This window comes from Symphalangus syndactylus, chromosome 11 (assembly GCF_028878055.3).
Source record: "Symphalangus syndactylus isolate Jambi chromosome 11, NHGRI_mSymSyn1-v2.1_pri, whole genome shotgun sequence".
NCBI lineage: Eukaryota > Metazoa > Chordata > Mammalia > Primates > Hylobatidae > Symphalangus > Symphalangus syndactylus.
In genome coordinates this window covers 139582434-139654522 of record NC_072433.2, presented here as the reverse complement: position 1 = coordinate 139654522, position 72089 = coordinate 139582434, and positions in this window count along the sequence as shown.

The window sequence follows — 72089 nt, the reverse complement described above, 5'->3', positions numbered from 1 at the left end:
TTTCAGAAAGGCTCAATCAAAAGTAAGGTTCAACTCTGTTAGTTGAATGCACAGAACAGAAAGAAGTTTCATACAATGCTTCTGTGTAGTTTATATTTGAACATATTCTTTTTTCCACTATTACCCACTTAGCGCTACGAATGTCCAATTGCATTTTCTACAGACAGAGTGTTTCAAAACTGCTCAATCATAAGTATGGTTTAACTCTGTTAGCTGAATGCTCAGATCAGAAAGAAGTTTCACAGAATGCTTCTGTGTAGTTTATATTTGAATATATTCCTTTTTCCACTACTACTCTCTTAGCGCTCCAAATGTCCAGTTGCATTTTCTACAGAAAGAGTGTTCAGATCTGCTCAATCAAAAGTATGGTTTAACTCTGTTAGCTGAATGCACAGATCAGAAAGAAGTTTCACAGAATGATTCTGTGTAGTTTATATTTGGAGACATTCCTTTTTCCACTATTACCCTCTTAGCGCTCCGAATCTCCACTTGAATTTTCTACAGAAAGAGTGTTTCAGAACGGCTCTATCAAAACTAAGGTTCAACTCTTTTAGTTGAACAAACAGAACAGAAAGTAGTTTCACACAATTCTTCTGTGTAGTTTTTATATGTAGACATTCTTTTTCCCAATATAGGCCTCTTAGCGCTCAGAATGTCCAATTGCAGTTTCTACAGAAAGAGTGTTTCAGAACGGCTCAATCAAAAGTAAGGTTCAACTCTGTTAGTTGAATGCACAGAACAGAAAGAAGTTTCATACAATGCTTCTGTGTAGTTTATATTTGAACATATTCTTTTTTCCACTATTACCCACATAGCGCTACGAATGTCCAGTTGCATTTTCTACAGACAGAGAGTTTCAAAACTGCTCAATCAAAAGTATGGTTTAACTCAGTTAGCTGTATGCTCAGATCAGAAAGAAGTTTCACAGAATGCTTCTGTGTAGTTTATATTTGCATATATTCCTTTTTCCACTACTACGCTCTTAGCGCTCCAAATGTCCAGTTGCATTTTCAACAGAAAGAGTGTTCAGATGTGCTCAATCAAAAGTATGGTTTAACTCTGTTAGCTGAATGCACAGATCAGAAAGAAGTTTCACCGAATGATTCTGTGTAGTTTATATTTGAAGACATTCCTTTTTCCACTATTACCCTCTTAGCGCTCCGAATCTCCACTTGCATTTTCTACAAAAAGAGTGTTTCATAACTGCTCAATCAAAAATATGTTTTATCTCTGTTAACTGAATTTACAGATCAGAAATAAGTTTCACAGAATGCATCTGTGTAGTTTTTATTTGAAGATATTCTTTTTCCTAATGTAGGCCTCTTAGCGCTTAGCATGTCCAATTGCAGTTTCTACAGAAAGAGTGTGTCAGAACGGCTCAATCAAAAGTAAGGTTCAACTCTGTTAGTTGAATGCACAGAACAGAAAGAATTTTCACAGAATGCTACTGTGTAGTTTATATTTGAATATATTCCTTTTTCCACTATTACCCTCTTAGCGCTCCGAATGTCCACTTGCATTTTCTACAGAAAGAGTGTTCAGAACTGCGCAATCAAAAGTATGGTTTAACTCTGTTAGCTTAATGAACATATCAGAAATAAGTTTCACACAATGCTTCTGTGTAGTTTTTATTTGAAGATATTATTTTTCCCAATACAGGCCTCTTAGCGCTCAGAATGTCCAATTGCAGTTTCTACAGAAAGAGTGTTTCAGAAAGGCTCAATCAAATGTAAGGTTCAACTCTGTTAGTTGAATGCACAGAACAGAAAGAAGTTTCATACAATGCTTCTGTGTAGTTTATATTTGAAAATATTCTTTTTTCCACTATTACCCACTTAGCGCTACGAATGTCCAGTTGCATTTTCTACAGACAGAGTGTTTCAAAACTACTCAATCATAAGTATGGTTTAACTCTGTTAGCTGAATGCTCAGATCAGAAAGAAGTTTCACAGAATGCTTCTGTGTAGTTTGTATTTGAATATATTCCTTTTTCCACTACTACTCTCTTAGCGCTCCAAATGTCCAGTTGCATTTTCTACAGAAAGAGTGTTCAGATCTGCTCAATGAAAAGTATGTTTTAACTCTGTTAGCTGAATGCACAGATCAGAAAGAAGTTTCACAGAATGATTCTGTGTAGTTTATATTTGGAGACATTCCTTTTTCCACTATTAACCTCTTAGCGCTCCGAATCTCCACTTGCATTTTCTACAGAAAGAGTGTTTCAGAACGGCTCAATCAAAACTAAGGTTCAACTCTTTTAGTTGAACAAACAGAACGGAAAGTAGTTTCACACAATTCTTCTGTGTAGTTTTTATTTGTAGACATTCTTTTTCCCAATATAGGCCTCTTAGCGCTCAGAATGTCCAATTGCAGTTTCTACAGAAAGAGTGTTTCAGAACGGCTCAATCAAAAGTAAGGTTCAACTCTGTTAGTTGAATGCACAGAACAGAAAGAAGTTTCATACAATGCTTCTGTGTAGTTTATATTTGAACATATTCTTTTTTCCACTATTACCCACTTAGCGCTACGAATGTCCAGTTGCATTTTCTACAAACAGAGAGTTTCAAAACTGCTCAATCAAAAGTATGGTTTAACTCTGTTAGCTGTATGCTCAGATCAGAAAGAAGTTTCACAGAATGCTTCTGTGTAGTTTATATTTGCATATATTCCTTTTTCCACTACTACGCTCTTAGCGCTCCAAATGTCCAGTTGCATTTTCAACAGAAAGAGTGTTCAGATGTGCTCAATCAAAAGTATGGTTTAACTCTGTTAGCTGAATGCACAGATTAGAAAGAAGTTTCACCGAATGATTCTGTGTAGTTTATATTTGAAGACATTCCTTTTTCCACTATTACCCTCTTAGCGCTCCGAATCTCCACTTGCATTTTCTACAAAAAGAGTGTTTCATAACTGCTCAATCAAAAATATGTTTTATCTCTGTTAACTGAATTTACAGATCAGAAATAAGTTTCACAGAATGCATCTGTGTAGTTTTTATTTGAAGATATTCTTTTTCCTAATGTAGGCCTCTTAGCGCTTAGCATGTCCAATTGCAGTTTCTACACAAAGAGTGTTTCAGAACGGCTCAATCAAAAGTAAGGTTCAACTCTGTTAGTTGAATGCACAGAACAGAAAGAATTTTCACAGAATGCTACTGTGTAGTTTATATTTGAATATATTCCTTTTTCCACTATTACCCTCGTAGCGCTCCGAATGTCCACTTGCATTTTCTACAGAAAGAGTGTTCAGAACTGCGCAATCAAAAGTATGGTTTAACTCTGTTAGCTTAATGAACATATCAGAAATAAGTTTCACACAATGCTTCTGTGTAGTTTTTATTTGAAGATATTATTTTTCCCAATAGAGTCCTCTTAGCGCTCAGAATGTCCAATTGCAGTTTCTACAGAAAGAGTGTTTCAGAAAGGCTCAATCAAAAGTAAGGTTCAACTCTGTTAGTTGAATGCACAGAACAGAAAGTAGTTTCATACAATGCTTCTGTGTAGTTTATATTTGAACATATACTTTTTTCCACTATTACCCACTTAGCGCTACGAATGTCCAATTGCATTTTCTACAGACAGAGTGTTCAGATCTGCTCAATCAAAAGTATGGTTTAACTCTGTTAGCTGAATGCTCAGATCAGAAAGAAGTTTCACAGAATGCTTCTGTGTAGTTTATATTTGAATATATTCCTTTTTCCACTACTACTCTCTTAGCGCTCCAAATGTCCAGTTGCATTTTCTACAGAAAGAGTGTTCAGATCTGCTCAATCAAAAGTATGATTTAACTCTGTTAGCTGAATGCACAGATCAGAAAGAAGTTTCACAGAATGATTCTGTGTAGTTTATATTTGGAGACATTCCTTTTTCCACTATTACCCTCTTAGCGCTCCGAATCTCCACTTGAATTTTCTACAGAAAGAGTGTTTCAGAACGGCTCTATCAAAACTAAGGTTCAACTCTTTTAGTTGAACAAACAGAACAGAAAGTAGTTTCACACAATTCTTCTGTGTAGTTTTTATTTTTAGACATTCTTTTTCCCAATATAGGCCTCTTAGCGCTCAGAATGTCCAATTGCATTTTCTACAGAAAGAGTGTTTCAGAACGGCTCAATCAAAAGTAAGGTTCAACTCTGTTAGTTGAATGCACAGAACAGAAAGAAGTTTCATACAATGCTTCTGTGTAGTTTATATTTGAACATATTCTTTTTTCCACTATTACCCACTTAGCGCTACGAATGTCCAGTTGCATTTTCTACAGACAGAGAGTTTCAAAACTGCTCAATCAAAAGTATGGTTTAACTCTGTTAGCTGTATGCTCAGATCAGAAAGAAGTTTCACAGAATGCTTCTGTGTAGTTTATATTTGCATATATTCCTTTTTCCACTACTACGCTCTTAGCGCTCCAAATGTCCAGTTGCATTTTCAACAGAAAGAGTGTTCAGATGTGCTCAATCAAAAGTATGGTTTAACTCTGTTAGCTGAATGCACAGATCAGAAAGAAGTTTCACCGAATGATTCTGTGTAGTTTATATTTGAAGACATTCCTTTTTCCACTATTACCCTCTTAGCGCTCCGAATCTCCACTTGCATTTTCTACAAAAAGAGTGTTTCATAACTGCTCAATCAAAAATATGTTTTATCTCTGTTAACTGAATTTACAGATCAGAAATAAGTTTCACAGAATGCATCTGTGTAGTTTTTATTTGAAGATATTCTTTTTCCTAATGTAGGCCTCTTAGCGCTTAGCATGTCCAATTGCAGTTTCTACAGAAAGAGTGTTTCAGAACGGCTCAATCAAAAGTAAGGTTCAACTCTGTTAGTTGAATGCACAGAACAGAAAGAATTTTCACAGAATGCTACTGTGTAGTTTATATTTGAATATATTCCTTTTTCCACTATTACCCTCTTAGCGCTCCGAATGTCCACTTGCATTTTCTACAGAAAGAGTGTTCAGAACTGCGCAATCAAAAGTATGGTTTAACTCTATTAGCTTAATGAACATATCAGAAATAAGTTTCACACAATGCTTCTGTGTAGTTTTTATTTGAAGATATTATTTTTCCCAATATAGGCCTCTTAGCGCTCAGAATGTCCAATTGCAGTTTCTACAGAAAGAGTGTTTCAGAAAGGCTCAATCAAATGTAAGGTTCAACTCTGTTAGTTGAATGCACAGAACAGAAAGAAGTTTCATACAATGCTTCTGTGTAGTTTATATTTGAAAATATTCTTTTTTCCACTAATACCCACTTAGCGCTACGAATGTCCAGTTGCATTTTCTACAGACAGAGTGTTTCAAAACTGCTCAATCATAAGTATGGTTTAAATCTGTTAGCTGAATGCTCAGATCAGAAAGAAGTTTCACAGAATGCTTCTGTGTAGTTTATATTTGAATATATTCCTTTTTCCACTAATACTCTCTTAGCGCTCCAAATGTCCAGTTGCATTTTCTACAGAAAGAGTGTTCAGATCTGCTCAATCAAAAGTATGTTTTAACTCTGTTAGCTGAATGCACAGATCAGAAAGAAGTTTCACAGAATGATTCTGTGTAGTTTATATTTGGAGACATTCCTTTTTCCACTATTAACCTCTTAGCGCTCCGAATCTCCACTTGCATTTTCTACAGAAAGAGTGTTTCAGAACGGCTCAATCAAAACTAAGGTTCAACTCTTTTAGTTGAACAAACAGAACGGAAAGTAGTTTCACACAATTCTTCTGTGTAGTTTTTATTTGTAGACATTCTTTTTCCCAATATAGGCCTCTTAGCGCTCAGAATGTCCAATTGCAGTTTCAACAGAAAGAGTGTTTCAGAGCGGCTCAATCAAAAGTAAGGTTCAACTCTGTTAGTTGAATGCACAGAACAGAAAGAAGTTTCATACAATGCTTCTGTGTAGTTTATATTTGAACATATTCTTTTTCCCACTATTACCCACTTAGCGCTACGAATGTCCAGTTGCATTTTCTACAGACAGAGAGTTTCAAAACTGCTCAATCAAAAGTATGGTTTAACTCTGTTAGCTGTATGCTCAGATCAGAAAGAAGTTTCACAGAATGCTTCTGTGTAGTTTATATTTGCATATATTCCCTTTTCCACTACTACGCTCTTAGCGCTCCAAATGTCCAGTTGCATTTTCAACAGAAAGAGTGTTCAGATGTGCTCAATCAAAAGTATGGTTTAACTCTGTTAGCTGAATGCACAGATCAGAAAGAAGTTTCACCGAATGATTCTGTGTAGTTTATATTTGAAGACATTCCTTTTTCCACTATTACCCTCTTAGCGCTCCGAATCTCCACTTGCATTTTCTACAAAAAGAGTGTTTCATAACTGCTCAATCAAAAATATGTTTTATCTCTGTTAACTGAATTTACAGATCAAAAATAAGTTTCACAGAATGCATCTGTGTAGTTTTTATTTGAAGATATTCTTTTTCCTAATGTAGGCCTCTTAGCGCTTAGCATGTCCAATTGCAGTTTCTACACAAAGAGTGTTTCAGAACGGCTCAATCAAAAGTAAGGTTCAACTCTGTTAGTTGAATGCACAGAACAGAAAGAATTTTCACAGAATGCTACTGTGTAGTTTATATTTGAATATATTCCTTTTTCCACTATTACCCTCTTAGCGCTCCGAATGTCCACTTGCATTTTCTACAGAAAGAGTGTTGAGAACTGCGCAATCAAAAGTATGTTTTAACTCTGTTAGCTTAATGAACATATCAGAAATAAGTTTCACACAATGCTTCTGTGTAGTTTTTATTTGAAGATATTATTTTTCCCAATAGAGTCCTCTTAGCGCTCAGAATGTCCAATTGCAGTTTCTACAGAAAGAGTGTTTCCGAAAGGCTCAATCAAAAGTAAGGTTCAAATCTGTTAGTTGAATGCACAGAACAGAAAGAAGTTTCATACAATGCTTCTGTGTAGTTTATATTTGAACATATTCTTTTTTCCACTATTACCCACTTAGCGCTACGAATGTCCAATTGCATTTTCTACAGACAGAGTGTTTCAAAACTGCTCAATCATAAGTATGGTTTAACTCTGTTAGCTGAATGCTCAGATCAGAAAGAAGTTTCACAGAATGCTTCTGTGTAGTTTATATTTGAATATATTCCTTTTTCCACTACTACTCTCTTAGCGCTCCAAATGTCCAGTTGCATTTTCTACAGAAAGAGTGTTCAGATCTGCTCAATCAAAAGTATGGTTTAACTCTGTTAGCTGAATGCACAGATCAGAAAGAAGTTTGACAGAATGATTCTGTGTAGTTTATATTTGGAGACATTCCTTTTTCCACTATTACCCTCTTAGCGCTCCGAATCTCCACTTGCATTTTCTACAGAAAGTGTGTTTCAGAACGGCTCAATCAAAACTAAGGTTCAACTCTTTTAGTTGAACAAACAGAACAGAAAGTAGTTTCACACAATTCTTCTGTGTAGTTTTTATTTGTAGACATTCTTTTTCCCAATATAGGCCTCTTAGCGCTCAGAATGTCCAATTGCAGTTTCTACAGAAAGAGTGTTTCAGAACGGCTCAATCAAAAGTAAGGTTCAACTCTGTTAGTTGAATGCACAGAACAGAAAGAAGTTTCATACAATGCTTCTGTGTAGTTTATATTTGAACATATTCTTTTTTCCACTCTTACCCACTTAGCGCTACGAATGTCCAGTTGCATTTTCTACAGACAGAGAGTTTCAAAACTGCTCAATCAAAAGTATGGTTTAACTCTGTTAGCTGTATGCTCAGATCAGAAAGAAGTTTCACAGAATGCTTCTGTGTAGTTTATATTTGCATATATTCCTTTTTCCACTACTACGCTCTTAGCGCTCCAAATGTCCAGTTGCATTTTCAACAGAAAGAGTGTTCAGATGTGCTCAATCAAAAGTATGGTTTAACTCTGTTAGCTGAATGCACAGATCAGAAAGAAGTTTCACCGAATGATTCTGTGTAGTTTATATTTGAAGACATTACTTTTTCCACTATTACCCTCTTAGCGCTCCGAATCTCCACTTGCATTTTCTACAAAAAGAGTGTTTCATAACTGCTCAATCAAAAATATGTTTTATCTCTCTTAACTGAATTTACAGATCAGAAATAAGTTTCACAGAATGCATCTGTGTAGTTTTTATTTGAAGATATTCTTTTTCCTAATGTAGGCCTCTTAGCGCTTAGCATGTCCAATTGCAGTTTCTACACAAAGAGTGTTTCAGAACGGCTCAATCAAAAGTAAGGTTCAACTCTGTTAGTTGAATGCACAGAACAGAAAGAATTTTCACAGAATGCTACTGTGTAGTTTATATTTGTATATATTCCTTTTTCCACTATTACCCTCTTAGCGCTCCGAATGTCCACTTGCATTTTCTACAGAAAGAGTGTTCAGAACTGCGCAATCAAAAGTATGGTTTAACTCTGTTAGCTTAATGAACATATCAGAAATAAGTTTCACACAATGCTTCTGTGTAGTTTTTATTTGAAGATATTATTTTTCCCAATATAGGCCTCTTAGCGCTCAGAATGTCCAATTGCAGTTTCTACAGAAAGAGTGTTTCAGAAAGGCTCAATCAAAAGTAAGGTTCAACTCTGTTAGTTGAATGCACAGAACAGAAAGAAGTTTCATACAATGCTTCTGTGTAGTTTATATTTGAAAATATTCTTTTTTCCACTATTACCCACTTAGCGCTACGAATGTCCAGTTGCATTTTCTACAGACAGAGTGTTTCAAAACTGCTCAATCATAAGTATGGTTTAACTCTGTTAGCTGAATGCTCAGATCAGAAAGAAGTTTCACAGAATGCTTCTGTGTAGTTAATATTTGAATATATTCCTTTTTCCACTACTACTCTCTTAGCGCTCCAAATGTCCAGTTGCATTTTCTACAGAAAGAGTGTTCAGATCTGCTCAATCAAAAGTATGGTTTAACTCTGTTAGCTGAATGCACAGATCAGAAAGAAGTTTCACAGAATGATTCTGTGTAGTTTATATTTGGAGACATTCCTTTTTCCACTATGACCCTCTTAGCGCTCCGAATCTCCACTTGCATTTTCTACAGAAAGAGTGTTTCAGAACGGCTCAATCAAAACTAAGGTTCAACTCTTTTAGTTGAACAAACAGAACGGAAAGTAGTTTCACACAATTCTTCTGTGTAGTTTTTATTTGTAGACATTCTTTTTCCCAATATAGGCCTCTTAGCGCTCAGAATGTCCAATTGCAGTTTCTACAGAAAGAGTGTTTCAGAACGGCTCAATCAAAAGTAAGGTTCAACTCTGTTAGTTGAATGCACAGAACAGAAAGTAGTTTCATACAATGCTTCTGTGTAGTTTATATTTGAACATATTATTTTTTCCACTATTACCCACTTAGCGCTACGAATGTCCAGTTGCATTTTCTACAGACAGAGAGTTTCAAAACTGCTCAATCAAAAGTATGGTTTAACTCTGTTAGCTGTATGCTCAGATCAGAAAGAAGTTTCACAGAATGCTTCTGTGTAGTTTATATTTGCATATATTCCTTTTTCCACTACTACGCTCTTAGCGCTCCAAATGTCCAGTTGCATTTTCAACAGAAAGAGTGTTCAGATGTGCTCAATCAAAAGTATGTTTTAACTCTGTTAGCTGAATGCACAGATCAGAAAGAAGTTTCACCGAATGATTCTGTGTAGTTTATATTTGATGACATTCCTTTTTCCACTATTACCCTCTTAGCGCTCCGAATCTCCACTTGCATTTTCTACAAAAAGAGTGTTTCATAACTGCTCAATCAAAAATATGTTTTATCTCTGTTAACTGAATTTACAGATCAGAAATAAGTTTCACAGAATGCATCTGTGTAGTTTTTATTTGAAGATATTCTTTTTCCTAATGTAGGCCTCTTAGCGCTTAGCATGTCCAATTGCAGTTTCTACACAAAGAGTGTTTCAGAACGGCTCAATCAAAAGTAAGGTTCAACTCTGTTAGTTGAATGCACAGAACAGAAAGAATTTTCACAGAATGCTACTGTGTAGTTTGTATTTGAATATATTCCTTTTTCCACTATTACCCTCGTAGCGCTCCGAATGTCCACTTGTATTTTCTACTGAAAGAGTGTTCAGAACTGCGCAATCAAAAGTATGGTTTAACTCTGTTAGCTTAATGAACATATCAGAAATAAGTTTCACATAATGCTTCTGTGTAGTTTTTATTTGAAGATATTATTTTTCCCAATAGAGTCCTCTTAGCGCTCAGAATGTCCAATTGCAGTTTCTACAGAAAGAGTGTTTCAGAAAGGCTCAATCAAATGTAAGGTTCAACTCTGTTAGTTGAATGCACAGAACAGAAAGAAGTTTCATACAATGCTTCTGTGTAGTTTATATTTGAACATATTCTTTTTTCCACTATTACCCACTTAGCGCTACGAATGTCCAATTGCATTTTCTACAGACAGAGTGTTTCAAACTGCTCAATCATAAGTATGGTTTAACTCTGTTAGCTGAATGCTCAGATCAGAAAGAAGTTTCACAGAATGCTTCTGTGTAGTTTATATTTGAATATATTCCTTTTTCCAATACTACTCTCTTAGTGCTCCAAATGTCCAGTTGCATTTTCTACAGAAAGAGTGTTCAGATCTGCTCAATCAAAAGTATGGTTTAACTCTGTTAGCTGAATGCACAGATCAGAAAGAAGTTTCACAGAATGATTCTGTGTAGTTTATATTTGGAGACATTCCTTTTTCCACTATTACCCTCTTAGCGCTCCGAATCTCCACTTGCATTTTCTACAGAAAGAGTGTTTCAGAACGGCTCAATCAAAACTAAGGTTCAACTCTTTTAGTTGAACAAACAGAACAGAAAGTAGTTTCACACAATTCTTCTGTGTAGTTTTTATTTGTAGACATTCTTTTTCCCAATATAGGCCTCTTAGCGCTCAGAATGTCCAATTGCAGTTTCTACAGAAAGAGTGTTTCAGAACGGCTCAATCAAAAGTAAGGTTCAACTCTGTTAGTTGAATGCACAGAACAGAAAGAAGTTTCATACAATGCTTCTGTGTAGTTTATATTTGAACATATTCTTTTTTCCACTATTACCCACTTAGCGCTACGAATGTCCAGTTGCATTTTCTACAGACAGAGAGTTTCAAAACTGCTCAATCAAAAGTATGGTTTAACTCTGTTAGCTGTATGCTCAGATCAGAAAGAAGTTTCACAGAATGCTTCTGTGTAGTTTATATTTGCATATATTCCTTTTTCCACTACTACGCTCTTAGCGCTCCAAATGTCCAGTTGCATTTTCAACAGAAAGAGTGTTCAGATGTGCTCAATCAAAAGTATGGTTTAACTCTGTTAGCTGAATGCACAGATCAGAAAGAAGTTTCACCGAATGATTCTGTGTAGTTTATATTTGAAGACATTCCTTTTTCCACTATTACCCACTTAGCGCTACGAATGTCCAATTGCATTTTCTACAGACAGAGTGTTTCAAAACTGCTCAATCATAAGTATGGTTTAACTCTGTTAGCTGAATGCTCAGATCAGAAAGAAGTTTCACAGAATGCTTCTGTGTAGTTTATATTTGAATATATTCCTTTTTCCACTACTACTCTCTTAGCGCTCCAAATGTCCAGTTGCATTTTCTACAGAAAGAGTGTTCAGATCTGCTCAATCAAAAGTATGGTTTAACTCTGTTAGCTGAATGCACAGATCAGAAAGAAGTTTCACAGAATGATTCTGTGTAGTTTATATTTGGAGACATTCCTTTTTCCACTATTACCCTCTTAGCGCTCCGAATCTCCACTTGCATTTTCTACAGAAAGAGTGTTTCAGAACAGCTCAATCAAAACTAAGGTTCAACTCTTTTAGTTGAACAAACAGAACAGAAAGTAGTTTCACACAATTCTTCTGTGTAGTTTTTATTTGTAGACATTCTTTTTCCCAATATAGGCCTCTTAGCGCTCAGAATGTCCAATTGCAGTTTCTACAGAAAGAGTGTTTCAGAACGGCTCAATCAAAAGTAAGGTTCAACTCTGTTAGTTGAATGCACAGAACAGAAAGAAGTTTCATACAATGCTTCTGTGTAGTTTATATTTGAACATATTCTTTTTTCCACTATTACCCACTTAGCGCTACGAATGTCCAGTTGCATTTTCTACAGACAGAGAGTTTCAAAACTGCTCAATCAAAAGTATGGTTTAACTCTGTTAGCTGCATGCTCAGATCAGAAAGAAGTTTCACAGAATGCTTCTGTGTAGTTTATATTTGCATATATTCCTTTTTCCACTACTACGCTCTTAGCGCTCCAAATGTCCAGTTGCATTTTCAACAGAAAGAGTGTTCAGATGTGCTCAATCAAAAGTATGGTTTAACTCTGTTAGCTGAATGCACAGATCAGAAAGAAGTTTCACCGAATGATTCTGTGTAGTTTATATTTGAAGACATTCCTTTTTCCACTATTACCCTCTTAGCGCTCCGAATCTCCACTTGCATTTTCTACAAAAAGAGTGTTTCATAACTGCTCAATCAAAAATATGTTTTATCTCTGTTAACTGAATTTACAGATCAGAAATAAGTTTCACAGAATGCATCTGTGTAGTTTTTATTTGAAGATATTCTTTTTCCTAATGTAGGCCTCTTAGCGCTTAGCATGTCCAATTGCAGTTTCTACACAAAGAGTGTTTCAGAACGGCTCAATCAAATGTAAGGTTCAACTCTGTTAGTTGAATGCACAGAACAGAAAGAATTTTCACAGAATGCTACTGTGTAGTTTATATTTGAATATATTCCTTTTTCCACTATTACCCTCTTAGCGCTCCGAATGTCCACTTGCATTTTCTACAGAAAGAGTGTTCAGAACTGCGCAATCAAAAGTATGGTTTAACTCTGTTAGCTTAATGAACATATCAGAAATAAGTTTCACACAATGCTTCTGTGTAGTTTTTATTTGAAGATATTATTTTTCCCAATAGAGGCCTCTTAGCGCTCAGAATGTCCAATTGCAGTTTCTACAGAAAGAGTGTTTCAGAACGGCTCAATCAAAAGTAAGGTTCAACTCTGTTAGTTGAATGCACAGAACAGAAAGAAGTTTCATACAATGCTTCTGTGTAGTTTATATTTGAACATATTCTTTTTTCCACTATTACCCACTTAGCGCTACGAATGTCCAGTTGCATTTTCTACAGAGTGTTTCAAAACTGCTCAATCAAAAGTATGGTTTAACTGTGTTAGATATATGCTCAGATCAGAAAGAAGTTTCACAGAATGCTTCTGTGTAGTTTATATTTGAATATATTCCTTTTTCCACTACTACGCTCTTAGCGCTCCAAATGTCCAGTTGCATTATCCACAGAAAGAGTGTTCAGATCTGCTCAATCAAAAGTATGGTTTAACTCTGTTAGCTGAATGCACAGATCAGAAAGAAGTTTCACCGAATGATTCTGTGTAGTTTATATTTGAAGACATTCCTTTTTCCACTATTACCCACTTAGCGCTCCGAATCTCCACTTGCATTTTCTACAAAAAGAGTGTTTCATAACTGCTCAATCAAAAATATGTTTTATCTCTGTTAACTGAATTTACAGATCAGAAATAAGTTTCACAGAATGCATCTGTGTGGTATTTATTTGAAGATATTATTTTTCCCAATGTAGGCCTCTTAGCGCTTAGCATGTACAATTGCAGTTTCTACAGAAAGAGTGTTTCAGAACGGCTCAATCAAAAGTAAGGTTCAACTCTGTTAGTTGAATGCACAGAAAAGAAAGAATTTTCACAGAATGCTACTGTGTAGTTTATATTTGAATATATTCCTTTTTCCACTATTACCCTCTTAGCGCTCCGAATGTCCACTTGCATTTTCTACAGAAAGAGTGTTCAGAACTGCGCAATCAAAAGTATGGTTTAACTCTGTTAGCTTAATGAACATATCAGAAATAAGTTTCACACAATGCTTCTGTGTAGTTTTTATTTGAAGATATTATATTTCCCAATAGAGGCCTCTTAGCGCTCAGAATGTCCAATTGCAGTTTCTACAGAAAGAGTGTTTCAGAAAGGCTCAATCAAAAGTAAGGTTCAACTCTGTTAGTTGAATGCACAGAACAGAAAGAAGTTTCATACAATGCTTCTGTGTAGTTTATATTTGAACATATTCTTTTTTCCACTATTACCCACTTAGCGCTACGAATGTCCAGTTGCATTTTCTACAGACAGAGTGTTTCAAAACTACTCAATCATAAGTATGGTTTAACTCTGTTAGCTGAATGCTCAGATCAGAAAGAAGTTTCGCAGAATGCTTCTGTGTAGTTTATATTTGAATATATTCCTTTTTCCACTACTACTCTCTTAGCGCTCCAAATGTCCAGTTGCATTTTCTACAGAAAGAGTGTTCAGATCTTCTCAATCAAAAGTATGGTTTAACTCTGTTAGCTGAATGCACAGACCAGAAAGAAGTTTCACAGAATGATTCTGTGTAGTTTATATTTGGATACATTCCTTTTTCCACTATTACCCTCTTAGCGCTCCGAATGTCCACTTGCATTTTCTACAGAAAGAGTGTGTCAGAACGGCTCAAACAAAACTAAGGTTCAACTCTTTTAGTTGAACAAACAGAACAGAAAGAAGTTTCACACAATTCTTCTGTGTAGTTTTTATTTGTAGACATTCATTTTCCCAATATAGGCCTCTTAGCGCTCAGAATGTCCAATTGCAGTTTCTACAGAAAGAGTGTTTCAGAACGGCTCAATCAAAAGTAAGGTTCAACTCTGTTAGTTGAATGCACAGAACAGAAAGAAGTTTCATACAATGCTTCTGTGTAGTTTATATTTGAACATATTCTTTTTTCCACTATTACCCACTTAGTGCTACGAATGTCCAGTTGCATTTTCTACAGACAGAGTGTTTCAAAACTGCTCAATCAAAAGTATGGTTTAACTCTGTTAGCTGAATGCTCAGATCAGAAAGAAGTTTCACAGAATGCTTCTGTGTAGCTTATATTTGAATATATTCCTTTTTCCACTACTACCCTCTTAGCGCTCCGAATCTCCACTTGCATTTTCTACAGAAAGAGTGTTTCAGAACGGCTCAATCAAAACTAAGGTTCAACTCTTTTAGTTGAACAAACAGAACAGAAAGAAGTTTCACACAATTCTTCTGTGTAGTTTTTATTTGTAGACATTCTTTTTCCCAATATAGGCCTCTTAGCGCTCAGAATGTCCAATTGCAGTTTCTACAGAAGGAGTGTTTCAGAACGGCTCAATCAAAAGTAAGGTTCAACTCTGTTAGTTGAATGCACAGAACAGAAAGAAGTTTCATAAAATGCTTCTGTATAGTTTATATTTGAACATATTCTTTTTTCCACTATTACCCACTTAGCGCTACGAATGTCCAGTTGCATTTTCTACAGACAGAGAGTTTCAAAACTGCTCAATCAAAATATGGTTTAACTCTGTTAGCTGAATGCTCAGATCAGAAAGAAGTTTCACAGAATGCTTCTGTGTAGTTTATATTTGAATATATTCCTTTTTCCACTACTACGCTCTTAGCGCTCAAAATGTCCAGTTGCATTTTCTACAGAAAGAGTGTTCAGATCTGCTCAATGAAAAGTATGGTTTAACTCTGTTAGCTGAATGCACAGATCAGAAAGAAGTTTCACCGAATGATTCTGTTTAGTTTATATTTGAAGACATTCCTTTTTAAACTGTTACCCTCTTAGCGCTCCGAATCTCCACTTGCATTTTCTACAAAAAGAGTGTTTCATAACTGCTCAATCAAAAATATGTTTTATATCTGTTAACTGAATTTACAGATCAGAAATAAGTTTCACAGAATGCATCTGTGTAGTTTTTATTTGAAGATATTCTTTTTCCCAATGTAGGCCTCTTAGCGCTTAGCATGTCCAATTGCAGTTACTACAGAAAGAGTGTTTCAGAACGGCTCAATCAAAAGTAAGGTTCAACTCTGTTAGTTGAATGCACAGAACAGAAAGAATTTTCACAGAATGCTACTGTGTAGTTTATATTTGAATATATTCCTTTTTCCACTATTACCCTCTTAGCGCTCCGAATGTCCACTTGCATTTTCTACAGAAAGAGTGTTCAGAACTGCGCAATCAAAAGTATGGTTTAACTCTGTTAGCTTAATGAACATATCAGAAATAAGTTTCACACAATGCTTCTGTGTAGTTTTTATTTGAAGATATTATTTTTCCCAATAGAGGCCTCTTAGCGCTCAGAATGTCCAATTGCAGTTTCTACAGAAAGAGTGTTTCAGAAAGGCTCAATCAAAAGTAAGGTTCAACACTGTTAATTGAATGCACAGAACAGAAAGAAGTTTCATACAATGCTTCTGTGTAGTTTATATTTGAACATATTCTTTTTTCCACTATTACCCACTTAGCGCTACGAATGTCCAGTTGCATTTTCTACAGACAGAGTGTTTCAAAACTGCTCAATCAAAAGTATGGTTTAACTCTGTTAGCTGAATGCTCAGATCAGAAATAAGTTTCACAGAATGCTTCTGTGTAGTTTATATTTGAATATATTCCTTTTTCCACTACTACTCTCTTAGCGCTCCAAATGTCCAGTTGCATTTTCTACAGAAAGAGTGTTCAGATCTGCTCAATCAAAAGTATGGTTTAACTCTGTTAGCTGAATGCACAGCTCAGAAAGAAGTTTCACAGAATGATTCTGTGTAGTTTATATTTGGAGACATTCCTTTTTCCACTATTACCCTCTTAGCGCTCCGAATCTCCACTTGCATTTTCTACAGAAAGAGTGTTTCAGAACGGCTCAATCAAAACTAAGGTTCAACTCTTTTAGTTGAACAAACAGAACAGAAAGAACTTTCACACAATTCTTCTGTGTAGTTTTTATTTGTAGACATTCTTTTTCCCAGTATAGGCCTCTTAGCGCTCAGAATGTCCAATTGCAGTTTCTACAGAAAGAGTGTTTCAGAACGGCTCAATCAAAAGTAAGGTTCAACTCTGTTAGTTGAATGCACAGAACAGAAAGAAGTTTCATACAATGCTTCTGTGTAGTTTATATTTGAACATATTCTTTTTTCCACTATTACCCACTTAGCGCTACGAATGTCCAGTTGCATTTTCTACAGACAGAGTGTTTCAAAACTGCTCAATCAAATGTATGGTTTAACTCTGTTAGCTGAATGCTCAGATCAGAAAGAAGTTTCACAGAATGCTTCTGTGTAGTTTATATTTGAATATATTCCTTTTTCCACTACTACGCTCTTACCGCTCCAAATGTCCAGTTGCATTTTCAACAGAAAGAGTGTTCAGATCTGCTCAATCAAAAGTATGGTTTAACTCTGTTAGCTGAATGCACAGATCAGAAAGAAGTTTCACCGTATGATTCTGTGTAGTTTATATTTGAAGACATTCCTTTTTCCACTATTACCCTCTTAGCGCTCCGAATCTCCACTTGCATTTTCTACAAAAAGAGTGTTTCATAACTGCTCAATCAAAAATATGTTTTATCTCTGTTAACTGAATTTACAGATCAGAAATAAGTTTCACAGAGTGCATCTGTGTAGTTTTTATTTCAAGATATTTTTTTCCCAATGTAGGCCTCTTAGCGCTTAGCATGTCCAATTGCAGTTTCTACAGAAAGAGTGTTTCAGAACGGCTCAATCAAAAGTAAGGTTCAACTCTGTTAGTTGAATGCACAGAACAGAAAGAAGTTTCATACAATGCTTCCGTGTAGTTTATATTTGAACATATTCTTTTTTCCACTATTACCCACTTAGCGCTACGAATGTCCAGTTGCATTTTCTACAGACAGAGTGTTTCAAAACTGCTCAATCAAAAGTATGGTTTAACTCTGTTAGCTGAATGCTCAGATCAGAAAGAAGTTTCACCGAATGATTCTGTGTAGTTTATATTTGAAGACATGCCTTTTTCCACTGTTACCCTCTTAGCGCTCCGAATCTCCACTTGCATTTTCTACAAAAAGAGTGTTTCATAACTGCTCAATCAAAAATATGTTTTATATCTGTTAACTGAATTTACAGATCAGAAATAAGTTTCACAGAATGCATCTGTGTAGTTTTTATTTGAAGATATTCTTTTTCCCAATGTAGGCCTCTTAGCGCTTAGCATGTCCAATTGCAGTTACTACAGAAAGAGTGTTTCTGAACGGCTCAATCAAAAGTAAGGTTCAACTCTGTTAGTTGAATGCACAGAACAGAAAGAATTTTCACAGAATGCTACTGTGTAGTTTATATTTGAATATATTCCTTTTTCCACTATTACCCTCTTAGCGCTCCGAATGTCCACTTGCATTTTCTACAGAAAGAGTGTTCAGAACTGCGCAATCAAAAGTATGGTTTAACTCTGTTAGCTTAATGAACATATCAGAAATAAGTTTCACACAATGCTTCTGTGTAGTTTTTATTTGAAGATATTATTTTTCCCAATAGAGGACTCTTAGCGCTCAGAATGTCCAATTGCAGTTTCTACAGAAAGAGTGTTTCAGAAAGGCTCAATCAAAAGTAAGGTTCAACTCTGTTAGTTGAATGCACAGAACAGAAAGAAGTTTCATACAATGCTTCTGTGTAGTTTATATTTGAACATATTATTTTTTCCACTATTACCCACTTAGCGCTACGAATGTCCAGTTGCATTTTCTACAGACAGAGTGTTTCAAAACTGCTCAATCAAAAGTATGGTTTAACTCTGTTAGCTGAATGCTCAGATCAGAAATAAGTTTCACAGAATGCTTCTGTGTAGTTTATATTTGAATATATTCCTTTTTCCACTACTACTCTCTTAGCGCTCCAAATGTCCAGTTGCATTTTCTACAGAAAGAGTGTTCAGATCTGCTCAATCAAAAGTATGGTTTAACTCTGTTAGCTGAATGCACAGATCAGAAAGAAGTTTCACAGAATGATTCTGTGTAGTTTATATTTGGAGACATTCCTTTTTCCACTATTACCCTCTTAGCGCTCCGAATCTCCACTTGCATTTTCTACAGAAAGAGTGTTTCAGAACGGCTCAATCAAAACTAAGGTTCAACAATTTTAGTTGAACAAACAGAACAGAAAGAAGTTTCACACAATTCTTCTGTGTAGTTTTTATTTGTAGACATTCTTTTTCCCAATATATGCCTCTTAGCGCTCAGAATGTCCAATTGCAGTTTCTACAGAAAGAGTGTTTCAGAACGGCTCAATCAAAAGTAAGGTTCAACTCTGTTAGTTGAATGCACAGAACAGAAAGAAGTTTCATACAATGCTTCTGTGTAGTTTATATTTGAACATATTCTTTTTTCCACTATTACCCACTTAGCTCTACGAATGTCCAGTTGCATTTTCTACAGACAGAGTGTTTCAAAACTGCTCAATCAAAAGTATGGTTTAACTCTGTTAGCTGAATGCTCAGATCAGAAAGAAGTTTCACAGAATGCTTCTGTGTAGTTTATATTTGAATATATTCCTTTTTCCACTACTACGCTCTTACCGCTCCAAATGTCCAGTTGCATTTTCAACAGAAAGAGTGTTCAGATCTGCTCAATCAAAAGTATGGTTTAACTCTGTTAGCTGAATGCACAGATCAGAAAGAAGTTTCACCGAATGATTCTGTGTAGTTTATATTTGAAGACATTCCTTTTTCCACTGTTACCCACTTAGCGCTCCGAATCTCCACTTGCATTTTCTACAAAAAGAGTGTTTCATAACTGCTCAATCAAAAATATGTTTTATCTCTGTTAACTGAATTTACAGATCAGAAATAAGTTTCACAGAATGCATCTGTGTAGTTTTTATTTGAAGATATTCTTTTTCCCAATGTAGGCCTCTTAGCGCTTAGCATGTCCAATTGCAGTTACTACAGAAAGAGTGTTTCAGAACGGCTCAATCAAAAGTAAGGTTCAACTCTGTTAGTTGAATGCACAGAACAGAAAGAATTTTCACAGAATGCTACTGTGTAGTTTATATTTGAATATATTCCTTTTTCCACTATTACCCTCTTAGCGCTCCGAATGTCCACTTGCATTTTCTACAGAAAGAGTGTTCAGAACTGCGCAATCAAAAGTATGGTTTAACTCTGTTAGCTTAATGAACATATCAGAAATAAGTTTCACACAATGCTTCTGTGTAGTTTTTATTTGAAGATATTATTTTTCCCAATAGAGGCCTCTTAGCGCTCAGAATGTCCAATTGCAGTTTCTACAGAAAGAGTGTTTCAGAAAGGCTCAATCAAAAGTAAGGTTCAACTCTGTTAGTTGAATGCACAGAACAGAAAGAAGTTTCATACAATGCTTCTGTGTAGTTTATATTTGAACATATTCTTTTTTCCACTATTACCCACTTAGCGCTACGAATGTCCAGTTGCATTTTCTACAGACAGAGTGTTTCAAAACTGCTCAATCAAAAGTATGGTTTAACTCTGTTAGCTGAATGCTCAGATCAGAAATAAGTTTCACAGAATGCTTCTGTGTAGTTTATAATTGAATATATTCCTTTTTCCACTACTACTCTCTTAGCGCTCCAAATGTCCAGTTGCATTTTCTACAGAAAGAGTGTTCAGATCTGCTCAATCAAAAGTATGGTTTAACTCTGTTAGCTGAATGCACAGATCAGAAAGAAGTTTCACAGAATGATTCTGTGTAGTTTATATTTGGAGACATTCCTTTTTCCACTATTACCCTCTTAGCGCTCCGAATCTCCACTTGCATTTTCTACAGAAAGAGTGTTTCAGAACGGCTCAATCAAAACTAAGGTTCAACTATCTTAGTTGAACAAACAGAACAGAAAGAAGTTTCACACAATTCTTCTGTGTAGTTTTTATTTGTAGATATTCTTTTTCCCAATATAGGCCTCTTAGCGCTCAGAATGTCCAATTGCAGTTTCTACAGAAAGAGTGTTTCAGCACGGCTCAATCAAAAGTAAGGTTCAACTCTGTTAGTTGAATGCACAGAACAGAAAGAAGTTTCATACAATGCTTCTGTGTAGTTTATATTTGAACATATTCTTTTTTCCACTATTACCCACTTAGCTCTACGAATGTCCAGTTGCATTTTCTACAGACAGAGTGTTTCAAAACTGCTCAATCAAAAGTATGGTTTAACTCTGTTAGCTGAATGCTCAGATCAGAAAGAAGTTTCACAGAATGCTTCTGTGTAGTTTTTATTTGAATATATTCCTTTTTCCACTACTACGCTCTTACCGCTCCAAATGTCCAGTTGCATTTTCAACAGAAAGAGTGTTCAGATCTGCTCAATCAAAAGTATGGTTTAACTCTGTTAGCTGAATGCACAGATCAGAAAGAAGTTTCACCGAATGATTCTGTGTAGTTTATATTTGAAGACATTCCTTTTTCCACTATTACCCTCTTAGCGCTCCGAATCTCCACTTGCATTTTCTACAAAAAGAGTGTTTCATAACTGCTCAATCAAAAATATGTTTTATCTCTGTTAACTGAATTTACAGATCAGAAATAAGTTTCACAGAATGCATCTGTGTAGTTTTTATTTGAAGATATTCTTTTTCCCAATGTAGGCCTCTTAGCGCTTAGCATGTCCAATTGCAGTTTCTACACAAAGAGTGTTTCAGAACGGCTCAATCAAAAGTAAGGTTCAACTCTGTTAGTTGAATGCACAGAACAGAAAGAATTTTCACAGAATGCTACTGTGTAGTTTATATTTGAATATATTCCTTTTTCCACTATTACCCTCTTAGCGCTCCGAATGTCCACTTGCATTTTCTACAGAAAGAGTGTTCAGAACTGCGCAATCAAAAGTATGGTTTAACTCTGTTAGCTTAATGAACATATCAGAAATAAGTTTCACAAAATGCTTCTGTGTAGTTTTTATTTGAAGATATTATTTTTCCCAATAGAGGCCTCTTAGCGCTCAGAATGTCCAATTGCAGTTTCTACAGAAAGAGTGTTTCAGAAAGGCTCAATCAAAAGTAAGGTTCAACTCTGTTAGTTGAATGCACAGAACAGAAAGAAGTTTCATACAATGCTTCTGTGTAGTTTATATTTGAACATATTCTTTTTTCCACTATTACCCACTTAGCGCTACGAATGTCCAGTTGCATTTTCTACAGACAGAGTGTTTCAAAACTGCTCAATCATAAGTATGGTTTAACTCTGTTAGCTGAATGCTCAGATCAGAAAGAAGTTTCACAGAATGCTTCTGTGTAGTTTCTATTTGAATATATTCCTTTTTCCACTACTACTCTCTTAGCGCTCCAAATGTCCAGTTGCATTTTCTACAGAAAGAGTGTTCAGATCTGCTCAATCAAAAGTATGGTTTAACTCTGTTAGCTGAATGCACAGACCAGAAAGAAGTTTCACAGAATGATTCTGTGTAGTTTATATTTGGAGACATTCCTTTTTCCACTATTACCCTCTTAGCGCTCCGAATGTCCACTTGCATTTTCTACAGAAAGAGTGTGTCAGAACGGCTCAAACAAAACTAAGGTTCAACTCTTTTAGTTGAACAAACAGAACAGAAAGAAGTTTCACACAATTCTTCTGTGTAGTTTTTATTTGTAGACATTCATTTTCCCAATATAGGCCTCTTAGCGCTCAGAATGTCCAATTGCAGTTTCTACAGAAAGAGTGTTTCAGAACGGCTCAATCAAAAGTAAGGTTCAACTCTGTTAGTTGAATGCACAGAACAGAAAGAAGTTTCATACAATGCTTCTGTGTAGTTTATATTTGAACATATTCTTTTTTCCACTATTACCCACTTAGTGCTACGAATGTCCAGTTGCATTTTCTACAGACAGAGTGTTTCAAAACTGCTCAATCAAAAGTATGGTTTAACTCTGTTAGCTGAATGCTCAGATCAGAAAGAAGTTTCACAGAATGCTTCTGTGTAGCTTATATTTGAATATATTCCTTTTTCCACTACTACCCTCTTAGCGCTCCGAATCTCCACTTGCATTTTCTACAGAAAGAGTGTTTCAGAACGGCTCAATCAAAACTAAGGTTCAACTCTTTTAGTTGAACAAACAGAACAGAAAGAAGTTTCACAAAATTCTTCTGTGTAGTTTTTATTTGTAGACATTCTTTTTCCCAATATAGGCCTCTTAGCGCTCAGAATGTCCAATTGCAGTTTCTACAGAAGGAGTGTTTCAGAACGGCTCAATCAAAAGTAAGGTTCAACTCTGTTAGTTGAATGCACAGAACAGAAAGAAGTTTCATAAAATGCTTCTGTATAGTTTATATTTGAACATATTCTTTTTTCCACTATTACCTACTTAGCGCTACGAATGTCCAGTTGCATTTTCTACAGACAGAGAGTTTCAAAACTGCTCAATCAAAAGTATGGTTTAACTCTGTTAGCTGAATGCTCAGATAAGAAAGAAGTTTCACAGAATGCTTCTGTGTAGTTTATATTTGAATATATTCCTTTTTCCACTACTACGCTCTTAGCGCTCAAAATGTCCAGTTGCATTTTCTACAGAAAGATTGTTCAGATCTGCTCAATGAAAAGTATGGTTTAACTCTGTTAGCTGAATGCACAGATCAGAAAGAAGTTTCACCGAATGATTCTGTTTAGTTTATATTTGAAGACATTCCTTTTTCCACTGTTACCCTCTTAGCGCTCCGAATCTCCACTTGCATTTTCTACAAAAAGAGTGTTTCATAACTGCTCAATCAAAAATATGTTTTATATCTGTTAATTGAATTTACAGATCAGAAATAAGTTTCACAGAATGCATCTGTGTAGTTTTTATTTGAAGATATTCTTTTTCCCAATGTAGGCCTCTTAGCGCTTAGCATGTCCAATTGCAGTTACTACAGAAAGAGTGTTTCAGAACGGCTGAATCAAAAGTAAGGTTCAACTCTGTTAGTTGAATGCACAGAACAGAAAGAATTTTCACAGAATGCTACTGTGTAGTTTATATTTGAATATATTCCTTTTTCCACTATTACCCTCTTAGCGCTCCGAATGTCCACTTGCATTTTCTACAGAAAGAGTGTTCAGAACTGCGCAATCAAAAGTATGGTTTAACTCTGTTAGCTTAATGAACATATCAGAAATAAGTTTCACACAATGCTTCTGTGTAGTTTTTATTTGAAGATATTATTTTTCCCAATAGAGGCCTCTTAGCGCTCAGAATGTCCAATTGCAGTTTCTACAGAAAGAGTGTTTCAGAAAGGCTCAATCAAAAGTAAGGTTCAACTCTGTTAATTGAATGCACAGAACAGAAAGAAGTTTCATACAATGCTTCTGTGTAGTTTATATTTGAACATATTCTTTTTTCCACTATTACCCACTTAGCGCTACGAATGTCCAGTTGCATTTTCTACAGACAGAGTGTTTCAAAACTGCTCAATCAAAAGTATGGTTTAACTCTGTTAGCTGAATGCTCAGATCAGAAATAAGTTTCACAGAATGCTTCTGTGTAGTTTATATTTGAATATATTCCTTTTTCCACTACTATTCTCTTAGCGCTCCAAATGTCCAGTTGCATTTTCTACAGAAAGAGTGTTCAGATCTGCTCAATCAAAAGTATGGTTTAACTCTGTTAGCTGAATGCACAGCTCAGAAAGAAGTTTCACCGAATGATTCTGTGTAGTTTATATTTGAAGACATTCCTTTTTCCACTATTACCCTCTTAGCGCTCCGAATCTCCACTTGCATTTTCTACAAAAAGAGTGTTTCATAACTGCTCAATCAAAAATATGTTTTATCTCTGTTAACTGAATTTACAGATCAGAAATAAGTTTCACAGAGTGCATCTGTGTAGTTTTTATTTCAAGATATTTTTTTCCCAATGTAGGCCTCTTAGCGCTTAGCATGTCCAATTGCAGTTTCTACAGAAAGAGTGTTTCAGAACGGCTCAATCAAAAGTAAGGTTCAACTCTGTTAGTTGAATGCACAGAACAGAAAGAATTTTCACAGAATGCTACTGTGTAGTTTATATTTGAATATATTCCTTTTTCCACTATTACCCTCTTAGCGCTCCGAATGTCCACTTGGATTTTCTACAGAAAGAGTGTTCAGAACTGCGCAATCAAAAGTATGGTTTAACTCTGTTAGCTTAATGAACATATCAGAAATAAGTTTCACACAATGCTTCTGTGTAGTTTTTGTTTGAAGATATTATTTTTCCCAATAGAGGCCTCTTAGCGCTCAGAATGTCCAATTGCAGTTTCTACAGAAAGAGTGTTTCAGAACGGCTCAATCACAACTAAGGTTCAACTCTTTTAGTTGAACAAACAGAACAGAAAGAAGTTTCACACAATTCTTCTGTTTAGTTTTTATTTGTAGACATTCTTTTTCCCAATATAGGCCTCTTAGCGCTCAGAATGTCCAATTGCAGTTTCTACAGAAGGAGTGTTTCAGAACGGCTCAATCAAAAGTAAGGTTCAACTCTGTTAGTTGAATGCACAGAACAGAAAGAAGTTTCATACAATGCTTCTGTGTAGTTCATATTTGAACATATTCTTTTTTCCACTATTACCCACTTAGCGCTACGAATGTCCAGTTGCATTTTCTACAGACAGAGTGTTTCAAAACTGCTCAATCAAAAGTATGGTTTAACTCTGTTAGCTGAATTCTCAGATCAGAAAGAAGTTTCACAGAATGCTTCTGTGTAGTTTATATTTGAATATATTCCTTTTTCCACTACTACGCTCTTACCGCTCCAAATGTCCAGTTGCATTTTCAACAGAAAGAGTGTTCAGATCTGCTCAATCAAAAGTATGGTTTAACTCTGTTAGCTGAATGCACAGATCAGAAAGAAGTTTCACCGAATGATTCTGTGTAGTTTATATTTGAAGACATTCCTTTTTCCACTATTAACCTCTTAGCGCTCCGAATCTCCACTTGCATTTTCTACAAAAAGAGTGTTTCATAACTGCTCAATCAAAAATATGTTTTATCTCTGTTAACTGAATTTACAGATCAGAAATAAGTTTCACAGAATGCATCTGTGTAGTTTTTATTTGAAGATATTCTTTTTCCCAATGTAGGCCTCTTAGCGCTTAGCATGTCCAATTGCAGTTTCTACACAAAGAGTGTTTCAGAACGGCTCAATCAAAAGTAAGGTTCAACTCTGTTAGTTGAATGCACAGAACAGAAAGAATTTTCACAGAATGCTACTGTGTAGTTTATATTTGAATATATTCCTTTTTCCACTATTACCCTCTTAGCGCTCGGAATGTCCACTTGCATTTTCTACAGAAAGAGTGTTCAGAACTGCGCAATCAAAAGTATGGTTTAACTCTGTTAGCTTAATGAACATATCAGAAATAAGTTTCACAAAATGCTTCTGTGTAGTTTTTATTTGTAGACATTCTTTTTCCCAATATAGGCCTCTTAGCGCTCAGAATGTCCAATTGCAGTTTCTACAGAAAGAGTGTTTCAGAACGGCTCAATCAAAAGTAAGGTTCAACTCTGTTAGTTGAATGCACAGAACAGAAAGAAGTTTCATACAATGCTTCTGTGTAGTTCATATTTGAACATATTCTTTTTTCCACTATTACCCACTTAGCGCTACGAATGTCCAGTTGCATTTTCTACAGACAGAGTGTTTCAAAACTGCTCAATCAAAAGTATGGTTTAACTCTGTTAGCTGAATGCTCAGATCAGAAAGAAGTTTCACCGAATGATTCTGTGTAGTTTATATTTTAAGACATTCCTTTTTCCACTGTTACCCTCTTAGCGCTCCGAATCTCCACTTGCATTTTCTACAAAAAGAGTGTTTCATAACTGCTCAATCAAAAATATGTTTTATATCTGTTAACTGAATTTACAGATCAGAAATAAGTTTCACAGAATGCATCTGTGTAGTTTTTATTTGAAGATATTCTTTTTCCCAATGTAGGCCTCTTAGCGCTTAGCATGTCCAATTGCAGTTACTACAGAAAGAGTGTTTCAGAACGGCTCAATCAAAAGTAAGGTTCAACTCTGTTAGTTGAATGCACAGAACAGAAAGAATTTTCACAGAATGCTACTGTGTAGTTTATATTTGAATATATTCCTTTTTCCACTATTACCCTCTTAGCGCTCCGAATGTCCACTTGGATTTTCTACAGAAAGAGTGTTCAGAACTGCGCAATCAAAAGTATGGTTTAACTCTGTTAGCTTAATGAACATATCAGAAATAAGTTTCACACAATGCTTCTGTGTAGTTTTTGTTTGAAGATATTATTTTTCCCAATAGAGGCCTCTTAGCGCTCAGAATGTCCAATTGCAGTTTCTACAGAAAGAGTGTTTCAGAACGGCTCAATCAAAACTAAGGTTCAACTCTTTTAGTTGAACAAACAGAACAGAAAGAAGTTTCACACAATTCTTCTGTTTAGTTTTTATTTGTAGACATTCTTTTTCCCAATATAGGCCTCTTAGCGCTCAGAATGTCCAATTGCAATTTCTACAGAAAGAGTGTTTCAGAACGGCTCAATCAAAAGTAAGGTTCAACTCTGTTAGTTGAATGCACAGAACAGAAAGAAGTTTCATACAATGCATCTGTGTAGTTTATATTTGAACATATTCTTTTTTCCACTATTACCCACTTAACGCTACGAATGTCCAGTTGCATTTTCTACAGACAGAGTGTTTCAAAACTGCTCAATCAAAAGTATGGTTTAACTCTGTTAGCTGAATGCTCAGATCAGAAAGAAGTTTCACAGAATGCTTCTGTGTAGTTTATATTTGAATATATTCCTTTTTCCACTACTACTCTCTTAGCGCTCCAAATGTCCAGTTGCATTTTCTACAGAAAGAGTGTTCAGATCTGCTCAATCAAAAGTATGGTTTAACTCTGTTAGCTGAATGCACAGATCAGAAAGAAGTTTCACAGAATGATTCTGTGTAGTTTATATTTGGAGACATTCCTTTTTCCACTATTACCCTCTTAGCGCTCCGAATCTCCACTTGCATTTTCTACAGAAAGAGTGTTTCAGAACGGCTCAATCAAAACTGAGGTTCAACTCTTTTAGTTGAACAAACAGAACAGAAAGAATTTTCACACAATTCTTCTGTGTAGTTTTTATTTGTAGACATTCTTTTACCCAATATAGGCCTCTTAGCGCTCAGAATGTCCAATTGCAGTTTCTACAGAAAGAGTGTTTCAGAACGGCTCAATCAAAAGTAAGGTTCAACTCTGTTAGTTGAATGCACAGAACAGAAAGAAGTTTCATACAATGCTTCTGTGTAGTTCATATTTGAACATATTCTTTTTTCCACTATTACCCACTTAGCGCTACGAATGTCCAGTTGCATTTTCTACAGACAGAGTGTTTCAAAACTGCTCAATCAAAAGTATGGTTTAACTCTGTTAGCTGAATGCTCAGATCAGAAAGAAGTTTCACAGAATGCTTCTGTGTAGTTTATATTTGAATATATTCCTTTTTCCACTACTACGCTCTTACCGCTCCAAATGTCCAGTTGCATTTTCAACAGAAAGAGTGTTCAGATCTGCTCAATCAAAAGTATGGTTTAACTCTGTTAGCTGAATGCACAGATCAGAAAGAAGTTTCACCGAATGATTCTGTGTAGTTTATATTTGAAGACATTCCTTTTTCCACTATTAACCTCTTAGCGCTCCGAATCTCCACTTGCATTTTCTACAAAAAGAGTGTTTCATAACTGCTCAATCAAAAATATGTTTTATCTCTGTTAACTGAATTTACAGATCAGAAATAAGTTTCACAGAATGCATCTGTGTAGTTTTTATTTGAAGATATTCTTTTTCCCAATGTAGGCCTCTTAGCGCTTAGCATGTCCAATTGCAGTTTCTACACAAAGAGTGTTTCAGAACGGCTCAATCAAAAGTAAGGTTCAACTCTGTTAGTTGAATGCACAGAACAGAAAGAATTTTCACAGAATGCTACTGTGTAGTTTATATTTGAATATATTCCTTTTTCCACTATTACCCTCTTAGCGCTCGGAATGTCCACTTGCATTTTCTACAGAAAGAGTGTTCAGAACTGCGCAATCAAAAGTATGGTTTAACTCTGTTAGCTTAATGAACATATCAGAAATAAGTTTCACAAAATGCTTCTGTGTAGTTTTTATTTATAGACATTCTTTTTCCCAATATAGGCCTCTTAGCGCTCAGATTGTCCAATTGCAGTTTCTACAGAAAGAGTGTTTCAGAACGGCTCAATCAAAAGTAAGGTTCAACTCTGTTAGTTGAATGCACAGAACAGAAAGAAGTTTCATACAATGCTTCTGTGTAGTTCATATTTGAACATATTCTTTTTTCCACTATTACCCACTTAGCGCTACGAATGTCCAGTTGCATTTTCTACAGACAGAGTGTTTCAAAACTGCTCAATCAAAAGTATGGTTTAACTCTGTTAGCTGAATGCTCAGATCAGAAAGAAGTTTCACCGAATGATTCTGTGTAGTTTATATTTTAAGACATTCCTTTTTCCACTGTTACCCTCTTAGCGCTCCGAATCTCCACTTGCATTTTCTACAAAAAGAGTGTTTCATAACTGCTCAATCAAAAATATGTTTTATATCTGTTAACTGAATTTACAGATCAGAAATAAGTTTCACAGAATGCATCTGTGTAGTTTTTATTTGAAGATATTCTTTTTCCCAATGTAGGCCTCTTAGCGCTTAGCATGTCCAATTGCAGTTACTACAGAAAGAGTGTTTCAGAACGGCTCAATCAAAAGTAAGGTTCAACTCTGTTAGTTGAATGCACAGAACAGAAAGAATTTTCACAGTATGCTACTGTGTAGTTTATATTTGAATATATTCCTTTTTCCACTATTACCCTCTTAGCGCTCCGAATGTCCACTTGCATTTTCTACAGAAAGAGTGTTCAGAACTGCGCAATCAAAAGTATGGTTTAACTCTGTTAGCTTAATGAACATATCAGAAATAAGTTTCACACAATGCTTCTGTGTAGTTTTTATTTGAAGATATTATTTTTCCCAATAGAGGCCTCTTAGCGCTCAGAATGTCCAATTGCAGTTTCTACAGAAAGAGTGTTTCAGAAAGGCTCAATCAAAAGTAAGGTTCAACTCTGTTAGTTGAATGCACAGAACAGAAAGAAGTTTCATACAATGCTTCTGTGTAGTTTATATTTGAACATATTCTTTTTTCCACTATTACCCACTTAGCTCTACGAATGTCCAGTTGCATTTTCTACAGACAGAGTGTTTCAAAACTGCTCAATCAAAAGTATGGTTTAACTCTGTTAGCTGAATGCTCAGATCAGAAAGAAGTTTCACAGAATGCTTCTGTGTAGTTTATATTTGAATATATTCCTTTTTCCACTACTACGCTCTTACCGCACCAAATGTCCAGTTGCATTTTCAACAGAAAGAGTGTTCAGATCTGCTCAATCAAAAGTATGGTTTAACTCTGTTAGCTGAATGCACAGATCAGAAAGAAGTTTCACCGAATGATTCTGTGTAGTTTATATTTGAAGACATTCCTTTTTCCACTATTACCCTCTTAGAGCTCCGAATCTCCACTTGCATTCTCTACAAAAAGAGGGTTTCATAACTGCTCAATCAAAAATATGTTTTATCTCTGTTAACTGAATTTACAGATCAGAAATAAGTTTCACAGAATGCATCTGTGTAGTTTTTATTTGAAGATATTCTTTTTCCCAATGTAGGCCTCTTAGCGCTTAGCATGTCCAATTGCAGTTTCTACACAAAGAGTGTTTCAGAACGGCTCAATCAAAAGTAAGGTTCAACTCTGTTAGTTGAATGCACAGAACAGAAAGAATTTTCACAGAATGCTACTGTGTAGTTTATATTTGAATATATTCCTTTTTCCACTATTACCCTCTTAGCGCTCCGAATGTCCACTAGCATTTTCTACAGAAAGAGTGTTCAGAACTGCGCAATCAAAAGTATGGTTTAACTCTGTTAGCTTAATGAACATATCAGAAATAAGTTTCACAAAATGCTTCTGTGTAGTTTTTATTTGAAGATATTATTTTTCCCAATAGAGGCCTCTTAGCGCTCAGAATGTCCAATTGCAGTTTCTACAGAAAGAGTGTTTCAGAAAGGCTCAATCAAAAGTAAGGTTCAACTCTGTTAGTTGAATGCACAGAACAGAAAGAAGTTTCATACAATGCTTCTGTGTAGTTTATATTTGAACATATTCTTTTTTCCACTATTACCCACTTAGCGCTACGAATGTCCAGTTGCATTTTCTACAGACAGAGTGTTTCAAAACTGCTCAATCATAAGTATGGTTTAACTCTGTTAGCTGAATGCTCAGATCAGAAAGAAGTTTCACAGAATGCTTCTGTGTAGTTTCTATTTGAATATATTCCTTTTTCCACTACTACTCTCTTAGCGCTCCAAATGTCCAGTTGCATTTTCTACAGAAAGAGTGTTCAGATCTGCTCAATCAAAAGTATGGTTTAACTCTGTTAGCTGAATGCACAGACCAGAAAGAAGTTTCACAGAATGATTCTGTGTAGTTTATATTTGGAGACATTCCTTTTTCCACTATTACCCTCTTAGCGCTCCGAATGTCCACTTGCATTTTCTACAGAAAGAGTGTGTCAGAACGGCTCAAACAAAACTAAGGTTCAACTCTTTTAGTTGAACAAACAGAACAGAAAGAAGTTTCACACAATTCTTCTGTGTAGTTTTTATTTGTAGACATTCATTTTCCCAATATAGGCCTCTTAGCGCTCAGAATGTCCAATTGCAGTTTCTACAGAAAGAGTGTTTCAGAACGGCTCAATCAAAAGTGAGGTTCAACTCTGTTAGTTGAATGCACAGAACAGAAAGAAGTTTCATACAATGCTTCTGTGTAGTTTATATTTGAACATATTCTTTTTTCCACTATTACCCACTTAGTGCTACGAATGTCCAGTTGCATTTTCTACAGACAGAGTGTTTCAAAACTGCTCAATCAAAAGTATGGTTTAACTCTGTTAGCTGAATGCTCAGATCAGAAAGAAGTTTCACAGAATGCTTCTGTGTAGCTTATATTTGAATATATTCCTTTTTCCACTACTACCCTCTTAGCGCTCCGAATCTCCACTTGCATTTTCTACAGAAAGAGTGTTTCAGAACGGCTCAATCAAAACTAAGGTTCAACTCTTTTAGTTGAACAAACAGAACAGAAAGAAGTTTCACAAAATTCTTCTGTGTAGTTTTTATTTGTAGACATTCTTTTTCCCAATATAGGCCTCTTAGCGCTCAGAATGTCCAATTGCAGTTTCTACAGAAGGAGTGTTTCAGAACGGCTCAATCAAAAGTAAGGTTCAACTCTGTTAGTTGAATGCACAGAACAGAAAGAAGTTTCATAAAATGCTTCTGTATAGTTTATATTTGAACATATTCTTTTTTCCACTATTACCCACTTAGCGCTACGAATGTCCAGTTGCATTTTCTACAGACAGAGAGTTTCAAAACTGCTCAATCAAAAGTATGGTTTAACTCTTTTAGCTGAATGCTCAGATAAGAAAGAAGTTTCACAGAATGCTTCTGTGTAGTTTATATTTGAATATATTCCTTTTTCCACTACTACGCTCTTAGCGCTCAAAATGTCCAGTTGCATTTTCTACAGAAAGAGTGTTCAGATCTGCTCAATGAAAAGTATGGTTTAACTCTGTTAGCTGAATGCACAGATCAGAAAGAAGTTTCACCGAATGATTCTGTTTAGTTTATATTTGAAGACATTCTTTTTCCACTGTTACCCTCTTAGCGCTCCGAATCTCCACTTGCATTTTCTACAGAAAGAGTGTTTCAGAACGGCTCAATCAAAACTAAGGTTCAACTCTTTTAGTGGAACAAACAGAACAGAAAGAAGTTTCACACAATTCTTCTGTGTAGTTTTTATTTGTAGACATTCTTTTTCCCAGTATAGGCCTCTTAGCGCTCAGAATGTCCAATTGCAGTTTCTACAGAAAGAGTGTTTCAGAACGGCTCAATCAAAAGTAAGGTTCAACTCTGTTAGTTGAATGCACAGAACAGAAAGAAGTTTCATACAATGCTTCTGTGTAGTTTATATTTGAACATATTCTTTTTTCCACTATTACCCACTTAGCGCTACGAATGTCCAGTTGCATTTACTACAGACAGAGTGTTTCAAAACTGCTCAATCAAAAGTATGGTTTAACTCTGTTAGCTGAATGCTCAGATCAGAAAGAAGTTTCACAGAATGCTTCTGTGTAGTTTATATTTGAATATATTCCTTTTTCCACTACTACGCTCTTACCGCACCAAATGTCCAGTTGCATTTTCAACAGAAAGAGTGTTCAGATCTGCTCAATCAAAAGTATGGTTTAACTCTGTTAGCTGAATGCACAGATCAGAAAGAAGTTTCACCGAATGATTCTGTGTAGTTTATATTTGAAGACATTCCTTTTTCCACTATTACCCTCTTAGAGCTCCGAATCTCCACTTGCATTTTCTACAAAAAGAGGGTTTCATAACTGCTCAATCAAAAATATGTTTTATCTCTGTTAACTGAATTTACAGATCAGAAATAAGTTTCACAGAATGCATCTGTGTAGTTTTTATTTGAAGATATTCTTTTTCCCAATGTAGGCCTCTTAGCGCTTAGCATGTCCAATTGCAGTTTCTACACAAAGAGTGTTTCAGAACGGCTCAATCAAAAGTAAGGTTCAACTCTGTTAGTTGAATGCACAGAACAGAAAGAATTTTCACAGAATGCTACTGTGTAGTTTATATTTGAATATATTCCTTTTTCCACTATTACCCTCTTAGCGCTCCGAATGTCCACTTGCATTTTCTACAGAAAGAGTGTTCAGAACTGCGCAATCAAAAGTATGGTTTAACTCTGTTAGCTTAATGAACATATCAGAAATAAGTTTCACAAAATGCTTCTGTGTAGTTTTTATTTGAAGATATTATTTTTCCCAATAGAGGCCTCTTAGCGCTCAGAATGTCCAATTGCAGTTTCTACAGAAAGAGTGTTTCAGAAAGGCTCAATCAAAAGTAAGGTTCAACTCTGTTAGTTGAATGCACAGAACAGAAAGAAGTTTCATACAATGCTTCTGTGTAGTTTATATTTGAACATATTCTTTTTTCCACTATTACCCACTTAGCGCTACGAATGTCCAGTTGCATTTTCTACAGACAGAGTGTTTCAAAACTGCTCAATCATAAGTATGGTTTAACTCTGTTAGCTGAATGCTCAGATCAGAAAGAAGTTTCACAGAATGCTTCTGTGTAGTTTCTATTTGAATATATTCCTTTTTCCACTACTACTCTCTTAGCGCTCCAAATGTCCAGTTGCATTTTCTACAGAAAGAGTGTTCAGATCTGCTCAATCAAAAGTATGGTTTAACTCTGTTAGCTGAATGCACAGACCAGAAAGAAGTTTCACAGAATGATTCTGTGTAGTTTATATTTGGAGACATTCCTTTTTCCACTATTACCCTCTTAGCGCTCCGAATGTCCACTTGCATTTTCTACAGAAAGAGTGTGTCAGAACGGCTCAAACAAAACTAAGGTTCAACTCTTTTAGTTGAACAAACAGAACAGAAAGAAGTTTCACACAATTCTTCTGTGTAGTTTTTATTTGTAGACATTCATTTTCCCAATATAGGCCTCTTAGCGCTCAGAATGTCCAATTGCAGTTTCTACAGAAAGAGTGTTTCAGAACGGCTCAATCAAAAGTAAGGTTCAACTCTGTTAGTTGAATGCACAGAACAGAAAGAAGTTTCATACAATGCTTCTGTGTAGTTTATATTTGAACATATTCTTTTTTCCACTATTACCCACTTAGTGCTACGAATGTCCAGTTGCATTTTCTACAGACAGAGTGTTTCAAAACTGCTCAATCAAAGTATGGTTTAACTCTGTTAGCTGAATGCTCAGATCAGAAAGAAGTTTCACAGAATGCTTCTGTGTAGCTTATATTTGAATATATTCCTTTTTCCACTACTACCCTCTTAGCGCTCCGAATCTCCACTTGCATTTTCTACAGAAAGAGTGTTTCAGAACGGCTCAATCAAAACTAAGGTTCAACTCTTTTAGTTGAACAAACAGAACAGAAAGAAGTTTCACAAAATTCTTCTGTGTAGTTTTTATTTGTAGACATTCTTTTTCCCAATATAGGCCTCTTAGCGCTCAGAATGTCCAATTGCAGTTTCTACAGAAGGAGTGTTTCAGAACGGCTCAATCAAAAGTAAGGTTCAACTCTGTTAGTTGAATGCACAGAACAGAAAGAAGTTTCATAAAATGCTTCTGTATAGTTTATATTTGAACATATTCTTTTTTCCACTATTACCCACTTAGCGCTACGAATGTCCAGTTGCATTTTCTACAGACAGAGAGTTTCAAAACTGCTCAATCAAAAGTATGGTTTAACTCTTTTAGCTGAATGCTCAGATAAGAAAGAAGTTTCACAGAATGCTTCTGTGTAGTTTATATTTGAATATATTCCTTTTTCCACTACTACGCTCTTAGCGCTCAAAATGTCCAGTTGCATTTTCTACAGAAAGAGTGTTCAGATCTGCTCAATGAAAAGTATGGTTTAACTCTGTTAGCTGAATGCACAGATCAGAAAGAAGTTTCACCGAATGATTCTGTTTAGTTTATATTTGAAGACATTCCTTTTTCCACTGTTACCCTCTTAGCGCTCCGAATCTCCACTTGCATTTTCTACAGAAAGAGTGTTTCAGAACGGCTCAATCAAAACTAAGGTTCAACTCTTTTAGTGGAACAAACAGAACAGAAAGAAGTTTCACACAATTCTTCTGTGTAGTTTTTATTTGTAGACATTCTTTTTCCCAGTATAGGCCTCTTAGCGCTCAGAATGTCCAATTGCAGTTTCTACAGAAAGAGTGTTTCAGAACGGCTCAATCAAAAGTAAGGTTCAACTCTGTTAGTTGAATGCACAGAACAGAAAGAAGTTTCATACAATGCTTCTGTGTAGTTTATATTTGAACATATTCTTTTTTCCACTATTACCCACTTAGCGCTACGAATGTCCAGTTGCATTTACTACAGACAGAGTGTTTCAAAACTGCTCAATCAAAAGTATGGTTTAACTCTGTTAGCTGAATGCTCAGATCAGAAAGAAGTTTCACAGAATGCTTCTGTGTAGTTTATATTTGAATATATTCCTTTTTCCACTACTACGCTCTTACCGCTCCAAATGTCCAGTTGCATTTTCAACAGAAAGAGTGTTCAGATCTGCTCAATCAAAAGTATGGTTTAACTCTGTTAGCTGAATGCACAGATCAGAAAGAAGTTTCACCGAATGATTCTGTGTAGTTTATATTTGAAGACATTCCTTTTTCCACTATTACCCTCTTAGCGCTCCGAATCTCCACTTGCATTTTCTACAAAAAGAGTGTTTCATAACTGCTCAATCAAAAATATGTTTTATCTCTGTTAACTGAATTTACAGATCAGAAATAAGTTTCACAGAGTGCATCTGTGTAGTTTTTATTTCAAGATATTTTTTTCCCAATGTAGGCCTCTTAGCGCTTAGCATGTCCAATTGCAGTTTCTACAGAAAGAGTGTTTCAGAACGGCTCAATCAAAAGTAAGGTTCAACTCTGTTAGTTGAATGCACAGAACAGAAAGAATTTTCACAGAATGCTACTGTGTAGTTTATATTTGAATATATTCCTTTTTCCACTATTACCCTCTTAGCGCTCCGAATGTCCACTTGGATTTTCTACAGAAAGAGTGTTCAGAACTGCGCAATCAAAAGTATGGTTTAACTCTGTTAGCTTAATGAACATATCAGAAATAAGTTTCACACAATGCTTCTGTGTAGTTTTTGTTTGAAGATATTATTTTTCCCAATAGAGGCCTCTTAGCGCTCAGAATGTCCAATTGCAGTTTCTACAGAAAGAGTGTTTCAGAACGGCTCAATCAAAACTAAGGTTCAAATCTTTTAGTTGAACAAACAGAACAGAAAGAAGTTTCACACAATTCTTCTGTTTAGTTTTTATTTGTAGACATTCTTTTTCCCAATATAGGCCTCTTAGCGCTCAGAATGTCCAATTGCAATTTCTACAGAAAGAGTGTTTCAGAACGGCTCAATCAAAAGTAAGGTTCAACTCTGTTAGTTGAATGCACAGAACAGAAAGAAGTTTCATACAATGCATCTGTGTAGTTTATATTTGAACATATTCTTTTTTCCACTATTACCCACTTAACGCTACGAATGTCCAGTTGCATTTTCTACAGACAGAGTGTTTCAAAACTGCTCAATCAAAAGTATGGTTTAACTCTGTTAGCTGAATGCTCAGATCAGAAAGAAGTTTCACAGAATGCTTCTGTGTAGTTTATATTTGAATATATTCCTTTTTCCACTACTACTCTCTTAGCGCTCCAAATGTCCAGTTGCATTTTCTACAGAAAGAGTGTTCAGATCTGCTCAATCAAAAGTATGGTTTAACTCTGTTAGCTGAATGCACAGATCAGAAAGAAGTTTCACAGAATGATTCTGTGTAGTTTATATTTGGAGACATTCCTTTTTCCACTATTACCCTCTTAGCGCTCCGAATCTCCACTTGCATTTTCTACAGAAAGAGTGTTTCAGAACGGCTCAATCAAAACTAAGGTTCAACTCTTTTAGTTGAACAGACAGAACAGAAAGAATTTTCACACAATTCTTCTGTGTAGTTTTTATTTGTAGACATTCTTTTTCCCAATATAGGCCTCTTAGCGCTCAGAATGTCCAATTGCAGTTTCTACAGAAAGAGTGTTTCAGAACGGCTCAATCAAAAGTAAGGTTCTACTCTGTTAGTTGAATGCACAGAACAGAAAGAAGTTTCATACAATGCTTCTGTGTAGTTCATATTTGAACATATTCTTTTTTCCACTATTACCCACTTAGCGCTACGAATGTCCAGTTGCATTTTCTACAGAGAGAGTGATTCAAAACTGCTCAATCAAAAGTATGGTTTAACTCTGTTAGCTGAATGCTCAGATCAGAAAGAAGTTTCACAGAATGCTTCTGTGTAGTTTATATTTGAATATATTCCTTTTTCCACTACTACGCTCTTACCGCTCCAAATGTCCAGTTGCATTTTCAACAGAAAGAGTGTTCAGATCTGCTCAATCAAAAGTGTGGTTTAACTCTGTTAGCTGAATGCACAGATCAGAAAGAAGTTTCACCGAATGATTCTGTGTAGTTTATATTTGAAGACATTCCTTTTTCCACTATTACCCTCTTAGCGCTCCGAATCTCCACTTGCATTTTCTACAAAAAGAGTGTTTCATAACTGCTCAATCAAAAATATGTTTTATCTCTGTTAACTGAATTTACAGATCAGAAATAAGTTTCACAGAATGCATCTGTGTAGTTTTTATTTGAAGATATTCTTTTTCCCAATGTAGGCCTCTTAGCGCTTAGCATGTCCAATTGCAGTTTCTACACAAAGAGTGTTTCAGAACGGCTCAATCAAAAGTAAGGTTCAACTCTGTTAGTTGAATGCACAGAACAGAAAGAATTTTCACAGAATGCTACTGTGTAGTTTTTATTTGAATATATTCCTTTTTCCACTATTACCCTCTTAGCGCTCCGAATGTCCACTTGCATTTTCTACAGAAAGAGTGTTCAGAACTGCGCAATCAAAAGTATGGTTTAACTCTGTTAGCTTAATGAACATATCAGAAATAAGTTTCACAAAATGCTTCTGTGTAGTTTTTATTTGAAGATATTATTTTTCCCAATAGAGGCCTCTTAGCGCTCAGAATGTCCAATTGCAGTTTCTACAGAAAGAGTGTTTCAGAAAGGCTCAATCAAAAGTAAGGTTCAACTCTGTTAGTTGAATGCACAGAACAGAAAGAAGTTTCATACAATGCTTCTGTGTAGTTTATATTTGAACATATTCTTTTTTCCACTATTACCCACTTAGCGCTACGAATGTCCAGTTGCATTTTCTACAGACAGAGTGTTTCAAAACTGCTCAATCATAAGTATGGTTTAACTCTGTTAGCTGAATGCTCAGATCAGAAAGAAGTTTCACAGAATGCTTCTGTGTAGTTTCTATTTGAATATATTCCTTTTTCCACTACTACTCTCTTAGCGCTCCAAATGTCCAGTTGCATTTTCTACAGAAAGAGTGTTCAGATCTGCTCAATCAAAAGTATGGTTTAACTCTGTTAGCTGAATGCACAGACCAGAAAGAAGTTTCACAGAATGATTCTGTGTAGTTTATATTTGGAGACATTCCTTTTTCCACTATTACCCTCTTAGCGCTCCGAATGTCCACTTGCATTTTCTACAGAAAGAGTGTGTCAGAACGGCTCAAACAAAACTAAGGTTCAACTCTTTTAGTTGAACAAACAGAACAGAAAGAAGTTTCACACAATTCTTCTGTGTAGTTTTTATTTGTAGACATTCATTTTCCCAATATAGGCCTCTTAGCGCTCAGAATGTCCAATTGCAGTTTCTACAGAAAGAGTGTTTCAGAACGGCTCAATCAAAAGTAAGGTTCAACTCTGTTAGTTGAATGCACAGAACAGAAAGAAGTTTCATACAATGCTTCTGTGTAGTTTATATTTGAACATATTCTTTTTTCCACTATTACCCACTTAGTGCTACGAATGTCCAGTTGCATTTTCTACAGACAGAGTGTTTCAAAACTGCTCAATCAAAAGTATGGTTTAACTCTGTTAGCTGAATGCTCAGATCAGAAAGAAGTTTCACAGAATGCTTCTGTGTAGCTTATATTTGAATATATTCCTTTTTCCACTACTACCCTCTTAGCGCTCCGAATCTCCACTTGCATTTTCTACAGAAAGAGTGTTTCAGAACGGCTCAATCAAAACTAAGGTTCAACTCTTTTAGTTGAACAAACAGAACAGAAAGAAGTTTCACAAAATTCTTCTGTGTAGTTTTTATTTGTAGACATTCTTTTTCGCAATATAGGCCTCTTAGCGCTCAGAATGTCCAATTGCAGTTTCTACAGAAGGAGTGTTTCAGAACGGCTCAATCAAAAGTAAGGTTCAACTCTGTTAGTTGAATGCACAGAACAGAAAGAAGTTTCATAAAATGCTTCTGTATAGTTTATATTTGAACATATTCTTTTTTCCACTATTACCCACTTAGCGCTACGAATGTCCAGTTGCATTTTCTACAGACAGAGAGTTTCAAAACTGCTCAATCAAAAGTATGGTTTAACTCTGTTAGCTGAATGCTCAGATAAGAAAGAAGTTTCACAGAATGCTTCTGTGTAGTTTATATTTGAATATATTCCTTTTTGCACTACTACGCTCTTAGCGCTCAAAATGTCCAGTTGCATTTTCTACAGAAAGAGTGTTCAGATCTGCTCAATGAAAAGTATGGTTTAACTCTGTTAGCTGAATGCACAGATCAGAAAGAAGTTTCACCGAATGATTCTGTTTAGTTTATATTTGAAGACATTCCTTTTTCCACTGTTACCCTCTTAGCGCTCCGAATCTCCACTTGCATTTTCTACAGAAAGAGTGTTTCAGAACGGCTCAATCAAAACTAAGGTTCAACTCTTTTAGTTGAACAAACAGAACAGAAAGAAGTTTCACACAATTCTTCTGTGTAGTTTTTATTTGTAGACATTCTTTTTCCCAGTATAGGCCTCTTAGCGCTCAGAATGTCCAATTGCAGTTTCTACAGAAAGAGTGTTTCAGAACGGCTCAATCAAAAGTAAGGTTCAACTCTGTTAGTTGAATGCACAGAACAGAAAGAAGTTTCATACAATGCTTCTGTGTAGTTTATATTTGAACATATTCTTTTTTCCACTATTACCCACTTAGCGCTACGAATGTCCAGTTGCATTTTCTACAGACAGAGTGTTTCAAAACTGCTCAATCAAAAGTATGGTTTAACTCTGTTAGCTGAATGCTCAGATCAGAGAGAAGTTTCAAAGAATGCTTCTGTGTAGTTTATGTTTGAATATATTCCTTTTTCCACTACTACGCTCTTACCGCTCCAAATGTCCAGTTGCATTTTCAACAGAAAGAGTGTTCAGATCTGCTCAATCAAAAGTATGGTTTAACTCTGTTAGCTGAATGCACAGATCAGAAAGAAGTTTCACCGAATGATTCTGTGTAGTTTATATTTGAAGACATTCCTTTTTCCACTATTACCCTCTTAGCGCTCCGAATCTCCACTTGCATTTTCTACAAAAAGAGTGTTTCATAACTGCTCAATCAAAAATATGTTTTATCTCTGTTAACTGAATTTACAGATCAGAAATAAGTTTCACAGAGTGCATCTGTGTAGTTTTTATTTCAAGATATTTTTTTCCCAATGTAGGCCTCTTAGCGCTTAGCATGTCCAATTGCAGTTTCTACAGAAAGAGTGTTTCAGAACGGCTCAATCAAAAGTAAGGTTCAACTCTGTTAGTTGAATGCACAGAACAGAAAGAATTTTCACAGAATGCTACTGTGTAGTTTATATTTGAATATATTCCTTTTTCCACTATTACCCTCTTAGCGCTCCGAATGTCCACTTGGATTTTCTACAGAAAGAGTGTTCAGAACTGCGCAATCAAAAGTATGGTTTAACTCTGTTAGCTTAATGAACATATCAGAAATAAGTTTCACACAATGCTTCTGTGTAGTTTTTGTTTGAAGATATTATTTTTCCCAATAGAGGCCTCTTAGCGCTCAGAATGTCCAATTGCAGTTTCTACAGAAAGAGTGTTTCAGAACGGCTCAATCAAAACTAAGGTTCAACTCTTTTAGTTGAACAAACAGAACAGAAAGAAGTTTCACACAATTCTTCTGTTTAGTTTTTATTTGTAGACATTCTTTTTCCCAATATTGGCCTCTTAGCGCTCAGAATGTCCAATTGCAATTTCTACAGAAAGAGTGTTTCAGAACGGCTCAATCAAAAGTAAGGTTCAACTCTGTTAGTTGAATGCACAGAACAGAAAGAAGTTTCATACAGTGCATCTGTGTAGTTTATATTTGAACATATTCTTTTTTCCACTATTACCCACTTAACGCTACGAATGTCCAGTTGCATTTTCTACAGACAGAGTGTTTCAAAACTGCTCAATCATAAGTATGGTTTAACTCTGTTAGCTGAATGCTCAGATCAGAAAGAAGTTTCACAGAATGCTTCTGTGTAGTTTCTATTTGAATATATTCCTTTTTCCACTACTACTCTCTTAGCGCTCCAAATGTCCAGTTGCATTTTCTACAGAAAGAGTGTTCAGATCTGCTCAATCAAAAGTATGGTTTAACTCTGTTAGCTGAATGCACAGACCAGAAAGAAGTTTCACAGAATGATTCTGTGTAGTTTATATTTGGAGACATTCCTTTTTCCACTATTACCCTCTTAGCGCTCCGAATGTCCACTTGCATTTTCTACAGAAAGAGTGTGTCAGAACGGCTCAAACAAAACTAAGGTTCAACTCTTTTAGTTGAACAAACAGAACAGAAAGAAGTTTCACACAATTCTTCTGTGTAGTTTTTATTTGTAGACATTCATTTTCCCAATATAGGCCTCTTAGCGCTCAGAATGTCCAATAGCAGTTTCTACAGAAAGAGTGTTTCAGAACGGCTCAATCAAAAGTAAGGTTCAACTCTGTTAGTTGAATGCACAGAACAGAAAGAAGTTTCATACAATGCTTCTGTGTAGTTTATATTTGAACATATTCTTTTTTCCACTATTACCCACTTAGTGCTACGAATGTCCAGTTGCATTTTCTACAGACAGAGTGTTTCAAAACTGCTCAATCAAAAGTATGGTTTAACTCTGTTAGCTGAATGCTCAGATCAGAAAGAAGTTTCACAGAATGCTTCTGTGTAGCTTATATTTGAATATATTCCTTTTTCCACTACTACCCTCTTAGCGCTCCGAATCTCCACTTGCATTTTCTACAGAAAGAGTGTTTCAGAACGGCACAATCAAAACTAAGGTTCAACTCTTTTAGTTGAACAAACAGAACAGAAAGAAGTTTCACAAAATTCTTCTGTGTAGTTTTTATTTGTAGACATTCTTTTTCGCAATATAGGCCTCTTAGCGCTCAGAATGTCCAATTGCAGTTTCTACAGAAGGAGTGTTTCAGAACGGCTCAATCAAAAGTAAGGTTCAACTCTGTTAGTTGAATGCACAGAACAGAAAGAAGTTTCATAAAATGCTTCTGTATAGTTTATATTTGAACATATTCTTTTTTCCACTATTACCCACTTAGCGCTACGAATGTCCAGTTGCATTTTCTACAGACAGAGAGTTTCAAAACTGCTCAATCAAAAGTATGGTTTAACTCTGTTAGCTGAATGCTCAGATAAGAAAGAAGTTTCACAGAATGCTTCTGTGTAGTTTATATTTGAATATATTCCTTTTTCCACTACTACGCTCTTAGCGCTCAAAATGTCCAGTTGCATTTTCTACAGAAAGAGTGTTCAGATCTGCTCAATGAAAAGTATGGTTTAACTCTGTTAGCTGAATGCACAGATCAGAAAGAAGTTTCACCGAATGATTCTGTTTAGTTTATATTTGAAGACATTCCTTTTTCCACTGTTACCCTCTTAGCGCTCCGAATCTCCACTTGCATTTTCTACAGAAAGAGTGTTTCAGAACGGCTCAATCAAAACTAAGGTTCAACTCTTTTAGTGGAACAAACAGAACAGAAAGAAGTTTCACACAATTCTTCTGTGTAGTTTTTATTTGTAGACATTCTTTTTCCCAGTATAGGCCTCTTAGCGCTCAGAATGTCCAATTGCAGTTTCTACAGAAAGAGTGTTTCAGAACGGCTCAATCAAAAGTAAGGTTCAACTCTGTTAGTTGAATGCACAGAACAGAAAGAAGTTTCATACAATGCTTCTGTGTAGTTTATATTTGAACATATTCTTTTTTCCACTATTACCCACTTAGCGCTACGAATGTCCAGTTGCATTTACTACAGACAGAGTGTTTCAAAACTGCTCAATCAAAAGTATGGTTTAACTCTGTTAGCTGAATGCTCAGATCAGAAAGAAGTTTCACAGAATGCTTCTGTGTAGTTTATATTTGAATATATTCCTTTTTCCACTACTACGCTCTTACCGCTCCAAATGTCCAGTTGCATTTTCAACAGAAAGAGTGTTCAGATCTGCTCAATCAAAAGTATGGTTTAACTCTGTTAGCTGAATGCACAGATCAGAAAGAAGTTTCACCGAATGATTCTGTGTAGTTTATATTTGAAGACATTCCTTTTTCCACTATTACCCTCTTAGCGCTCCGAATCTCCACTTGCATTTTCTACAAAAAGAGTGTTTCATAACTGCTCAATCAAAAATATGTTTTATCTCTGTTAACTGAATTTACAGATCAGAAATAAGTTTCACAGAGTGCATCTGTGTAGTTTTTATTTCAAGATATTTTTTTCCCAATGTAGGCCTCTTAGCGCTTAGCATGTCCAATTGCAGTTTCTACAGAAAGAGTGTTTCAGAACGGCTCAATCAAAAGTAAGGTTCAACTCTGTTAGTTGAATGCACAGAACAGAAAGAATTTTCACAGAATGCTACTGTGTAGTTTATATTTGAATATATTCCTTTTTCCACTATTACCCTCTTAGCGCTCCGAATGTCCACTTGGATTTTCTACAGAAAGAGTGTTCAGAACTGCGCAATCAAAAGTATGGTTTAACTCTGTTAGCTTAATGAACATATCAGAAATAAGTTTCACACAATGCTTCTGTGTAGTTTTTGTTTGAAGATATTATTTTTCCCAATAGAGGCCTCTTAGCGCTCAGAATGTCCAATTGCAGTTTCTACAGAAAGAGTGTTTCAGAACGGCTCAATCAAAACTAAGGTTCAAATCTTTTAGTTGAACAAACAGAACAGAAAGAAGTTTCACACAATTCTTCTGTTTAGTTTTTATTTGTAGACATTCTTTTTCCCAATATAGGCCTCTTAGCGCTCAGAATGTCCAATTGCAATTTCTACAGAAAGAGTGTTTCAGAACGGCTCAATCAAAAGTAAGGTTCAACTCTGTTAGTTGAATGCACAGAACAGAAAGAAGTTTCATACAATGCATCTGTGTAGTTTATATTTGAACATATTCTTTTTTCCACTATTACCCACTTAACGCTACGAATGTCCAGTTGCATTTTCTACAGACAGAGTGTTTCAAAACTGCTCAATCAAAAGTATGGTTTAACTCTGTTAGCTGAATGCTCAGATCAGAAAGAAGTTTCACAGAATGCTTCTGTGTAGTTTATATTTGAATATATTCCTTTTTCCACTACTACTCTCTTAGCGCTCCAAATGTCCAGTTGCATTTTCTACAGAAAGAGTGTTCAGATCTGCTCAATCAAAAGTATGGTTTAACTCTGTTAGCTGAATGCACAGATCAGAAAGAAGTTTCACAGAATGATTCTGTGTAGTTTATATTTGGAGACATTCCTTTTTCCACTATTACCCTCTTAGCGCTCCGAATCTCCACTTGCATTTTCTACAGAAAGAGTGTTTCAGAACGGCTCAATCAAAACTAAGGTTCAACTCTTTTAGTTGAACAGACAGAACAGAAAGAATTTTCACACAATTCTTCTGTGTAGTTTTTATTTGTAGACATTCTTTTTCCCAATATAGGCCTCTTAGCGCTCAGAATGTCCAATTGCAGTTTCTACAGAAAGAGTGTTTCAGAACGGCTCAATCAAAAGTAAGGTTCTACTCTGTTAGTTGAATGCACAGAACAGAAAGAAGTTTCATACAATGCTTCTGTGTAGTTCATATTTGAACATATTCTTTTTTCCACTATTACCCACTTAGCGCTACGAATGTCCAGTTGCATTTTCTACAGAGAGAGTGATTCAAAACTGCTCAATCAAAAGTATGGTTTAACTCTGTTAGCTGAATGCTCAGATCAGAAAGAAGTTTCACAGAATGCTTCTGTGTAGTTTATATTTGAATATATTCCTTTTTCCACTACTACGCTCTTACCGCTCCAAATGTCCAGTTGCATTTTCAACAGAAAGAGTGTTCAGATCTGCTCAATCAAAAGTGTGGTTTAACTCTGTTAGCTGAATGCACAGATCAGAAAGAAGTTTCACCGAATGATTCTGTGTAGTTTATATTTGAAGACATTCCTTTTTCCACTATTACCCTCTTAGCGCTCCGAATCTCCACTTGCATTTTCTACAAAAAGAGTGTTTCATAACTGCTCAATCAAAAATATGTTTTATCTCTGTTAACTGAATTTACAGATCAGAAATAAGTTTCACAGAATGCATCTGTGTAGTTTTTATTTGAAGATATTCTTTTTCCCAATGTAGGCCTCTTAGCGCTTAGCATGTCCAATTGCAGTTTCTACACAAAGAGTGTTTCAGAACGGCTCAATCAAAAGTAAGGTTCAACTCTGTTAGTTGAATGCACAGAACAGAAAGAATTTTCACAGAATGCTACTGTGTAGTTTATATTTGAATATATTCCTTTTTCCACTATTACCCTCTTAGCGCTCCGAATGTCCACTTGCATTTTCTACAGAAAGAGTGTTCAGAACTGCGCAATCAAAAGTATGGTTTAACTCTGTTAGCTTAATGAACATATCAGAAATAAGTTTCACAAAATGCTTCTGTGTAGTTTTTATTTGAAGATATTATTTTTCCCAATAGAGGCCTCTTAGCGCTCAGAATGTCCAATTGCAGTTTCTACAGAAAGAGTGTTTCAGAAAGGCTCAATCAAAAGTAAGGTTCAACTCTGTTAGTTGAATGCACAGAACAGAAAGAAGTTTCATACAATGCTTCTGTGTAGTTTATATTTGAACATATTCTTTTTTCCACTATTACCCACTTAGCGCTACGAATGTCCAGTTGCATTTTCTACAGACAGAGTGTTTCAAAACTGCTCAATCATAAGTATGGTTTAACTCTGTTAGCTGAATGCTCAGATCAGAATGAAGTTTCACAGAATGCTTCTGTGTAGTTTCTATTTGAATATATTCCTTTTTCCACTACTACTCTCTTAGCGCTCCAAATGTCCAGTTGCATTTTCTACAGAAAGAGTGTTCAGATCTGCTCAATCAAAAGTATGGTTTAACTCTGTTAGCTGAATGCACAGACCAGAAAGAAGTTTCACAGAATGATTCTGTGTAGTTTATATTTGGAGACATTCCTTTTTCCACTATTACCCTCTTAGCGCTCCGAATGTCCACTTGCATTTTCTACAGAAAGAGTGTGTCAGAACGGCTCAAACAAAACTAAGGTTCAACTCTTTTAGTTGAACAAACAGAACAGAAAGAAGTTTCACACAATTCTTCTGTGTAGTTTTTATTTGTAGACATTCATTTTCCCAATATAGGCCTCTTAGCGCTCAGAATGTCCAATTGCAGTTTCTACAGAAAGAGTGTTTCAGAACGGCTCAATCAAAAGTAAGGTTCAACTCTGTTAGTTGAATGCACAGAACAGAAAGAAGTTTCATACAATGCTTCTGTGTAGTTTATATTTGAACATATTCTTTTTTCCACTATTACCCACTTAGTGCTACGAATGTCCAGTTGCATTTTCTACAGACAGAGTGTTTCAAAACTGCTCAATCAAAAGTATGGTTTAACTCTGTTAGCTGAATGCTCAGATCAGAAAGAAGTTTCACAGAATGCTTCTGTGTAGCTTATATTTGAATATATTCCTTTTTCCACTACTACCCTCTTAGCGCTCCGAATCTCCACTTGCATTTTCTACAGAAAGAGTGTTTCAGAACGGCTCAATCAAAACTAAGGTTCAACTCTTTTAGTTGAACAAACAGAACAGAAAGAAGTTTCACAAAATTCTTCTGTGTAGTTTTTATTTGTAGACATTCTTTTTCGCAATATAGGCCTCTTAGCGCTCAGAATGTCCAATTGCAGTTTCTACAGAAGGAGTGTTTCAGAACGGCTCAATCAAAAGTAAGGTTCAACTCTGTTAGTTGAATGCACAGAACAGAAAGAAGTTTCATAAAATGCTTCTGTATAGTTTATATTTGAACATATTCTTTTTTCCACTATTACCCACTTAGCGCTACGAATGTCCAGTTGCATTTTCTACAGACAGAGAGTTTCAAAACTGCTCAATCAAAAGTATGGTTTAACTCTGTTAGCTGAATGCTCAGATAAGAAAGAAGTTTCACAGAATGCTTCTGTGTAGTTTATATTTGAATATATTCCTTTTTGCACTACTACGCTCTTAGCGCTCAAAATGTCCAGTTGCATTTTCTACAGAAAGAGTGTTCAGATCTGCTCAATGAAAAGTATGGTTTAACTCTGTTAGCTGAATGCACAGATCAGAAAGAAGTTTCACCGAATGATTCTGTTTAGTTTATATTTGAAGACATTCCTTTTTCCACTGTTACCCTCTTAGCGCTCCGAATCTCCACTTGCATTTTCTACAGAAAGAGTGTTTCAGAACGGCTCAATCAAAACTAAGGTTCAACTCTTTTAGTTGAACAAACAGAACAGAAAGAAGTTTCACACAATTCTTCTGTGTAGTTTTTATTTGTAGACATTCTTTTTCCCAGTATAGGCCTCTTAGCGCTCAGAATGTCCAATTGCAGTTTCTACAGAAAGAGTGTTTCAGAACGGCTCAATCAAAAGTAAGGTTCAACTCTGTTAGTTGAATGCACAGAACAGAAAGAAGTTTCATACAATGCTTCTGTGTAGTTTATATTTGAACATATTCTTTTTTCCACTATTACCCACTTAGCGCTACGAATGTCCAGTTGCATTTTCTACAGACAGAGTGTTTCAAAACTGCTCAATCAAAAGTATGGTTTAACTCTGTTAGCTGAATGCTCAGATCAGAGAGAAGTTTCAAAGAATGCTTCTGTGTAGTTTATGTTTGAATATATTCCTTTTTCCACTACTACGCTCTTACCGCTCCAAATGTCCAGTTGCATTTTCAACAGAAAGAGTGTTCAGATCTGCTCAATCAAAAGTATGGTTTAACTCTGTTAGCTGAATGCACAGATCAGAAAGAAGTTTCACCGAATGATTCTGTGTAGTTTATATTTGAAGACATTCCTTTTTCCACTATTACCCTCTTAGCGCTCCGAATCTCCACTTGCATTTTCTACAAAAAGAGTGTTTCATAACTGCTCAATCAAAAATATGTTTTATCTCTGTTAACTGAATTTACAGATCAGAAATAAGTTTCACAGAGTGCATCTGTGTAGTTTTTATTTCAAGATATTTTTTTCCCAATGTAGGCCTCTTAGCGCTTAGCATGTCCAATTGCAGTTTCTACAGAAAGAGTGTTTCAGAACGGCTCAATCAAAAGTAAGGTTCAACTCTGTTAGTTGAATGCACAGAACAGAAAGAATTTTCACAGAATGCTACTGTGTAGTTTATATTTGAATATATTCCTTTTTCCACTATTACCCTCTTAGCGCTCCGAATGTCCACTTGGATTTTCTACAGAAAGAGTGTTCAGAACTGCGCAATCAAAAGTATGGTTTAACTCTGTTAGCTTAATGAACATATCAGAAATAAGTTTCACACAATGCTTCTGTGTAGTTTTTGTTTGAAGATATTATTTTTCCCAATAGAGGCCTCTTAGCGCTCAGAATGTCCAATTGCAGTTTCTACAGAAAGAGTGTTTCAGAACGGCTCAATCAAAACTAAGGTTCAACTCTTTTAGTTGAACAAACAGAACAGAAAGAAGTTTCACACAATTCTTCTGTTTAGTTTTTATTTGTAGACATTCTTTTTCCCAATATTGGCCTCTTAGCGCTCAGAATGTCCAATTGCAATTTCTACAGAAAGAGTGTTTCAGAACGGCTCAATCAAAAGTAAGGTTCAACTCTGTTAGTTGAATGCACAGAACAGAAAGAAGTTTCATACAGTGCATCTGTGTAGTTTATATTTGAACATATTCTTTTTTCCACTATTACCCACTTAACGCTACGAATGTCCAGTTGCATTTTCTACAGACAGAGTGTTTCAAAACTGCTCAATCATAAGTATGGTTTAACTCTGTTAGCTGAATGCTCAGATCAGAAAGAAGTTTCACAGAATGCTTCTGTGTAGTTTCTATTTGAATATATTCCTTTTTCCACTACTACTCTCTTAGCGCTCCAAATGTCCAGTTGCATTTTCTACAGAAAGAGTGTTCAGATCTGCTCAATCAAAAGTATGGTTTAACTCTGTTAGCTGAATGCACAGACCAGAAAGAAGTTTCACAGAATGATTCTGTGTAGTTTATATTTGGAGACATTCCTTTTTCCACTATTACCCTCTTAGCGCTCCGAATGTCCACTTGCATTTTCTACAGAAAGAGTGTGTCAGAACGGCTCAAACAAAACTAAGGTTCAACTCTTTTAGTTGAACAAACAGAACAGAAAGAAGTTTCACACAATTCTTCTGTGTAGTTTTTATTTGTAGACATTCATTTTCCCAATATAGGCCTCTTAGCGCTCAGAATGTCCAATAGCAGTTTCTACAGAAAGAGTGTTTCAGAACGGCTCAATCAAAAGTAAGGTTCAACTCTGTTAGTTGAATGCACAGAACAGAAAGAAGTTTCATACAATGCTTCTGTGTAGTTTATATTTGAACATATTCTTTTTTCCACTATTACCCACTTAGTGCTACGAATGTCCAGTTGCATTTTCTACAGACAGAGTGTTTCAAAACTGCTCAATCAAAAGTATGGTTTAACTCTGTTAGCTGAATGCTCAGATCAGAAAGAAGTTTCACAGAATGCTTCTGTGTAGCTTATATTTGAATATATTCCTTTTTCCACTACTACCCTCTTAGCGCTCCGAATCTCCACTTGCATTTTCTACAGAAAGAGTGTTTCAGAACGGCACAATCAAAACTAAGGTTCAACTCTTTTAGTTGAACAAACAGAACAGAAAGAAGTTTCACAAAATTCTTCTGTGTAGTTTTTATTTGTAGACATTCTTTTTCGCAATATAGGCCTCTTAGCGCTCAGAATGTCCAATTGCAGTTTCTACAGAAGGAGTGTTTCAGAACGGCTCAATCAAAAGTAAGGTTCAACTCTGTTAGTTGAATGCACAGAACAGAAAGAAGTTTCATAAAATGCTTCTGTATAGTTTATATTTGAACATATTCTTTTTTCCACTATTACCCACTTAGCGCTACGAATGTCCAGTTGCATTTTCTACAGACAGAGAGTTTCAAAACTGCTCAATCAAAAGTATGGTTTAACTCTGTTAGCTGAATGCTCAGATAAGAAAGAAGTTTCACAGAATGCTTCTGTGTAGTTTATATTTGAATATATTCCTTTTTCCACTACTACGCTCTTAGCGCTCAAAATGTCCAGTTGCATTTTCTACAGAAAGAGTGTTCAGATCTGCTCAATGAAAAGTATGGTTTAACTCTGTTAGCTGAATGCACAGATCAGAAAGAAGTTTCACCGAATGATTCTGTTTAGTTTATATTTGAAGACATTCCTTTTTCCACTGTTACCCTCTTAGCGCTCCGAATCTCCACTTGCATTTTCTACAGAAAGAGTGTTTCAGAACGGCTCAATCAAAACTAAGGTTCAACTCTTTTAGTTGAACAAACAGAACAGAAAGAAGTTTCACACAATTCTTCTGTGTAGTTTTTATTTGTAGACATTCTTTTTCCCAGTATAGGCCTCTTAGCGCTCAGAATGTCCAATTGCAGTTTCTACAGAAAGAGTGTTTCAGAACGGCTCAATCAAAAGTAAGGTTCAACTCTGTTAGTTGAATGCACAGAACAGAAAGAAGTTTCATACAATGCTTCTGTGTAGTTTATATTTGAACATATTCTTTTTTCCACTATTACCCACTTAGCGCTACGAATGTCCAGTTGCATTTTCTACAGACAGAGTGTTTCAAAACTGCTCAATCAAAAGTATGGTTTAACTCTGTTAGCTGAATGCTCAGATCAGAAAGAAGTTTCACAGAATGCTTCTGTGTAGTTTATATTTGAATATATTCCTTTTTCCACTACTACGCTCTTACCGCTCCAAATGTCCAGTTGCATTTTCAACAGAAAGAGTGTTCAGATCTGCTCAATCAAAAGTATGGTTTAACTCTGTTAGCTGAATGCACAGATCAGAAAGAAGTTTCACCGAATGATTCTGTGTAGTTTATATTTGAAGACATTCCTTTTTCCACTATTACCCTCTTAGCGCTCCGAATCTCCACTTGCATTTTCTACAAAAAGAGTGTTTCATAACTGCTCAATCAAAAATATGTTTTATCTCTGTTAACTGAATTTACAGATCAGAAATAAGTTTCACAGAGTGCATCTGTGTAGTTTTTATTTCAAGATATTTTTTTCCCAATGTAGGCCTCTTAGAGCTTAGCATGTCCAATTGCAGTTTCTACAGAAAGAGTGTTTCAGAACGGCTCAATCAAAAGTAAGGTTCAACTCTGTTAGTTGAATGCACAGAACAGAAAGAATTTTCACAGAATGCTACTGTGTAGTTTATATTTGAATATATTCCTTTTTCCACTATTACCCTCTTAGCGCTCCGAATGTCCACTTGGATTTTCTACAGAAAGAGTGTTCAGAACTGCGCAATCAAAAGTATGGTTTAACTCTGTTAGCTTAATGAACATATCAGAAATAAGTTTCACACAATGCTTCTGTGTAGTTTTTGTTTGAAGATATTATTTTTCCCAATAGAGGCCTCTTAGCGCTCAGAATGTCCAATTGCAGTTTCTACAGAAAGAGTGTTTCAGAACGGCTCAATCAAAACTAAGGTTCAACTCTTTTAGTTGAACAAACAGAACAGAAAGAAGTTTCACACAATTCTTCTGTTTAGTTTTTATTTGTAGACATTCTTTTTCCCAATATTGGCCTCTTAGCGCTCAGAATGTCCAATTGCAATTTCTACAGAAAGAGTGTTTCAGAACGGCTCAATCAAAAGTAAGGTTCAACTCTGTTAGTTGAATGCACAGAACAGAAAGAAGTTTCATACAATGCTTCTGTGTAGTTTATATTTGAACATATTCTTTTTTCCACTATTACCCACTTAGCGCTACGAATGTCCAGTTGCATTTTCTACAGACAGAGTGTTTCAAAACTGCTCAATCATAAGTATGGTTTAACTCTGTTAGCTGAATGCTCAGATCAGAAAGAAGTTTCACAGAATGCTTCTGTGTAGTTTCTATTTGAATATATTCCTTTTTCCACTACTACTCTCTTAGCGCTCCAAATGTCCAGTTGCATTTTCTACAGAAAGAGTGTTCAGATCTGCTCAATCAAAAGTATGGTTTAACTCTGTTAGCTGAATGCACAGACCAGAAAGAAGTTTCACAGAATGATTCTGTGTAGTTTATATTTGGAGACATTCCTTTTTCCACTATTACCCTCTTAGCGCTCCGAATGTCCACTTGCATTTTCTACAGAAAGAGTGTGTCAGAACGGCTCAAACAAAACTAAGGTTCAACTCTTTTAGTTGAACAAACAGAACAGAAAGAAGTTTCACACAATTCTTCTGTGTAGTTTTTATTTGTAGACATTCATTTTCCCAATATAGGCCTCTTAGCGCTCAGAATGTCCAATTGCAGTTTCTACAGAAAGAGTGTTTCAGAACGGCTCAATCAAAAGTAAGGTTCAACTCTGTTAGTTGAATGCACAGAACAGAAAGAAGTTTCATACAATGCTTCTGTGTAGTTTATATTTGAACATATTCTTTTTTCCACTATTACCCACTTAGTGCTACGAATGTCCAGTTGCATTTTCTACAGACAGAGTGTTTCAAAACTGCTCAATCAAAAGTATGGTTTAACTCTGTTAGCTGAATGCTCAGATCAGAAAGAAGTTTCACAGAATGCTTCTGTGTAGCTTATATTTGAATATATTCCTTTTTCCACTACTACCCTCTTAGCGCTCCGAATCTCCACTTGCATTTTCTACAGAAAGAGTGTTTCAGAACGGCTCAATCAAAACTAAGGTTCAACTCTTTTAGTTGAACAAACAGAACAGAAAGAAGTTTCACAAAATTCTTCTGTGTAGTTTTTATTTGTAGACATTCTTTTTCGCAATATAGGCCTCTTAGCGCTCAGAATGTCCAATTGCAGTTTCTACAGAAGGAGTGTTTCAGAACGGCTCAATCAAAAGTAAGGTTCAACTCTGTTAGTTGAATGCACAGAACAGAAAGAAGTTTCATAAAATGCTTCTGTATAGTTTATATTTGAACATATTCTTTTTTCCACTATTACCCACTTAGCGCTACGAATGTCCAGTTGCATTTTCTACAGACAGAGAGTTTCAAAACTGCTCAATCAAAAGTATGGTTTAACTCTGTTAGCTGAATGCTCAGATAAGAAAGAAGTTTCACAGAATGCTTCTGTGTAGTTTATATTTGAATATATTCCTTTTTGCACTACTACGCTCTTAGCGCTCAAAATGTCCAGTTGCATTTTCTACAGAAAGAGTGTTCAGATCTGCTCAATGAAAAGTATGGTTTAACTCTGTTAGCTGAATGCACAGATCAGAAAGAAGTTTCACCGAATGATTCTGTTTAGTTTATATTTGAAGACATTCCTTTTTCCACTGTTACCCTCTTAGCGCTCCGAATCTCCACTTGCATTTTCTACAGAAAGAGTGTTTCAGAACGGCTCAATCAAAACTAAGGTTCAACTCTTTTAGTTGAACAAACAGAACAGAAAGAAGTTTCACACAATTCTTCTGTGTAGTTTTTATTTGTAGACATTCTTTTTCCCAGTATAGGCCTCTTAGCGCTCAGAATGTCCAATTGCAGTTTCTACAGAAAGAGTGTTTCAGAACGGCTCAATCAAAAGTAAGGTTCAACTCTGTTAGTTGAATGCACAGAACAGAAAGAAGTTTCATACAATGCTTCTGTGTAGTTTATATTTGAACATATTCTTTTTTCCACTATTACCCACTTAGCGCTACGAATGTCCAGTTGCATTTTCTACAGACAGAGTGTTTCAAAACTGCTCAATCAAAAGTATGGTTTAACTCTGTTAGCTGAATGCTCAGATCAGAGAGAAGTTTCAAAGAATGCTTCTGTGTAGTTTATGTTTGAATATATTCCTTTTTCCACTACTACGCTCTTACCGCTCCAAATGTCCAGTTGCATTTTCAACAGAAAGAGTGTTCAGATCTGCTCAATCAAAAGTATGGTTTAACTCTGTTAGCTGAATGCACAGATCAGAAAGAAGTTTCACCGAATGATTCTGTGTAGTTTATATTTGAAGACATTCCTTTTTCCACTATTACCCTCTTAGCGCTCCGAATCTCCACTTGCATTTTCTACAAAAAGAGTGTTTCATAACTGCTCAATCAAAAATATGTTTTATCTCTGTTAACTGAATTTACAGATCAGAAATAAGTTTCACAGAGTGCATCTGTGTAGTTTTTATTTCAAGATATTTTTTTCCCAATGTAGGCCTCTTAGCGCTTAGCATGTCCAATTGCAGTTTCTACAGAAAGAGTGTTTCAGAACGGCTCAATCAAAAGTAAGGTTCAACTCTGTTAGTTGAATGCACAGAACAGAAAGAATTTTCACAGAATGCTACTGTGTAGTTTATATTTGAATATATTCCTTTTTCCACTATTACCCTCTTAGCGCTCCGAATGTCCACTTGGATTTTCTACAGAAAGAGTGTTCAGAACTGCGCAATCAAAAGTATGGTTTAACTCTGTTAGCTTAATGAACATATCAGAAATAAGTTTCACACAATGCTTCTGTGTAGTTTTTGTTTGAAGTTATTATTTTTCCCAATAGAGGCCTCTTAGCGCTCAGAATGTCCAATTGCAGTTTCTACAGAAAGAGTGTTTCAGAACGGCTCAATCAAAACTAAGGTTCAACTCTTTTAGTTGAACAAACAGAACAGAAAGAAGTTTCACACAATTCTTCTGTTTAGTTTTTATTTGTAGACATTCTTTTTCCCAATATTGGCCTCTTAGCGCTCAGAATGTCCAATTGCAATTTCTACAGAAAGAGTGTTTCAGAACGGCTCAATCAAAAGTAAGGTTCAACTCTGTTAGTTGAATGCACAGAACAGAAAGAAGTTTCATACAGTGCATCTGTGTAGTTTATATTTGAACATATTCTTTTTTCCACTATTACCCACTTAACGCTACGAATGTCCAGTTGCATTTTCTACAGACAGAGTGTTTCAAAACTGCTCAATCATAAGTATGGTTTAACTCTGTTAGCTGAATGCTCAGATCAGAAAGAAGTTTCACAGAATGCTTCTGTGTAGTTTCTATTTGAATATATTCCTTTTTCCACTACTACTCTCTTAGCGCTCCAAATGTCCAGTTGCATTTTCTACAGAAAGAGTGTTCAGATCTGCTCAATCAAAAGTATGGTTTAACTCTGTTAGCTGAATGCACAGACCAGAAAGAAGTTTCACAGAATGATTCTGTGTAGTTTATATTTGGAGACATTCCTTTTTCCACTATTACCCTCTTAGCGCTCCGAATGTCCACTTGCATTTTCTACAGAAAGAGTGTGTCAGAACGGCTCAAACAAAACTAAGGTTCAACTCTTTTAGTTGAACAAACAGAACAGAAAGAAGTTTCACACAATTCTTCTGTGTAGTTTTTATTTGTAGACATTCATTTTCCCAATATAGGCCTCTTAGCGCTCAGAATGTCCAATTGCAGTTTCTACAGAAAGAGTGTTTCAGAACGGCTCAATCAAAAGTAAGGTTCAACTCTGTTAGTTGAATGCACAGAACAGAAAGAAGTTTCATACAATGCTTCTGTGTAGTTTATATTTGAACATATTCTTTTTTCCACTATTACCCACTTAGTGCTACGAATGTCCAGTTGCATTTTCTACAGACAGAGTGTTTCAAAACTGCTCAATCAAAAGTATGGTTTAACTCTGTTAGCTGAATGCTCAGATCAGAAAGAAGTTTCACAGAATGCTTCTGTGTAGCTTATATTTGAATATATTCCTTTTTCCACTACTACCCTCTTAGCGCTCCGAATCTCCACTTGCATTTTCTACAGAAAGAGTGTTTCAGAACGGCACAATCAAAACTAAGGTTCAACTCTTTTAGTTGAACAAACAGAACAGAAAGAAGTTTCACAAAATTCTTCTGTGTAGTTTTTATTTGTAGACATTCTTTTTCGCAATATAGGCCTCTTAGCGCTCAGAATGTCCAATTGCAGTTTCTACAGAAGGAGTGTTTCAGAACGGCTCAATCAAAAGTAAGGTTCAACTCTGTTAGTTGAATGCACAGAACAGAAAGAAGTTTCATAAAATGCTTCTGTATAGTTTATATTTGAACATATTCTTTTTTCCACTATTACCCACTTAGCGCTACGAATGTCCAGTTGCATTTTCTACAGACAGAGAGTTTCAAAACTGCTCAATCAAAAGTATGGTTTAACTCTGTTAGCTGAATGCTCAGATAAGAAAGAAGTTTCACAGAATGCTTCTGTGTAGTTTATATTTGAATATATTCCTTTTTCCACTACTACGCTCTTAGCGCTCAAAATGTCCAGTTGCATTTTCTACAGAAAGAGTGTTCAGATCTGCTCAATGAAAAGTATGGTTTAACTCTGTTAGCTGAATGCACAGATCAGAAAGAAGTTTCACCGAATGATTCTGTTTAGTTTATATTTGAAGACATTCCTTTTTCCACTGTTACCCTCTTAGCGCTCCGAATCTCCACTTGCATTTTCTACAGAAAGAGTGTTTCAGAACGGCTCAATCAAAACTAAGGTTCAACTCTTTTAGTTGAACAAACAGAACAGAAAGAAGTTTCACACAATTCTTCTGTGTAGTTTTTATTTGTAGACATTCTTTTTCCCAGTATAGGCCTCTTAGCGCTCAGAATGTCCAATTGCAGTTTCTACAGAAAGAGTGTTTCAGAACGGCTCAATCAAAAGTAAGGTTCAACTCTGTTAGTTGAATGCACAGAACAGAAAGAAGTTTCATACAATGCTTCTGTGTAGTTTATATTTGAACATATTCTTTTTTCCACTATTACCCACTTAGCGCTACGAATGTCCAGTTGCATTTTCTACAGACAGAGTGTTTCAAAACTGCTCAATCAAAAGTATGGTTTAACTCTGTTAGCTGAATGCTCAGATCAGAAAGAATTTTCACAGAATGCTTCTGTGTAGTTTATATTTGAATATATTCCTTTTTCCACTACTACGCTCTTACCGCTCCAAATGTCCAGTTGCATTTTCAACAGAAAGAGTGTTCAGATCTGCTCAATCAAAAGTATGGTTTAACTCTGTTAGCTGAATGCACAGATCAGAAAGAAGTTTCACCGAATGATTCTGTGTAGTTTATATTTGAAGACATTCCTTTTTCCACTATTACCCTCTTAGCGCTCCGAATCTCCACTTGCATTTTCTACAAAAAGAGTGTTTCATAACTGCTCAATCAAAAATATGTTTTATCTCTGTTAACTGAATTTACAGATCAGAAATAAGTTTCACAGAGTGCATCTGTGTAGTTTTTATTTCAAGATATTTTTTTCCCAATGTAGGCCTCTTAGAGCTTAGCATGTCCAATTGCAGTTTCTACAGAAAGAGTGTTTCAGAACGGCTCAATCAAAAGTAAGGTTCAACTCTGTTAGTTGAATGCACAGAACAGAAAGAATTTTCACAGAATGCTACTGTGTAGTTTATATTTGAATATATTCCTTTTTCCACTATTACCCTCTTAGCGCTCCGAATGTCCACTTGGATTTTCTACAGAAAGAGTGTTCAGAACTGCGCAATCAAAAGTATGGTTTAACTCTGTTAGCTTAATGAACATATCAGAAATAAGTTTCACACAATGCTTCTGTGTAGTTTTTGTTTGAAGATATTATTTTTCCCAATAGAGGCCTCTTAGCGCTCAGAATGTCCAATTGCAGTTTCTACAGAAAGAGTGTTTCAGAACGGCTCAATCAAAACTAAGGTTCAACTCTTTTAGTTGAACAAACAGAACAGAAAGAAGTTTCACACAATTCTTCTGTTTAGTTTTTATTTGTAGACATTCTTTTTCCCAATATTGGCCTCTTAGCGCTCAGAATGTCCAATTGCAATTTCTACAGAAAGAGTGTTTCAGAACGGCTCAATCAAAAGTAAGGTTCAACTCTGTTAGTTGAATGCACAGAACAGAAAGAAGTTTCATACAATGCATCTGTGTAGTTTATATTTGAACATATTCTTTTTTCCACTATTACCCACTTAACGCTACGAATGTCCAGTTGCATTTTCTACAGACAGAGTGTTTCAAAACTGCTCAATCAAAAGTATGGTTTAACTCTGTTAGCTGAATGCTCAGATCAGAAAGAAGTTTCACAGAATGCTTCTGTGTAGTTTATATTTGAATATATTCCTTTTTCCACTACTACTCTCTTAGCGCTCCAAATGTCCAGTTGCATTTTCTACAGAAAGAGTGTTCAGATCTGCTCAATCAAAAGTATGGTTTAACTCTGTTAGCTGAATGCACAGATCAGAAAGAAGTTTCACAGAATGATTCTGTGTAGTTTATATTTGGAGACATTCCTTTTTCCACTATTACCCTCTTAGCGCTCCGAATCTCCACTTGCATTTTCTACAGAAAGAGTGTTTCAGAACGGCTCAATCAAAACTAAGGTTCAACTCTTTTAGTTGAACAGACAGAACAGAAAGAATTTTCACACAATTCTTCTGTGTAGTTTTTATTTGTAGACATTCTTTTTCCCAATATAGGCCTCTTAGCGCTCAGAATGTCCAATTGCAGTTTCTACAGAAAGAGTGTTTCAGAACGGCTCAATCAAAAGTAAGGTTCAACTCTGTTAGTTGAATGCACAGAACAGAAAGAAGTTTCACCGAATGATTCTGTGTAGTTTATATTTGAAGACATTCCTTTTTCCACTATTACCCTCTTAGCGCTCCGAATCTCCACTTGCATTTTCTACAAAAAGAGTGTTTCATAACTGCTCAATCAAAAATATGTTTTATCTCTGTTAACTGAATTTACAGATCAGAAATAAGTTTCACAGAATGCATCTGTGTAGTTTTTATTTGAAGATATTCTTTTTCCCAATGTAGGCCTCTTAGCGCTTAGCATGTCCAATTGCAGTTTCTACAGAAAGAGTGTTTCAGAACGGCTCAATCAAAAGTAAGGTTCAACTCTGTTAGTTGAATGCACAGAACAGAAAGAATTTTCACAGAATGCTACTGTGTAGTTTATATTTGAATATATTCCTTTTTCCACTATTACCCTCTTAGCGCTCGGAATGTCCACTTGCATTTTCTACAGAAAGAGTGTTCAGAACTGCGCAATCAAAAGTATGGTTTAACTCTGTTAGCTTAATGAACATATCAGAAATAAGTTTCACAAAATGCTTCTGTGTAGTTTTTATTTGAAGATATTATTTTTCCCAATAGAGGCCTCTTAGCGCTCAGAATGTCCAATTGCAGTTTCTACAGAAAGAGTGTTTCAGAAAGGCTCAATCAAATGTAAGGTTCAACTCTGTTAGTTGAATGCACAGAACAGAAAGTAGTTTCATACAATGCTTCTGTGTAGTTTATATTTGAACATATTCTTTTTTCCACTATTACCCACTTAGCGCTACGAATGTCCAGTTGCATTTTCTACAGACAGAGTGTTTCAAAACTGCTCAATCATAAGTATGGTTTAACTCTGTTAGCTGAATGCTCAGATCAGAAAGAAGTTTCACAGAATGCTTCTGTGTAGTTTCTATTTGAATATATTCCTTTTTCCACTACTACTCTCTTAGCGCTCCAAATGTCCAGTTGCATTTTCTACAGAAAGAGTGTTCAGATCTGCTCAATCAAAAGTATGGTTTAACTCTGTTAGCTGAATGCACAGACCAGAAAGAAGTTTCACAGAATGATTCTGTGTAGTTTATATTTGGAGACATTCCTTTTTCCACTATTACCCTCTTAGCGCTCCGAATGTCCACTTGCATTTTCTACAGAAAGAGTGTGTCAGAACGGCTCAAACAAAACTAAGGTTCAACTCTTTTAGTTGAACAAACAGAACAGAAAGAAGTTTCACACAATTCTTCTGTGTAGTTTTTATTTGTAGATATTCATTTTCCCAATATAGGCCTCTTAGCGCTCAGAATGTCCAATTGCAGTTTCTACAGAAAGAGTGTTTCAGAACGGCTCAATCAAAAGTAAGGTTCAACTCTGTTAGTTGAATGCACAGAACAGAAAGAAGTTTCATACAATGCTTCTGTGTAGTTTATATTTGAACATATTCTTTTTTCCACTATTACCCACTTAGTGCTACGAATGTCCAGTTGCATTTTCTACAGACAGAGTGTTTCAAAACTGCTCAATCAAAAGTATGGTTTAACTCTGTTAGCTGAATGCTCAGATCAGAAAGAAGTTTCACAGAATGCTTCTGTGTAGCTTATATTTGAATATATTCCTTTTTCCACTACTACCCTCTTAGCGCTCCGAATCTCCACTTGCATTTTCTACAGAAAGAGTGTTTCAGAACGGCTCAATCAAAACTAAGGTTCAACTCTTTTAGTTGAACAAACAGAACAGAAAGAAGTTTCACACAATTTTTCTGTGTAGTTTTTATTTGTAGACATTCTTTTTCCCAATATAGGCCTCTTAGCGCTCAGAATGTCCAATTGCAGTTTCTACAGAAGGAGTGTTTCAGAACGGCTCAATCAAAAGTAAGGTTCAACTCTGTTATTTGAATGCACAGAACAGAAAGAAGTTTCATAAAATGCTTCTGTATAGTTTATATTTGAACATATTCTTTTTTCCACTATTACCCACTTAGCGCTACGAATGTCCAGTTGCATTTTCTACAGACAGAGAGTTTCAAAACTGCTCAATCAAAAGTATGGTTTAACTCTGTTAGCTGAATGCTCAGATAAGAAAGAAGTTTCACAGAATGCTTCTGTGTAGTTTATATTTGAATATATTCCTTTTTCCACTACTACGCTCTTAGCGCTCAAAATGTCCAGTTGCATTTTCAACAGAAAGAGTGTTCAGATCTGCTCAATCAAAAGTATGGTTTAACTCTGTTAGCTGAATGCACAGATCAGAAAGAAGTTTCACCGAATGATTCTGTGTAGTTTATATTTGAAGACATTCCTTTTTCCACTATTACCCTCTTAGCGCTCCGAATCTCCACTTGCATTTTCTACAAAAAGAGTGTTTCATAACTGCTCAATCAAAAATATGTTTTATCTCTGCTAACTGAATTTACAGATCAGAAATAAGTTTCACAGAATGCATCTGTGTAGTTTTTATTTGAAGATATTCTTTTTCCCAATGTAGGCCTCTTAGCGCTTAGCATGTCCAATTGCAGTTTCTACAGAAAGAGTGTTTAAGAACGGCTCAATCAAAAGTAAGGTTCAACTCTGTTAGTTGAATGCACAGAACAGAAAGAATTTTCACAGAATGCTACTGTGTAGTTTATATTTGAATATATTCCTTTTTCCACTATTACCCTCTTAGCGCTCCGAATGTCCACTTGCATTTTCTACAGAAAGAGTGTTCAGAACTGCGCAATCAAAAGTATGGTTTAACTCTGTTAGCTTAATGAACATATCAGAAATAAGTTTCACACGATGCTTCTGTGTAGTATTTATTTGAAGATATTATTTTTCCCAATAGAGGCCTCTTAGCGCTCAGAATGTCCAATTGCAGTTTCTACAGAAAGAGTGTTTCAGAAAGGCTCAATCAAAAGTAAGGTTCAACTCTGTTAGTTGAATGCACAGAACAGAAAGAAGTTTCATACAATGCTTCTTTGTAGTTTATATTTGAACATATTCTTTTTTCCACTATTACCCACTTAGCGCTACGAATGTCCAGTTGCATTTTCTACAGACAGAGTGTTTCAAAACTGCTCAATCAAAAGTATGGTTTAACTCTGTTAGCTGAATGCTCAGATCAGAAAGAAGTTTCACAGAATGCTTCTGTGTAGTTTATATTTGAATATATTCCTTTTTCCACTACTACTCTCTTAGCGCTCCAAATGTCCAGTTGCATTTTCTACAGAAAGAGTGTTCAGATCTGCTGAATCAAAAGTATGGTTTAACTCTGTTAGCTGAATGCACAGATCAGAAAGAAGTTTCACAGAATGATTCTGTGTAGTTTATATTTGGAGACATTCCTTTTTCCACTATTACCCTCTTAGCGCTCCGAATCTCCACTTGCATTTTCTACAGAAAGAGTGTTTCAGAACGGCTCAATCAAAACTAAGGTTCAACTCTTTTAGTTGAACAAACAGAACAGAAAGACGTTTCACACAATTCTTTTGTGTAGTTTTTATTTGTAGACATTCTTTTTCCCAATATAGGCCTCTTAGCGCTCAGAATGTCCAATTGCAGTTTCTACAGAAACAGTGTCTCAGAACGGCTCAATCAAAAGTAAGGTTCAACTCTGTTAGTTGAATGCACAGAACAGAAAGTAGTTTCATACAATGCTTCTGTGTAGTTTATATTTGAACATATTCTTTTTTCCACTATTACCCACTTAGCGCTACGAATGTCCAGTTGCATTTTCTACAGACAGAGTGTTTCAAAACTGCTCAATCAAAAGTATGGTTTAACTCTGTTAGCTGTATGCTCAGATCAGAAAGAAGTTTCACAGAATGCTTCTGTGTAGTTTATATTTGAATATATTCCTTTTTCCACTACTACGCTCTTAGCGCTCCAAATGTCCAGTTGCATTTTCAACAGAAAGAGTGTTCAGATCTGCTCAATCAAATGTATGGTTTAACTCTGTTAGCTGAATGCACAGATCAGAAAGAAGTTTCACTGAATGATTCTGTGTAGTTTATATTTGAAGACATTCCTTTTTCCACTATTACCCCCTTAGCGCTCCGAAGCTCCACTTGCATTTTCTACAAAAAGAGTGTTTCATAACTGCTCAATCAAAAATATGTTTTATCTCTGTTAACTGAATTTACAGATCAGAAATAAGTTTCACAGAATGCATCTGTGTAGTTTTTATTGGAAGACATTCTTTTTCCCAATGTAGGCCTCTTAGCGCTTACCATGTCCAATTGCAGTTTCTACAGAAACAGTGTTTCAGAACGGCTCAATCAAAAGTAAGGTTCAACACTGTTAGTTGAATGCACAGAACAGAAAGAATTTTCACAGAATGCTACTGTGTAGTTTATATTTGAATATATTCCTTTTTCCACTATTACCCTCTTAGCGCTCCGAATGTCCACTTGCATTTTCTACAGAAAGAGTGTTCAGAACTGCGCAATCAAAAGTATGGTTTAACTCTGTTAGCTTAATGAACATATCAGAAATAAGTTTCACACAATGCTTCTGTGTAATTTTTATTTGAAGATATTATTTTTCCCAATAGAGGCCTCTTAGCGCTCAGAATGTCCAACTGCAGTTTCTACAGAAAGAGTGTTTCAGAAAGGCTCAATCAAAAGTAAGGTTCAACTCTGTTAGTTGAATGCACAGAACAGAAAGAAGTTTCATACAATGCTTCTGTGTAGTTTATATTTGAACATATTCTTTTTTCCACTATTACCCACTTAGCGCTACGAATGTCCAGTTGCATTTTCCACAGACAGAGTGTTTCAAAACTGCTCAATCAAAAGTATGGTTTAACACTGTTAGCTGAATTCTCAGTTCAGAAAGAAGTTTCACAGAATGCTTCTGTGTAGTTTATATTTGAATATATTCCTTTTTCCACTACTACTCTCTTAGCGCTCCAAATGTCCAGTTGCATTTTCTACAGAAAGAGTGTTCAGATCTGCTCAATCAAAAGTATGGTTTAACTCTGTTAGCTGAATGCACAGATCAGAAAGAAGTTTCACAGAATGATTCTGTGTAGTTTATATTTGGAGACATTCCTTTTTCCACTATTACCCTCTTAGCGCTCGGAATCTCCACTTGCATTTTCTACAGAAAGAGTGTTTCAGAACGGCTCAATCAAAACTAAGGTTCAACTCTTTTAGTTGAACAAACAGAACAGAAAGAAGTTTCACAAAATTCTTCTGTGTAGTTTTTATTTGTAGACATTCTTTTTCCCAATATAGGCCTCTTAGCGCTCAGAATGTCCAATTGCAGTTTCTACAGAAAGAGTGTTTCAGAACGGCTCTATCAAAAGTAAGGTTCAACTCTGTTAGTTGAATGCACAGAACAGAAAGAAGTTTCATACAATGCTTCTGTGTAGTTTATATTTGAACATATTCTTTTTTCCACTATTACCCACTTAGCGCTACGAATGTCCAGTTACATTTTCTACAGACAGAGTGTTTCAAAACTGCTCAATCAAAAGTATGGTTTAACTCTGTTAGCTGAATGCTCAGATCAGAAAGAAGTTTCACAGAATGCTTCTGTGTAGTTTATTTGAATATATTCCTTTTTCCACTACTACGCTCTTAGCTCTCCAAATGTCCAGTTGCATTTTCAACAGAAAGAGTGTTCAGATCTGCTCAATCAAAAGTATGGTTTAATTCTGTTAGCTGAATGCACAGATCAGAAAGAAGTTTCACCGAATGATTCTGTGTAGTTTATATTTGAAGACATTCCTTTTTAGACTATTACCCTCTTAGCGCTCCGAATCTCCACTTGCATTTTCTACAAAAAGAGTGTTTCATAACTGCTCAATCAAAAATATGTTTTATCTCTGTTAACTGAATTTACAGATCAGAAATAAGTTTCACAGAATGCATCTGTGTAGTTTTTATTTGAAGATATTCTTTTTCCCAATGTAGGCCTCTTAGCGCTTAGCATGTCCAATTGCAGTTTCTACAGAAAGAGAGTTTCAGAACGGCTCAATCAAAAGTAAGGTTCAACTCTGTTAGCTGAATGCACAAAACAGAAAGAGTTTTCACAGAATGCTACTGTGTAGTTTATATTTGAATATATTCCTTTTTCCACTATTACCCTCTTAGCGCTCCGAATGTCCACTTGCATTTTCTACAGAAAGAGTGTTCAGAACTGCGCAATCAAAAGTATGGTTTAACTCTGTTAGCTTAATGAACATATCAGAAATATGTTTCACACAATGCTTCTGTGTAGTTTTTATTTGAAGATATTATTTTTCCCAATAGAGGCCTCTTAGCGCTCAGAATGTCCAATTGCAGTTTCTACAGAAAGAGTGTTTCAGAAAGGCTCAATCAAAAGTAAGGTTCAACTCTGTTAGTTGAATGCACAGAACAGAAAGAAGTTTCATACAATGCTTCTGTGTAGTTTATATTTGAACATATTCTTTTTTCCACTATTACCCACTTAGCGCTACGAATGTCCAGTTGCATTTTCTACAGACAGAGTGTTTCAAAACTGCTCAATCAAAAGTATGGTTTAACTCTGTTAGCTGAATGCTCAGATCAGAAAGAAGTTTCACAGAATGCTTCTGTGTAGTTTATATTTGAATATATTCCTTTTTCCACTACTACTCTCTTAGCGCTCCAAATGTCCAGTTGCATTTTCTACAGAAAGAGTGTTCAGATCTGCTCAATCAAAAGTATGGTTTAACTCTGTTAGCTGAATGCACAGATCAGAAAGAAGTTTCACAGAATGATTCTGTGTAGTTTATATTTGTAGACATTCCTTCTTCCACTATTACCCTCTTAGCGCTCAGAATCTCCACTTGCATTTTCTACAGAAAGAGTGTTTCAGAACGACTCAATCAAAACTAAGGTTCAACTCCTTTTGTTGAACAAACAGAACAGAAAGAAGTTTCACACAATTCTTCTGTGTAGTTTTTATTTGTAGATATTCTTTTTCCCAATATAGGCCTCTTAGCGCTCAGAATGTCCAATTGCAGTTTCTACAGAAAGAGTGTTTCAGAACGGCTCAATCAAAAGTAAGGTTCAACTCTGTTAGTAGAATGCACAGAACAGAAAGAAGTTTCATACAATGCTTCTGTGTAGTTTATATTTGAACATATTCTCTTTTCCACTATTACCCACTTAGCGCTACGAATGTCCAGTTGCATTTTCTACAGACAGAGTGTTTCAAAACTGCTCAATCAAAAGTATGGTTTAACTCTGTTAGCTGTATGCTCAGATCAGAAAGAAGTTTCACAGAATGCTTCTGTGTAGTTTATATTTGAATATATTCCTTTTTCCACTACTACGCTCTTAGCGCTCCAAATGTCCAGTTGCATTTTCAACAGAAAGAGTGTTCAGATCTGCTCAATCAAATGTATGGTTTAACTCTGTTAGCTGAATGCACAGATCAGAAAGAAGTTTCACTGAATGATTCTGTGTAGTTTATATTTGAAGACATTCCTTTTTCCACTATTACCCCCTTAGCGCTCCGAAGCTCCACTTGCATTTTCTACAAAAAGAGTGTTTCATAACTGCTCAATCAAAAATATGTTTTATCTCTGTTAACTGAATTTACAGATCAGAAATAAGTTTCACAGAATGCATCTGTGTAGTTTTTATTGGAAGACATTCTTTTTCCCAATGTAGGCCTCTTAGCGCTTAGCATGTCCAATTGCAGTTTCTACAGAAACAGTGTTTCAGAACGGCTCAATCAAAAGTAAGGTTCAACACTGTTAGTTGAATGCACAGAACAGAAAGAATTTTCACAGAATGCTACTGTGTAGTTTATATTTGAATATATTCCTTTTTCCACTATTACCCTCTTAGCGCTCCGAATGTCCACTTGCATTTTCTACAGAAAGAGTGTTCAGAACTGCGCAATCAAAAGTATGGTTTAACTCTGTTAGCTTAATGAACATATCAGAAATAAGTTTCACACAATGCTTCTGTGTAATTTTTATTTGAAGATATTATTTTTCCCAATAGAGGCCTCTTAGCGCTCAGAATGTCCAACTGCAGTTTCTACAGAAAGAGTGTTTCAGAAAGGCTCAATCAAAAGTAAGGTTCAACTCTGTTAGTTGAATGCACAGAACAGAAAGAAGTTTCATACAATGCTTCTGTGTAGTTTATATTTGAACATATTCTTTTTTCCACTATTACCCACTTAGCGCTACGAATGTCCAGTTGCATTTTCCACAGACAGAGTGTTTCAAAACTGCTCAATCAAAAGTATGGTTTAACACTGTTAGCTGAATGCTCAGTTCAGAAAGAAGTTTCACAGAATGCTTCTGTGTAGTTTATATTTGAATATATTCCTTTTTCCACTACTACTCTCTTAGCGCTCCAAATGTCCAGTTGCATTTTCTACAGAAAGAGTGTTCAGATCTGCTCAATCAAAAGTATGGTTTAACTCTGTTAGCTGAATGCACAGATCAGAAAGAAGTTTCACAGAATGATTCTGTGTAGTTTATATTTGGAGACATTCCTTTTTCCACTATTACCCTCTTAGCGCTCGGAATCTCCACTTGCATTTTCTACAGAAAGAGTGTTTCAGAACGGCTCAATCAAAACTAAGGTTCAACTCTTTTAGTTGAACAAACAGAACAGAAAGAAGTTTCACAAAATTCTTCTGTGTAGTTTTTATTTGTAGACATTCTTTTTCCCAATATAGGCCTCTTAGCGCTCAGAATGTCCAATTGCAGTTTCTACAGAAAGAGTGTTTCAGAACGGCTCTATCAAAAGTAAGGTTCAACTCTGTTAGTTGAATGCACAGAACAGAAAGAAGTTTCATACAATGCTTCTGTGTAGTTTATATTTGAACATATTCTTTTTTCCACTATTACCCACTTAGCGCTACGAATGTCCAGTTACATTTTCTACAGACAGAGTGTTTCAAAACTGCTCAATCAAAAGTATGGTTTAACTCTGTTAGCTGAATGCTCAGATCAGAAAGAAGTTTCACAGAATGCTTCTGTGTAGTTTATTTGAATATATTCCTTTTTCCACTACTACGCTCTTAGCGCTCCAAATGTCCAGTTGCATTTTCAACAGAGTGTTCAGATCTGCTCAATCAAAAGTATGGTTTAATTCTGTTAGCTGAATGCACAGATCAGAAAGAAGTTTCACCGAATGATTCTGTGTAGTTTATATTTGAAGACATTCCTTTTTAGACTATTACCCTCTTAGCGCTCCGAATCTCCACTTGCATTTTCTACAAAAAGAGTGTTTCATAACTGCTCAATCAAAAATATGTTTTATCTCTGTTAACTGAATTTACAGATCAGAAATAAGTTTCACAGAATGCATCTGTGTAGTTTTTATTTGAAGATATTCTTTTTCCCAATGTAGGCCTCTTAGCGCTTAGCATGTCCAATTGCAGTTTCTACAGAAAGAGAGTTTCAGAACGGCTCAATCAAAAGTAAGGTTCAACTCTGTTAGCTGAATGCACAAAACAGAAAGAGTTTTCACAGAATGCTACTGTGTAGTTTATATTTGAATATATTCCTTTTTCCACTATTACCCTCTTAGCGCTCCGAATGTCCACTTGCATTTTCTACAGAAAGAGTGTTCAGAACTGCGCAATCAAAAGTATGGTTTAACTCTGTTAGCTTAATGAACATATCAGAAATAAATTTCACACAATGCTTCTGTGTAGTTTTTATTTGAAGATATTATTTTTCCCAATATAGGCCTCCTAGCGCTCAGAATGTCCAATTGCAGTTTCTACAGAAAGAGTGTTTCAGAACGGCTCAATCAAAAGTAAGGTTCAACTCTGTTAGTTGAATGCACAGAACAGAAAGAAGTTTCATACAATGCTTCTGTGTAGTTTATATTTGAACATATTCTTTTTTCCACTATTACCCACTTAGCGCTACGAATGTCCAGTTGCATTTTCTACAGACAGAGTGTTTCAAAACTGCTCAATCAAAAGTATGGTTTAACTCTGTTAGCTGAATGCTCAGATCAGAAAGAAGTTTCACAGAATGCTTCTGTGTAGTTTATATTTGAATATATTCCTTTTTCCACTACTACTCTCTTAGCGCTCCAAATGTCCAGTTGCATTTTCTACAGAAAGAGTGTTCAGATCTGCTCAATCAAAAGTATGGTTTAACTCTGTTAGCTGAATGCACAGATCAGAAAGAAGTTTCACAGAATGATTCTGTGTAGTTTATAATTGTAGACATTCCTTCTTCCACTATTACCCTCTTAGCGCTCAGAATCTCCACTTGCATTTTCTACAGAAAGAGTGTTTCAGAACGACTCAATCAAAACTAAGGTTCAACTCCTTTTGTTGAACAAACAGAACAGAAAGAAGTTTCACACAATTCTTCTGTGTAGTTTTTATTTGTAGATATTCTTTTTCCCAATATAGGCCTCTTAGCGCTCAGAATGTCCAATTGCAGTTTCTACAGAAAGAGTGTTTCAGAACGGCTCAATCAAAAGTAAGGTTCAACTCTGTTAGTAGAATGCACAGAACAGAAAGAAGTTTCATACAATGCTTCTGTGTAGTTTATATTTGAACATATTCTCTTTTCCACTATTACCCACTTAGCGCTACGAATGTCCAGTTGCATTTTCTACAGACAGAGTGTTTCAAAACTGCTCAATCAAAAGTATGGTTTAACTCTGTTAGCTGTATGCTCAGATCAGAAAGAAGTTTCACAGAATGCTTCTGTGTAGTTTATATTTGAATATATTCCTTTTTCCACTACTACGCTCTTAGCGCTCCAAATGTCCAGTTGCATTTTCAACAGAAAGAGTGTTCAGATCTGCTCAATCAAATGTATGGTTTAACTCTGTTAGCTGAATGCACAGATCAGAAAGAAGTTTCACTGAATGATTCTGTGTAGTTTATATTTGAAGACATTCCTTTTTCCGCTATTACCCCCTTAGCGCTCCGAAGCTCCACTTGCATTTTCTACAAAAAGAGTGTTTCATAACTGCTCAATCAAAAATATGTTTTATCTCTGTTAACTGAATTTACAGATCAGAAATAAGTTTCACAGAATGCATCTGTGTAGTTTTTATTGGAAGACATTCTTTTTCCCAATGTAGGCCTCTTAGCGCTTAGCATGTCCAATTGCAGTTTCTACAGAAACAGTGTTTCAGAACGGCTCAATCAAAAGTAAGGTTCAACACTGTTAGTTGAATGCACAGAACAGAAAGTATTTTCACAGAATGCTACTGTGTAGTTTATATTTGAATATATTCCTTTTTCCACTATTACCCTCTTAGCGCTCCGAATGTCCACTTGCATTTTCTACAGAAAGAGTGTTCAGAACTGCGCAATCAAAATTATGGTTTTACTCTGTTAGCTTAATGAACATATCAGAAATAAGTTTCACACAATGCTTCTGTGTAATTTTTATTTGAAGATATTATTTTTCCCAATAGAGGCCTCTTAGCGCTCAGAATGTAAAACTGCAGTTTCTACAGAAAGAGTGTTTCAGAAAGGCTCAATCAAAAGTAAGGTTCAACTCTGTTAGTTGAATGCACAGAACAGAAAGAAGTTTCATACAATGCTTCTGTGTAGTTTATATTTGAACATATTCTTTTTTCCACTATTACCCACTTAGCGCTACGAATGTCCAGTTGCATTTTCCACAGACAGAGTGTTTCAAACTGCTCAATCAAAAGTATGGTTTAACACTGTTAGCTGAATGCTCAGTTCAAAAAGAAGTTTCACAGAATGCTTCTGTGTAGTTTATATTTGAATATATTCCTTTTTCCACTACTACTCTCTTAGCGCTCCAAATGTCCAGTTGCATTTTCTACAGAAAGAGTGTTCAGATCTGCTCAATCAAAAGTATGGTTTAACTCTGTTAGCTGAATGCACAGATCAGAAAGAAGTTTCACAGAATGATTCTGTGTAGTTTATATTTGGAGACATTCCTTTTTCCACTATTACCCTCTTAGCGCTCGGAATCTCCACTTGCATTTTCTACAGAAAGAGTGTTTCAGAACGGCTCAATCAAAACTAAGGTTCAACTCTTTTAGTTGAACAAACAGAACAGAAAGAAGTTTCACAAAATTCTTCTGTGTAGTTTTTATTTGTAGACATTCTTTTTCCCAATATAGGCCTCTTAGCGCTCAGAATGTCCAATTGCAGTTTCTAGAGAAAGAGTGTTTCAGAACGGCTCTATCAAAAGTAAGGTTCAACTCTGTTAGTTGAATGCACAGAACAGAAAGAAGTTTCATACAATGCTTCTGTGTAGTTTATATTTGAACATATTCTTTTTTCCACTATTACCCACTTAGCGCTACGAATGTCCAGTTACATTTTCTACAGACAGAGTGTTTCAAAACTGCTCAATCAAAAGTATGGTTTAACTCTGTTAGCTGAATGCTCAGATCAGAAAGAAGTTTCACAGAATGCTTCTGTGTAGTTTATTTGAATATATTCCTTTTTCCACTACTACGCTCTTAGCGCTCCAAATGTCCAGTTGCATTTTCAACAGAAAGAGTGTTCAGATCTGCTCAATCAAAAGTATGGTTTAATTCTGTTAGCTGAATGCACAGATCAGAAAGAAGTTTCACCGAATGATTCTGTGTAGTTTATATTTGAAGACATTCCTTTTTAGACTATTACCCTCTTAGCGCTCCGAATCTCCACTTGCATTTTCTACAAAAAGAGTGTTTCATAACTGCTCAATCAAAAATATGTTTTATCTCTGTTAACTGAATTTACAGATCAGAAATAAGT